Source organism: Saccostrea cucullata, unplaced genomic scaffold, assembly GCF_032062105.1.
Source record: "Saccostrea cucullata isolate Sc308-1 unplaced genomic scaffold, CSIRO_AGI_Scuc_v1 ctg607, whole genome shotgun sequence".
In the NCBI taxonomy this organism is placed as follows: domain Eukaryota; kingdom Metazoa; phylum Mollusca; class Bivalvia; order Ostreida; family Ostreidae; genus Saccostrea; species Saccostrea cuccullata.
The window spans coordinates 309,034-381,122 of record NW_026933462.1 but is presented as its reverse complement, the minus strand read 5'-3'; the positions used below and the strand labels follow the sequence as shown (position 1 = coordinate 381,122).

Genomic DNA, 72,089 nt, shown 5'->3' with positions numbered 1-72,089 from the left:
TTTGCATAAAAAACGTCATTTTTCGACCCCATTTGACCCCCCGGGGCAATATCAAAATTCCAAAACCTTACTGCACATCTACATGACACCACCAACCATCTCCCAAAAGATGATTAGCCTACTGTGTAAAATGTAAGAGGAGTTCAGGGAAGACGGGGCTTTTTGCATAAAAAACGTCATTTTTCGACCCCCATTTGACCCCCCGGGGCAATATCAAAATTCCGAAACCTTACTGCACATCTACATGACACCACCAACCATCTCCCAAAAGATGATTAGCCTACTGTGTAAAATGTAAGAGGAGTTCAGGGAAGACGGGGCTTTTTGCATAAAAAACGTCATTTTTCGACCCCCATTTGACCCCCCGGGGCAATATCAAAATTCCGAAACCTTACTGCACATCTACATGACACCACCAACCATCTCCCAAAAGATGATTAGCCTACTGTGTAAAATGTAAGAGGAGTTCAGGGAAGACGGGGCTTTTTGCATAAAAAACGTCATTTTTCGACCCCCATTTGACCCCCCGGGGCAATATCAAAATTCCAAAACCTTACTGCACATCTACATGACACCACCAACCATCTCCCAAAAGATGATTAGCCTACTGTGTAAAATGTAAGAGGAGTTCAGGGAAGACGGGGCTTTTTGCATAAAAAACGTCATTTTTCGACCCCCATTTGACCCCCCGGGGCAAAATCAGAATTCCAAAACCTTACTGCACATCTACATGACACCACCAACCATCTCCCAAAAGATGATTAGCCTACTGTGTAAAATGTAAGAGGAGTTCAGGGAAGACGGGGCTTTTTGCATAAAAAACGTCATTTTTCGACCCCCATTTGACCCCCCAGGGCAATATCAAAATTCCGAAACCTTACTGCACATCTACATGACACCACCAACCATCTCCCAAAAGATGATTAGCCTACTGTGTAAAATGTAAGAGGAGTTCAGGGAAGACGGGGCTTTTTGCATAAAAAACGTCATTTTTCGACCCCCATTTGACCTCCCGGGGCAAAATCAAAATTCCAAAACCTTACTGCACATCTACATGACACCTCCAACCATCTCCCAAAAGATGATTAGCCTACTGTGTAAAATGTAAGAGGAGTTCAGGGAAGACGAGGCTTTTTGCATAAAAAACGTCATTTTTCGACCCCCATTTGACCCCCCAAGGCAAAATCAAAATTCCGAAACCTTACTGCACATCTACATGACACCACAAACCATCTCCCAAAAGATGATTAGCCTACTGTGTAAAATGTAAGAGGAGTTTAGGGAAGAAAAGTGTGACAGACGGACGGACGGACGGACGGACGGACATGAGTAACAACAATATACTCGAACTTTCTTTAGAAAGTGCGGGTATAACAAATCCTCTCACTTATCAATAGAAATTAGCCTAAATAAATCCATCAAAACATCCTATAATTCACATTTACACAGATTGCTCGAAGGACAAATATAGCGTCCCTGCCGCTGCAGTGGTAATATTGATAGAGGGTTATTGAACTTAATGAAAAGGATTTCCTTGTGTGGCCTTATCCGAAAAAAAGGGTGTTGCTAAAACGCAAAACGGAAAACGGAACGGAAAGCGGAACGGAATGGAAAACGGAAAATATTATTTCCGATTAAATCATTTAAAATACATCAGTTTTCTCAGAAACGATGTATTTTATACATATTTAATCACTCCTTAATAAATACAAGTTGATTTAGTCATGTTAAGTCTTTTACGAAAGCCGCTGACATAGTAGTGACGTAGCATTCGCTTTTGAAAGGGGGGGGGGGAGAGAAAAAAGTCGAACTTGACAAGCGCAAAAAAAGACAATTGAGGATAAATTTCAACTCCAATTTCTTTCAGTACTATTTTTTACACAACTTACTACATTAATTTAACAGACAGAAAGTGTTGGGGGTTTCAATGAACATTTCTATAGTAAAAAGGTTATATTTGGTAAACAGTTCAAGGGGGAGGCAATATTTGGTATCTAAATGAATAATGGTAATTGGTAAGAAAAATAAAAAGTGAAAAAAAATCTTAAGATTACTATTAGGGCACCCCTTTCCGGCAAGCCCGGATAAACACTTCTATTGTAAAACTGGTTGTTAAATTTTATACAAAATAGAATCGCTTCCTGTCAATTAAATTCTTGGAGAGATGGGGTTGTAAATCTTAACTGCAGTAAATTTAATATATCATCTTAACATTCAATGAAGTTAAAGTGTGTTTTTGTTTGGAAAGGGGGGGGGGTATGACCCCGACCGTAAACATTTAGAGTTTGTTTTTCCGATCAGGTCTGAAAAGTTGCAAGTAAAGGGAAAAAATAAACATCCTATTAAATTCCTTTGCAAGAAATGTTTTCTCATATTTCAGCTATAAATTCATATTTAAATTTCTCAATTTGCATATCATGCCACTCATGGATTTATAGGGGACCAGGACCCTTCTCCATATTGTGACCAAAATATAAATAAGATTCAATTAATAAATCAATGTCTTGTATGACTGAGGGGACCTACTCCGACCTTAGCTGCCCTCCTTTTCTAGATTCCTGGATTCGCCAATTAATGCATGCATAATCTGGATGTCAAACTAGTTCTTTTTTCTTTACTGATACACGTTTGTATACTTACTGCATAGTAGTCTTCTTCCCTTCAACCTATTTCAGAACAAGATTTTTTGTTTATAAATGAGCATTCTTAAAAAAATTAATGTAACGAAACGTTTGACAGATTGATACTCAGGATTTGAGTCTAGTTAGTAAATCTATCACAATATGTATTTCATTGACCATCGCATGTACATGTGCAAGTTCTGAGGGGCGCATGATTCATGAATATATCATATTTTACGATAATTTTTCATTATATATAACTTTTATATCATGAATAATGCTTTTCATGTCTGATTTATATCGAATCAAGGTTATTTGCTTGAAATTTCTTTTCCGTTTTCCGTTCCGCGTTTTAGCAACACCCCCGAAAAAAGGGCATTGATTTAAACTAACTTGAAAAATGTACTGTGAATCATCATTGTTCGTAGATTTTGTGGGGCATCCTTATTCACGAATTTACATCCCAAAGAAAAAATATCTACTTATATATTTATTCACTGAATCTTCTGAATAAACGAGTTGCCCACGAGATAATGTGTCCCGACAAATAAACAAAACATTGATCCCCACTATTACGTTGGAACTTAAGGAGCCTTCCATATACCACATTTCCCTATGTATATATTTCTTACCTCATCAGCAAAACTTCAAACATGTTGCCTTTACTACCACTCCATCATCAAACAGTACAGGTACGACTAAAAAAATAAAATATATCTGTATTCATTCGTTTTGAACAAAGCAGGTTTCAAGGTGATATGTTTCAATGTCAAAGCCAAATATAGAAGATTTAGCACTCTGTAAAGCAACTACTGGTCGGAGAACATATGGGTTATATTCTCCCTCGCTTCGTTCGTTCGAATATAAATTAATTAAGTGCTAAATAATCAACAAACACAAAAATGTGTCGTAAATGGGATGCTGCTCGCTAGCTCTTTATTTTCAATATATACATAACCTCAAGATACATGCCAATTCCACATCATCTACAGAAGATTCCATTTGTATATCATTATTTTTTTTACACAAAATGTTCTGAATACACAGTCTACCTTACTACCTAACAATTTGATATTCAAAAAAAACGAGCGAGATTAAATAAACGCCCAACCCTGCGAACTGCTATTTATACCAACAAATCACCCTAACTTCCTAATGACCCTAATTTCGCCGCACATAAGTGTAAACAGGCAGCTGGGACTGTCCTCTAATGTGCAGTTAGTAGGACATAGTAGCCCACATATCTTCAAGTTTGCCAGAGAGGGAGAAATAGTCAAGGAATAGTCCCTGAAATCCTACTCTAACTAGAAAATGGACGCAAGTCGACTGGCCAGTGCCTACCAAGAGGACCCTCAACCAAAATCTCAGATGTCAAAAAAGGATGGAGGGTTTTTGAAGCCATGTAAGTGGTCCACGAAAAGTGGCATAGTGAAGGGAAACTTTTATCTGCAGAAGAATGGTGGAGGCATCAACTCGAGAAGGAGAGGCAATCTCCACATTCAAAAATCAAGAAGGCCAGTGAATTTGACCTTTTTTCTCCTCAAGATGAAGGACCTGCAGTACTATTTCCAGCCATGCAAGGATTGTTGACGCACACAGGAAATCGAAGGAAACAATCAACTGTAATTTTTTGAATATTTGAAATTCCCATCTTAAAATGGTTTCTTCTCCCGTGCAGAATGATGAATGCTTTTGCTTAGGATGTAGACAATTTCCTGTGTAGTTAGCTAGGTAAGCATTATTTAAGACTTTGCCTCCAATCTCTTCATAACTGAGGTTCAGACTATGGCCTTCGTAATCGGAGCTGTGTTGACAACGCTCTCACTCTTTTGGATTTTAATGCAGTTTAGAAGTGTTTAAGTTAAACAAGAATTGTATATTTTAATTTGTTCCAGGGTTCAGTTGGCCAGTTTACTACCAAAAATAATGTGTTTTGGTAAAGAAATTTTGAGTAGAACGTTTGGAAATCTAAATTATAACATTCGATCTTCAAGGAACAAAGGCGCAGTGAGAACACATCAGCTCTTTGCTTTACTGTGCTTATTGTTGTCAAATGATATACACACCCCTACTAATGTGTTCGGAACCTTTTATTTTTCGGTGTTCTGCAAATTATAAAACCCGATGAGTTCAGAGTAGCTCTGGCAGTGGCTCTGGCGAGAGATAGCGAGACTTTAGCGAGATAGGGTAAATTATTCACGGAAATGTGGCTAGGAAGTGACTAGCACGTGGAGGCATGGTAAACAGAAAAGTTATGTTGCGTTTCAGTTTTCACCACCCTAGAATCAGCTAATAATGTCTGTGAAATGTAGTTCAATCAATCGATCTCTCTTACATTCATATTGTTCAAACTTAAATATTATTATTAAGTATTCTCTATAATACAATTTTCTGCAGTCATGAATCAAAACTTCTTTTTGGACAAATATTTTTGCATGGGAACAGGGACTATATTTTTTGGCGTCAGATTAGCAAATGAGGCACCAGCATGATTTTAACTGACCAATCAGCTGAATGAGTATTGCATTGTGGGCTACTACGAATACTACAGGAATTTTACGCTTGAAAAAAAAAGAAAATCGAATGGTAAATGAAAAGCATTTTTTAAAAATATTATTTTCATGCTTATAATGATAAACAATTAATTTGTTAAATAAACGGTGGAAGTCTAGGTTTCTAAAAGTCATACTGCAAAAGCGATTTCCGTCTGTATTAATTCCTTTGTTGTACTATCGGTGAATACAATTTTCAGCTGGATTCCCTGGCCATAACACGTGATCACGAACGTAAACAAAGTTTTGTCCATTTAAATGCATCTAAGAGATGCTGCTCGTTTTCCTTACCCTTGAAGTGCTGGTGTTCTGAACCAGACACAAACTACATTTTATAAAATATTTTTTCAGTTACCACCAAATCAACACCGTAACATCTTTCATAGTTTCTTATCTTTGTATTTTGTTCGTAAGAACATTTTTTTTATTTTGCAGTCCATTGACCTGATCCTAGATTGACCTAAACTACGTGTTCGAAGTAAAATGTAAACATGTACTATATGTAGTATTTGGCGTAAACGTTGCTATTCATTCAACGATTAAGTCCGTCGGACGGGACGTTAAATGGTGCCCCGTGTCAAGGATGACAACCCCCTTGGCACGCAAAAGATCGTTTCTCTGGAGTTCGAAAAAGAGTAGGCTCACAGGGGGCCGCCAGAGAAACCAAAAACTTTACCGATCAATTAACCTAATAGGAATAGTCCGCCGAAATATGGCTGAAAAATTGCCGACTCGGCGTTAAACAATATACAATCAATCAATCAATCATTCAACGATCGGTCAGATGCTCGTGGTAAGATCTGCTGTGCGCATTTATAACAATAGCCATATAAGGCAAACAAAGGTTTGGCAGTGCGGATGATAATACACATTTTTTACCAGCGAATCGGTCAATAGTGAGCTCTAATTTTCGCCGAAAAGTATAAGATATATTGTTATTTTAAAACCCCCTCCTTCAGCCACCCTTTTTCTGTTGAAAATCATGAAAGTCTTTCAGAAAGGTCTGGAAACATTTATTACAGGACATGTTTTCAAAAGAAACAGGCTATAGCAATATCATGTTTACTGCCAATTTTATTTATAAAACCGGTTCTACCCTATAACCCTTGAATAAGATCAACCTAAACCACGTGTCTTGAATTTAAATCACAATAAGATTAGTAGGGGTGATACAGTTAAATCCCGGTCCAAAGGGAAAATATCTATGTATTGCCTCGCGGATGCAGCGTAGCATTCCCTGAAAAGTCCATGATTAATTCATCCGAAACACATGGTCTGCTGATTCAACCGTGGAATCAGCAGTGTTTTTGATCAGATCTGCAACTTTGGAAGTTTTCTGACCCCGTACCCATCTTGAAATCTTTTTCTGGATGCTTCCCATCCTTACCAGCATAATTTTAGAAACTGTTTCCCACTGATTGTATTTTACATTCTGCTCTTCAATGGCTCATACCAGTTCATAATAATTCCTGTGCTGCAGTTATCACAGGATCTGTTCCTAAAATATCTATTGAGTATCTCTTTTCTGGTCTGATAGATAGACATTAGTGATAACTGTCCAGGTGTTTTTCTGCAATGTTGACTTGAAGTTTCTTAGACAGAATGTTCAGACACTCCAAATTCTGTTCAATGTTGTAATCCTTCACACACATGTGAAGACACTTGAAATTTTTTAGTATCATATATCTAAATGTATTAAATCATTTTTTGAATGATGGGTTTTCATTCTTAAACATTTCATACATTTCTCTTTGTGAATAAGGCATGTGTCTCTATGCCGTTGTTTTTCTTCCTATTTGTATTGTGTCCTTCTTGTTAGAATTCTCTAGTTGTTGTATTCAAGGAATCTTTGAATACTAGTATTGCTTATCTATTCTTTTCTAAATGTCATGAACTTAGATGGTCTCTTAGTCTGTCTCATTCTTTTTCTGTATCTGTAAAGTGTGAAATTTGATGTCCACAACGACTCAGAATGCTCGGAGAAGATAAGCTTCTTTTTTCACTGTGTCATGGGCTTAATGTTTTGAGGAAAGTTTCTATTTTATGAATTATATGAAAAACTTCATGCTCTTTACATGTAATAGATGACGGATAATTCACTAATTCATTAAAATTGGAACCAAATTACATGCTTTGAATTTGTATCAGGATTGCAACACATTCATGAATGTTTTCCCTTTAAAGCGTTTTGATTTTTTAACAAAACCTTAGTTTCTGTACATACGCAAACAGATACTGTTACAATACATCTATCATTGAAAGGTGAGAAATGAATCTTAGTATAAAAAATAATTAAAAGTTGAATAAAAAGATATAAACAATATAACTGCATTGATATTTTTTGAAGTGGTCACTGGGTCAGTATAAAGCTCAACATCATCAAAACATACCGGTACCTTTCTTTGTTCATGTCGATCACGGAGTCCAAAGCTTTGGTGAAAGAATACCAAAGTGAAAATTGAAGTACTCTGGGCGACTTGTCTGCTAGTTGTCCCTTCTTCAACATCACATTTTCTTCTTTTACTGATACAGAATGCGAAGCAAAAGGTTTCTGTCCTGTACCTGTCTTTCTCAATGCGATTTTCTTTGAATGAAGGAGATGGAGATAACGAACAGTTTTCAATCTCAAAGTCCATAAAATAATTCAAAATAAGAGCAGAGCAAACACGGACCTCCGAAACATCAGAGGTGGGATCAATTGCCATGGAGGAGTAAGCATCCCCTGCTGACCGGTCACACCTGCCGTGTGCTCCTTGTCATGAGCAGGAAATAATGGAAAATCCGTCATCAATTTAGTGTATAAATAATGGACTAACAATTAGTATGAAAAACGTCAGTCAGCATTTGACTCAATGATTAACTGTGAATCCAGGGTTCTATTTGCGTTTTTACTGAATATATGGAGTCCGGCTCATAATAATTTACATCTTTTTTGCGAATATCAATGTAAAACTTGGACAAGAAACGCCCAATTCCTTTGATGGAATGTTTTCAATTGGACGAAATTCTCCCTGTCCGAAGAAATGCCCGGTAAAATCTTTTACGTCCCTTTTGGTTGCTTTCGCTGTGTTTTCCTTTTTCTGTTCGTCAATAAAGGAGTGAATTCTATCCTTTGAGTTACAGTGGCTGGAACGTTATTGTTGACAACTTACACGAACGATCACGTTACACGAACGATTCCGCACGATTAAACCTGTTACACGAACGATCTTTCACGTTCACGATTCTACACGTTACACGATCTTAAACGATTGTTAACGCAAACGCACGATTCTTCACTCAAAATAGTTCAAAATATTTAGGAATCAATATTTTCAAAACGAAATACGGCTTAATACTTATTTAAGATTTCAAAGAATTATCAGTATTATTTCATAGACTTTGAAGAAACCAGAAGTCTCTGTCGAGACTGTAGCTCTACTGGTTTATACTTAAAACAAAGGAAGAGAAAAGTAGCAGTTGGGACTTGAGACTTTAAATCAGCAATAAACAGAAAAATGATCCTTGCCACTCATCAAAATAAAAACCAATGCACAGAATTATGTATCTTAGTATAGTCTACTTGTGTGCCAAGTTATACTGAAATCAGACCAAAACTGCAGGAGGAGTAGCATTTTGAAAGAATTTCACAGAAATTTCTATTTTTAGTAACCATGGCAAACATGTTCATTGAAATCAAAAACCGATGCACAGAATTATGTATCTTAGTGTAGTCTACTTGTCTGCCACGTTATATCAAAATCAGACCAAAACTGTAGGAGGAGTAGCATTTTGAAAGAATTTCACAGAAATTTCTATTTTTAGTAACCACGGCAACACCGTTTATCGAAATCAAAATCCGATGCACAGAATTATGTATCTTAGTATAGTCTACTTGTATGCCAAGTTATAATGAAATTAGACCAAAACTGTAGGAGGAGTAGCATTTTGAAAGAATTTCACAGAAATTTCTATTTTTAGTAACCACGGCAACACCGTTCATCGAAATCAAAAACCGATGCACAAAATTATGTATCTTAGTGTAGTCTACTTGTGTGCCAAGTTATATTGAAATCAGACCAAAACTGTAGGAGGAGTAGCATTTTGAAAAATTGTTTACAGACAGACAGACGGACAGACAGACAGAAGGACGGACGACGGACGCATTACTATCGCATAAGCTCTTCTGGTCTCTGACCAGTAGAGCTAAAAAACGGAAAATGATATTTCTGTAACTAAATATATGCAAGACTTAATGTTTTAGATTAAAAATAATTATTTCTAAGGTAATTCTCCGATTTAAAAAAAACGGATTTTGTTCGTTCTATTAGACGATGTATATGTATGTGGGTCGTATAATTTGATTGAATTGGATATCATGATATGCAGAAAGGAGGATTCGATTGAACAAAAATGGCAGCATGGAATGACTTAAATCATAATTACAAATTTTATCCTTATGTTTCCAATGATTCAGTGTCTGATAAACTTGCCAATTATTATTCAACTCTTTTATTTGCAGAAATTTAAAATTAATTAATTACAAATAGGCTCAAGAGATAAACACAGATATTCAAAACTCCCGAAAATCATGCCGTGTCCATGTATAATTGTCGACTAACTAGTTATGTAAGCATTGAGAAATGATTATTTCTTTGTAAAAAAAAAAATATTTATTTTCAATGAATTGATTTCAAGATTATCTTGACCACAATATTTCAAAAAGGCGTTAAAGATCTAAGTACGGTTAATCACAATATTGATCGCGCTATTTGACGAGAACTTAATATTGTACGACTTACTATATTGCTTGTTTACGGGCGATAATTAGTTCGTTCTGCATTCTATTATGTAAATTGCGCTTTTTCATTTTATTTGGATTTTAATTAATAAATTAAGAAAAACAAACAAGGGAAATGCTTATTTTACAAATAACATTCCGATAAAAACTTACAAAACGAAATTTACACGATTCTAAACGCACGATCTCGCACGATTAAAAACGCACACGATTGAGTCTGATACACGAACGATCTTGCACGTTAGACGAACGATCACTCACGATACACGAACGATTTTACACGATTGGTTTGTCAACAATAACGTTCCAGCCACTGTATTACCTGATGTTACATTTACGTCAAAGTCATTCAAATCTGCTATTTCTTTTGGTGATAGAATTTCAAACATTCCTAGAAGGGTTTCAATGTCATTAACCAAACTACCGTCCGCCATTTATATGCTCGTTCGATACTATAGTATCGTACGTTAGCATTCGGAATGTTTCAGGGCATACTTGATTACTTAATGCAAACTCAGCGTTCATTAAAACACCAAGATAATCAACGCTGAAATTTTTTTTTTTGCTGAAGATTTTTTTGCATTCTTTTTATTATGCGCTATTTTAGGTATATAATAATTAATTGACTGGGCTATTAAGGGTAACGTGTCGGACCCATGAATAACAAATTGTTAAGCCGAATGCTAACAGTTTCGATCTAGTGGTCAACAAAAAGCATTTTGTCCGAAAACCACTTAATAAGTGTTTTGTTATATATTTTAATTTAATGTATGAAAGGAATTTTCGACCACGTTTAGTTTTTGCCCTCGTCGGAAGTGGGCGAATTTTAAACGGGGCGAATTCAAAGTAAACAGTATATCTTAGGCAAAAATCTTTTCTGGGCGAAATTAAAACGGGGCAAAAATAATCCTGTGTACAGTATTTATTTTGATGACATGCATGTATTTCATGACGTAACCCAAGGTTAAACTCGGTCACGAACTACAGAAAATGAAATCAAGCCATGCAAGTTTAAAGTAAACTTTTTTTCCCTTGGTTATTTTGAGTGTTTCTATCTTTAGGCACGTATACATTGATTTTCCTTCAAAATAAACATGTAGATAATAAGTTTATTTTAATAGTTTTAAAGTTGCCCACATAAACTTATCATAATGTTAAGTTCAATTACTATGTATATTATAAATTTTATCATGTTTTATTTGTGAAATGTTTATCGACAGGTTTCCATCTGTGAAATAAAAGAAGGCACTAATTGTAAATCGATTATCAAGCACTGAACTTTTAGAAGAAATACCAGACTGCATAGCAGAACTAATATCTCATACATTGCAAAAAGACACAGACTTCAACTTTGTTTATAACTGGGTTAGGTTTGTATGCAGTATAAATAACAAGAGGCCCATGGGCCTTGTACAGGGTTTAAACTTAACGCTCGCCCACGCGCCAAATGCGAGTAAAAATTCGTGTGGGCCCGTAAATTTCAAAACTTGTTCGCCCACATGGCGAATGAAAATTTCGGTAACCAACTTTTAATATCGAGATAATATTATCGGGTTCATTATGTCAGAAATCAATGTGACCTAAACGCTCCATCAGATCCTTACTATTCGCTTACCGTAAAGCGTTGCAATGACCTACAGTAAATCAAGATGGCGAAGCAAACGCAGTTGTCTGCGTTTTTAGCTCTACTGGTCAGAGACCAGAAGAGCTTATGCGATAGTAATGCGTCCGTCGTCCGTCCATCCGTCTGTCTGTCTGTCTGTAAACAATTTTTCAAAACGCTACTCCTCCTACAGTTTTGGTCTGATTTCAATATAACTTGGCACACAAGTAGACTACACTAAGATACATAATTCTGTGTATCGGTTTTTGATTTCGATCAACGGTGTTGCCGTGGTTACTAAAAATAGAAATTTCTGTGAAATTCTTTCAAAATGCTACTACTCCTACAGTTTTGGTCTGATTTCAATATAACTTGGCACACAAGTAGACTAAACTAAGATACATAATTCTTTGTATCGGTTTTTGATTTCGATGAACGGGGTTGCCGTGGTTACTAAAAATAGAAATTTCTGTGAAATTCTTTTAAAATGCTACTCCTCCTACAGATTTGGTCTGATTTAAATATAACTTGGCACAGAAGTAGACTACAATAAGATACATAATACTGTGTATCCGTTTTTGATTTCGATGAACGGTGTTGCCGTGGTTACTAAAAATATAAATTTCTGTGAAATTCTTTCAAAATGCTACTCCTCCTACAGTTTTGGTCTGATTTAAATATAACCTGGCACCCAGGTAGACTACAATAAGATACATAATTCTGAATATCGGTTTTTGATTTCGATGAACGTTGTTGCCGTGGTTACTAAAAATAGAAATTTCTGTGAAATTCTTTCAAAATGCTACTCCTCCTACAGTTTTGGTCTGATTTCAATATAACCTGGCACCCAAGTAGACTACAATAAGATACATAATTCTGTATATTGGTTTTTGATTTCGATGAACGCGGTTGCCGTGGTTACTAAAAATAGAAATTTCTGTGAAATTCTTTCAAAATGCTACTCCTCCTACAGTTTTGGTCTGATTTCAATATAACTTGGCACACAAGTAGACTACAATAAGATACATAATTCTGTGTATCGGTTTTTGATTTCGATGAACGGTGTTGCTGTGGTTACTAAAAATAGAAATTTCTGTGAAATTCTTTCAAAATGCTACACCTCCTACAGTTTTGGTCTGATTTCAATATAACTTTGCACACAAGTAGACTTTACTAAGGTACAAAATTCTATATATCAGTTTTTCACTTCAATGAACGGTGTTGCCATGGTTACTAAAAATAGAAATTTCTGTTAAATACTCTCAAAATGCTACTTCAATTACAGTTTTAGTCTGTTTATAATATAATGTGGCATGCAAAGACTACACTAAGAAACATTAAGAGACTTAATCAAGGATCATTATTCTATTTATTGCTGTTGAAAAGTTTCAATTCCCAATTGCTATAAGTACAAACCAGTAGAGCTTCAGTCTTGACAGAGACTTCTGGTTTAATATCGGAGAGATTCAGTCTCAGAAGCGAAGCAGATCAGCTGAATCACGAGATGAATATTATAAACAGTACGATAAAAAGAGGAAGAGACAGTTCAGAGAGTCATGGGTTATTGGGAGACCTTGGCTGACAGATACAGAAACAGGAATGATTTGCTCACACTGCGTTTCTTATCAAGGAAATGAAGGAACCTCGGCTTTTACTAAAGGTTGTACTCTTTACAAATTAGACTCTATCGTGAAACATGAACAGTCTAAGGTGCACAAAAACTGTGCTGAAATTCACAAATAGAAGACCAAGGAAATACCGGAGGCAGTCAAGATAATACAATCACTGAATAAAGATATTCATGATAGGTTGCGCATTATGTTTCGAAATTGTCACTCGATAATTATGAACAACAGGCCGTTAACAGACTATCTTTGGTTATGTGAATTAGACGAGATTAAAGGAATTGAGGTGGGACAAACTTACAGAAACATTATGTCGGCAAAATCCTTCATTAAAGCCATTTCTGATGATGAATTCAAGAAAGTGAAAATGGACATTCTGAATACTAATTATTTGTGTATCATAGGTGATGGTTCCACAGATTCATCAGTGAAAGAACAGGAAATGTGGTTTGCAAGAACATGTAGACATGGTAAAATACAGATGTATTTTTTAGGTGTACAAGAGACAGAAAAAGCAGATGCAAGTGGGATTCTTAATGGATTGAAGAGTTTGATTGAAACAAATTTAACCCTATCATCTGACTGCTTTTTAAGTAAAGTTGTTTCTTTGTCATGTGATGGAGCTAGTGTTATGGTTGGCTGTAGGAATGGTGTAGGGGCACTTTTAAAGAAAATTCAACCTTCCATTGTTGTAGTGCATTGCATGGCACACAGACTCGAACTTAGTTTGAAAGATGCAGCTAAAAAGCATGCCTTGTATGATAAAGTAGTTAGAGTATTACTGCAAGGAATTTATTTGTTCTATCATAACAGCAGTTTGAACCGCTCCATGCTTAAACGTTCCTTTGAAGCATTGAAGCAGGAGAAAGATAAACTCATGATTCCAACTCGATCGGGGGGAACTAGGTGGATTGGACATCAATTAGCTGCCATTGAACACTTGCTTTGTTCATACAAGTTTATTGTTTCCCACCTGGAACAGGTACTTATAATAAATCATGTTTAAAACAGAATTGATTTTAAGTAGTTACTGTGAGGGGCTAATGCTATAAGTGACCAAAATAACTCATTATTTTGAATTTTCATTTATGCTTTTGCATTTCAAAATCTCATTTTATTTATCAACAATTTACATCATACTGGGATTTTTGTTTTTACCAGGGTTTGCAACTGTCAAACATATTACTTAAAAAAAGAAAATTATTATATGAAGCTGTTATTAACAATAATGTTTAATTTTTAGCTCTACTGGTCAGAGACCAGAAGAGCTTATGCGATAGTAAGGTGTCCGTCGTCCGTCCGTCTGTCTGTCTGTCCGTCTGTCTGTAAACAATTTTTCAAAATGCTACTCCTCCTACAGTTTTGGTCTGATTTCAATATAACTTGGCACACAAGTAGACTACACTAAGATACATAAAATGAAGCATCAGTTTTTGATTTCGATGAACGGTGTTGCCATGGTTACTAGAAATAGAATTTTCTTTGAAATTCCTTTAAAACGCTACTCCTCCTACAGTTTTGGTCTGATTTCAATATTACTTCACACACAAGTAGACTACACTAAGATACATAAAATAGTGCATCGGTTTTTGATTTCGATGAACGGTGTTGCCATGGTTACTAAAAATAAAATTTTCTTTGAAATTTCTTTAAAACGCTACTCCTCCTACAGTTTTGGTCTGATTTCAATATTACTTGGCACACAAGTAGACTACACTAAGATACATAATAGTGCATCGGTTTTTGATTTCGATGAACGGTGTTGCCATGGTTACTAAAAATAGAATTTTCTATGAAATTCCTTTAAAATGCTACTCCTTCTACAGTTTTGGTCTGATTTCAATATTACTTGGCACACAAGTAGACTACACTAAGATACATTAAATAGTGCATCGGTTTTTGATTTCGTTGAACGGTGTTGCCATGGTTACTAAAAATAGAATTTTCTGTGAAATTCCTTTAAAATGCTACTCCTTCTACAGTTTTGGTCTGATTTCAATATTACGTAACACACAAGTAGACTACACTAAGATACATAAAATAGTGCATTTGTTTTTAGCTCACCTGAGCTGAAAGCTCAAGTGAGCTTTTCTGATCACATTTTGTCTGGCGTCCGTCTGTCTGTCTGTCTGTCTGTAAACTTTTCACATTTTCGACTTCTTCTCAAGAACCGCTAGGCCAATTTCAACCAAACTTGCAACAAAGTATCCTTGGGTGAAGGGGATTCAAGTTTGTTCAATTGAAGGGCCACGCCCTCATTCAAGGGGAGATAATTGGAAATTAATGAAAATTTGGTGGCATATTTTAAAAATCTTCTTCTCAAGAACCACTGCGCCAGGAAAAATGAAACTTATGGGGAAACATCCTCAGGTAGTGTAGGTTCAAGATTGTTCAAATCATGACCCCCGGGGGTAGGGTGGGGCCCAAATGGCCGACCTAAGTTTTAAATAGAAATATATAGGAAAATTCTTAAAAAATTTTCTTCCCAAGAATGACAAAGCCATAATTCATCATATTTATATGGAAGCATGCTCAGGTAGTGTAGATTCAAGTTTGTTCAAACCATGACCCCTGGGGGTAGGGCGGGGCCAAAATGGCCGACCAAATTTTTACATAGAAATATATATGAATATTCTTTAAAAATCTTCTTCTCAAGAATGACAAAGCCATAATTCATCATATTTATATGGAAGCATGCTCAGGTAGTGTAGATTCAAGTTTGTTCAAATCATGACCGCTGGGGGTAGGGCGGGGCCAAAATGGCCGACCTAAGTTTTACATAGAAATACTGTAGACGTACTTTTTTCCACGGGGTCATAATTCCGCGGAATCTCAATTTCTGTTTAATCCGCGGGTAAAAAATTACGCGGATTTACTAGTTTGTCACTATATGTCTAACATTTATATTAAGTTTGCTTGGACAAATTTCCGCACAAAATCTGTGACCGCGTACATAGTGTAAATTAATACCACGCGGAAAAAAGTACTTTTACAGTACATAGGAAAATTCTTTAAAAATCTTCTTCTCAAGAATGACAAAGCCATAATTCATCATATTTATATGGAAGCATGCTCAGGTAGTGTAGATTCAAGTTTGTTCAAATCATGACCCCCGGGGGTAGGGCGGGTCCAAAATGGCCGACCAAATTTTTACACAGAAATATATAGGAAAATTCTTTAAAAATCTTCTTCCAAAGAATGACAAAGCTATAATAATTCATATTTATATGGAAGCATCCTCTGATAGTTTAGATTCAAGTTTGTTGAAATTATGACCCCTGGGGATAGGGCGGGGCCAAAATGGCCAACCAAAGTTTTTAAAGATATATATAGGAAAATTCTTTAAAAATCATTTTCTAAAAAAATAGCAAATCCATGATTGGTCATGGGACTACTTTTGGATTTAAACTTTACAATAAAAAGCCATTTTCTACTTTTTCCTACCCTTAGTGCTCAGGTGAGCGATGTTGTCCATGGGCCTCTTGTTTATTTTGATGAACGGTGTTGCCATGGTTACTCAAAATAGAATTTTCTTTGAAATTTCTTTAAAACGCTACTCCTCCTACAGTTTTGATTTGATTTCAATATTACTTGGCACACAAGTAGACTACACTAAGATACAAAAAATAGTGCATTGGATTTTAATTTCAATGAATGATGTTGCCATGGTTACTCAAAATAGAATTTTCTTTGAAATTCCTTTAAAACGCTAGTCATCCTACAGTTTTCGTCTGATGGCAAAGGCTTCTTTTCTCATCCTTTGTTATAAGTACAAACCAGTAGAGCTACAGTCTCTACAGAGACTTCTGGTTTAAAATGATTACAGATTGGTACAACATCTGAGAGGGTTTCAAGTGACAGCAAGAGTAAAGCAAAAGCTTATCTATCTCTCTTGAAATCCCGAAATGTCATTGAATTCCTTCTGTTTTTGATGGACATTTTCACTCCTTTGAAAAGAATGTCTCTGGTTCTTTAAGACCGCAACACCACTCTGTCAAGTCTGTACTGTGTCCTAGCTTCTACCATTGAGGTCATCGAGAAGTATAAAACAAGGTGAGGAAATCTATTTACTTAAATATCAAATATTATTTAGTTATATTTATAATCACTTAGGAATAACTCAGAAGTAATTAAATTACACAACTTATGGATTATCAGTGTTGGGCCTTACCAAAGCAAGATACAAGGAACATCAGAGTTTGAAGGAGTATCTTTGTCAGGACCTGTGAAATTTTCAAAGGAGGTGTTCATCAAGTCAGTGGTTGGAAGTCTTGAAACTCGTTTTAGAGATTTCAGAGATGCAGAAAATATTGTTAGAGCTATCAGGATAGCAGATCTTAGATCTTGGCCAGTTACTTGGGATGACTTGAAAGGTTTACTTACACATGTTTTTTTTCAGGTTCTTATTTTGTTTTCCACTGTGCAGCTTGAATGAATTTTTTACTTACTTTTCAGTTAAAGTTTTACCCTGTTGTTTTTTTGTTGATGTTCTGCATTGATAAATATATCAGTGTTCATGTTGGAAAATTTCACTTACTTTTCAGTTTTATTTATAGTTGTTTTTTTATATGTTCTGTCTTGATAAATATACCAGTGTACTTCATGTTGGACAAATGTAAAAATAAAATAAATAAAAATTTTCAAAATAATTAAAAAATATGTTTCAATCTTCATGATATACTAAATAATTTTATGCAAAGAAATAGTCTTATTTGTGTGAACAACAATCATCATTTTTTAAATACAATTCTAAAGTATTTAATTATGAGTTATAAATAGTTGGCAATATATTATTGTAGTTTGGGGAGATAAGGAAGTTGATGATCTGACCTCTCACTTCTCTGATGTCTTGGAGGAATCTGGGGTGAAGATTGAAGATGTAGTAACAGAGTGGACTCTTTTAAAGAAAGAAGTTCAGAACAGGTACATTTAATGTAGGATTTGTGCTGAGTTATTCAACTTATATATTTTAGTTTGGTTAACAGAAAATTTCTGGAACATTCTGCATGTGTGTATTATTATTATTATTTTTTTTAATTATTTCAGGCACATGAGCAATTATGGAGAAAAGGCCTCTTGGGAAGTGATCAACAATGAACTGAGAGAAAATCTCCCAAATATTCTGGAACTTATAGATTTAATTTTGTCACTCTCACCTTCCAGTGCTGAGGCTGAGAGAGGATTTTCTCAGCTTAAGTTGATCAAGACAAATCTAAGGAGTAAGATGGGAAATGAACTACTTAACCAGAGCATGATTATAAAACTACATTCCCCATCAATAACAAATTTCAATCCTGATGATGCCATCACTGTATGGAATACGACATCCCTTAGGGTCAGACGGCCCTTATGTACTCCTTTAGGCAAAAGAAAAACAGACTCTGAAAGCATTGATCAGGAAACAAATGAAGATGAAGTTGAAGTTGAAAGTGATGCAGATCTTGTCAGTGTGACTGTTGTAGAGCCTCTTCAGACTGATGAACTTGTTAGAGAAGACTCTGACACTGAAATTGAATCTATTCAAGACATACTGGACAGTGTTGAGATTGAACAAGAACTAGAAATAGAATATTCATAATGAGCAAGAACTAGTAATAGAATATTCAAAATATGTTGTTTGTGATTTATTTTTACATAAATTAAATTTTGCACAATTAATTGGTGTGTGGGCTAATAAATTTGGCTGTGGGCCCCCAAATTTGAAAATTTAGGGGCCCACATGGCTAGTGAAAATTTGAGTTAAGTTTAAACCCTGTTGTAGGTCACCTGAGCATCATGCAACAACTTTCCAGTGATTGAATTTGGTTCATATTTTAAGCCAGATACTATAACATTCACAATTTTATATTTTATAATTGTTATATACTTAACAATTGCTTACTTTGGTTATTTCATATCCATAGGCAAGGTAGGGGAACAAAAAATGCATTTCAACTAGTCAGTAATATTCAACAATAATCAGTAGTGCCCCTACCACACATGAACCCCTGACCCTAGGTCCACACATTGCACGATTTTTGAAAAGGCATCCTTGCTAATCAAAAATATTTGATTAATACAAATGAGCAGATTTCAAACAATTAATTCATTTTCAGTATATAAGTAGAGCCCCCCCCCCATGGTACCCCTGACCATGGGGCCTTGAAATTCACAATTCTGGAAGGGTTCTTGCTCATAACTATACTGAGTTGCGTCAAGCAAAAAGGGACCTTCGTGACATAAACGTAATTACGTCACAATAGCGCTTCAAAGACGTGACGTCTCGTCTGTGCGTTTGCCAATGAAAAAAATTAGGTATACGATAAAGCAAAACAAAAATATATTTGCATAATACATATTTTTAAAAGAAATAGACATGCCTAAAACTGTCTTGAAAAGAAAATGTTCAATGTCGTCAATTTATAGGGTTACTGGTATTTTTAAAAAAAAAATGTATAAACTTATTTATATATTATAAGTAGGTCATCCGCTTAATACTCAGGAGCAGAGAAGTAAATTTTCAAAGAATTCATGTATTTTCACTAAATAATCAATAGAGCCCCGCCTTAACACCAGAACCCCTGACCCTGGGGCCTTGAAATTCATAATTTTGGTAGAGGCACTCTTCCTCATTATAACTATATACTTAATTAGTTTATTTAGAACCCAGGAGCAGAGAAGAAGATTTTCAAAGAATTAATGTATTTTTACTATATAATCAATAGAGCCCCACCTTAACACCAGAACCCCTGATCCAGGAGACATAAAAGTCACAATTTTGGTAGAGGCACTCTTGCTCATCAAAACCATGTACTTAGTTAGTTTATTTATTACCCTGGAGCAGAGAAAAAGATTTTCAAAGACTTCATGTATTTTCACTATATAATCAATAGAGCCCCGCCCTAACACCAGAACCCCTGACCCTGGGGTCATAAAATTCACAATTTTGGAAGAGGCACTCTTGCTCATCATAACTATGTACTTATTTAGTTTATTTATTATCCTGAAGCAGTGAAGAAGATTTTCAAAGACTTCATGTATTTTCACTATATAATCAATAGAGCCCCGCCCTAACACCAGAACCCCTGACCCTGGGGCCATAAAATTCACAATTTTGGAAGAGACACTCTTGCTCATCATAACTATGTATTATTTAGTTTATTTATTATCCTGTAGCAGTGAAGAAGATTTTCAAAGAATTCATGTATTTTCACTATATAATCATAGAGCCCCGCCCTAACACCAGAACCCCTGACCCTGGGGCAATAAAATTCACAATTTTGGTAGAGGCACTCTTGCTTATCATAACTATGTATTTAGTTAGTTTATTTATTGCCCACGAGCAGAGCAGATTTTCAAAGAAATGTAGCATTTACACTATATTTTTTTAGCCCCGAGAACCCCTGACCCCAGGGCCATGAATTTCACAATTTTGGTAGAGGACTCAATGCTGATTACAATCATGCAAACAGTTTGACTGCTTGATGTCCAGGAGTAAAGAAGAAGATTTTTAAAGATTGCATTAAGTTTAGTGGTTTTGATCCCATCCCTCAGGCCCCAGGGGGGCAGGGATAATGAAATTCAAAATTTTTGTTCCCCTTCACCCATAGATGCTTTGTGTCAAATTTGGTTGAAATTGGTTCAGTGGTTGCAGAGAAGAAGCTGAAAATGTTCAAATGTTAACGCACGACGAGGGACGAAATCGGATAGCATTAGGTCACCTGAGGTGACCTAAAAAATCCCATTAAAGTTTCCTAAAGATCGACCTTTAATTTTTTCACAGAAAAATAATCAAAGATGGATTTACAATTTATTTTTTCAATGCAGGTAATTCTTAATATTTGTCCTTAAACATATATATTTATGGCATATCCAATTTGGTTTGTATCATTGATTTATATCATCACAGGTGCATCAGCAGAGATAACACAGTCACTGTAGCTTGTGAATTTGAAGAAGGAACTTATTCTCCCTTCATCACCAGTGAGTGCCAAAGCAACAGCCGTCACTAGTCTTCATATTGTCAATGGACAAATATTTTACCAAAAAGACAAAAGTAGAGCCTGAATTATTTCAAACAAGTTTAAAAGACATTTTAAAAATCACAAAACCACTTCTATAGTGCGTCACAATAAAAGATTATTTGATTCTGTTATTTTAATAAGGTGTGTTACGCTTTATGAAGAAAGCGGGTTAAGACAACAATTGCTGGATTTGTATATACCTTCATTTTTGAAAGATGTAGTACCGGAAAGACATTCAAACAAACTCCAGTCTCTGGTACAAGATTCTATGGGAATAACAAGTAACGCCCATTCAGTATTGGAAGATGCCAAAGCCTTTGTCATTGGTTGTAAACCAGTGTATCCAATAACCAGAAGTCTCTGTCGAGACTGAAGCTCTACTGGTTTGAACTTATAGCAAAGGAAGAGAAAGTACTTAAGCAGCTGGGATTTGAAACTTTATAAACAGCATTAAATAGAATAATGATCGTTGATAAAGTCTCTTTTTGTTCTTAGTGTAGTCTACTTGTGTGCCAAGTTATACTTAAATCAGACCAAAACTGTAGGAGGAGTAGCATTTTGAAACAATTTTACAGACATTTCTATTTTTAGTAACCACGGCAACACCGTTCATCAAAATTAAAATTCGATATATAGAATTATGTATCTTATTGTATTCTACTTGTGTGCCAAGTTATATTGAAATCAGACCAAAACTGAAGGAGGAGCACCATTTTGAAACAATTTTACAGATATTTCTATTTTTAGTAACCACGACAACACCGTGCATCGAAATCAAAAACCGATAAACAGAATTATGTATCTTAGTGTATTCTACTTGTTTGCCAAGTAATACTGAAATCAGACCAAAACTGTAGGAGGAGTAGCATTTTGAAAGAATTTCACAGAAATTCCTATTTTTAGTAACCACTGCAACACCGTTCATCGAAATCAAAAACCGATGTACAGAATTATGTATCTTAGTGTAGTCTACTTGTGTGCCAAGTTATACTGAAATCAGACCAAAACTGTAGGAGGAGTAGCATTTTGAAACAATTTTACAGAAATTTCTATTTTTAGTAACCACTGCAACACCGTTCATCGAAATCAAAAACCGATGCACAGAATTATGTATCTTAATGTATTCTACTTGTGTGCCAAGTTATACTGAAATCAGACCAAAACTGTAGGAGGAGTAGCATTTTGAAAGAATTTCACAGAAATTTCTATTTTTAGTAACCACGGCAACCCCGTTCATCGAAATCAAAAACCGATACACAGAATTATGTATCTTAGTGTATTCTAATTGTTTGCCAACTTATACTGAAATCAAATCAAAACTGTAGGAGGAGTAGCATTTTGAAAGAATTTCACAGAAATTTCTATTTTTAGTAACCACGGCAACACCGTTCATCGATATCAAAAATCGATACACAGAATTATGTATCTTAATGTAGTCTACTTGTGTGCCAAGTTATACTGAAATCAGACCAAAACTGTAGGAGGAGTAGCATTTTGAAAGAATTTCACAGAAATTTCTATTTTTAGTAACCACGGCAACACCGTTCATCGAAATCAAAAACCGATACACAGAATTATGTATCTTAGTGTAGTCTACTTGTGTACCAAGTTATATTGAAATTATACCAAAACTGTAGGAGGAGTAGCATTTTGAAAAATTGTTTACAGACAGACGGACAGACAGACGGACAGACGGACGGACGACGGACGCATTACTATCGCATAAGCTCTTCTGGTCTCTGACCAGTAGAGCTAAAAAATATGGTTAAGCACAGTTTTCACAACGCTACTCCTACAGTTTTGGTCCGATTTAAAAATAAATTGGCACATACGTAGCCTACACCAAGATTCATATTATTCTATGATTTCAATGAATGGTGCTGCCAAACCTTTAAAAATGTCTAAGATACGTTTGAAACACTACTCCTCCTACAGATTTGGTCCGACTTCAATACAACTTGACACTCAAGTGGAATACACCAAGATGCATAATTTTTCTGCTCAGTGTGGAGGTTTTGACGTTACTAAAAATAAATTTCAATGAAATACATTCAAAATGATACTCCTCCTACAGTGTTGGTCTAATTTCAATACAGCTAGGCGTCATACATTAGACTACAGAGACTACACAAAGATACGCAAGTCTATTGATCGGTGTCTAATTTTGACGAACGGCGTCATGGTTACTAAAAATAATATTTCTTTGATGATTCTCCCCGTACACTTTTTGTCTGATTTAATGATTTTATCTCCTGTATACGGGATTTATATCTCTCAGTTGATTAGATAAGAAAGAGCATGTTCTACTTATGAACAGTTATTGACAAACAAGTTGCTGAAAAAAACATACAGGCAGTCTCGTGTCAAGTCATTTTTTCATAAGTTCTGTAGTTCTTACAATTACCTTGTCAGCAAATAAACTTTATCGTGAGGTTAACTGCTGATTGACATTATTCATACGTATTGTAAGGCCATAATTTTCACAAAGAACTGTCGATTGATTTTTCCGTTATTTCCCAATCATGACAAGGAACACATGGCGGGTGTGACCGGTTGGCAGGGGATGCTAAATCCTCCATGGCACCTGATCCCATATCCACGACTATTTTAAGATCTGGTACCTGATTATCGATTTCAAGGCAAAAATAACAATCAACCACATAGACAAAGAGCTGGAATTAAAATTAATTAACGTCTTTTTCAAGTAAAATATGAAACAGGTGTGTCAGGCTCTGATGTACCTTTAATTTCAAGCTCACCGGGATATATCATATCGACATAAAAATAGAAATAATTATTGTTGAGTCTGATTGCAATCGTTCCACAAAAAGAGACTGAATCAAGGATCATTATTCTATTTAGTTTCAAGTACAAATGTTGTGTTTATTTTCTCCTTCTTTGTTACAAGTACAAGCCAGTAGAGTTACAGTTTCGACAGAGACTTCTGGTTTCAAGGTGCGTTACCACATTTTTTTTCCTTTCATATTGATTGAAAGCCAACATAAGTTATGTTTGTTTTTGTTTTTTTTATTTTGCCAATAGCAAGTACATAAATTTAGGTTTACTTCTTATGATAAAGGCATTGCTTATGTAAGAAACTCATTGGTATTGTCCCTTGTGGCTTATATCGATTTAGCTGTTGGAAATTAAAATAGATTGATTACTTGTAAAATTAATATTAATAGCTTGACTTTAGACGACACAAACTATTGTTCTTTCCCTAGCGGAAGGATGTTAAGTGCATTACTTTTTCGGTGTTTTCCCGTCGTTTCAAAACACAGATTTAAACAGCTTAAAACAATTACTTCTTCGGGGGTAACTTTACTATTTGTTACAAAATAACTGACAGTTACCTTGATAGTATATACCGATATTCTGTCTAGCCCCCCCCCCCTTAAACACGCACCCTGACACATAAAGGAAGACAAAACGGATAGTTACCTTCTTGGTATATACACTGTTGAGCTCCTCCACAGAGAAAAGAAGACGACAGAGAAAAGCGTCAATTTGTCATTTTATTCTTTGGCAGATGCATGTTTTAAACCAACATTAAATATTTACATCGTCAGACGATGAGATTTAGATGAGACGTCAACAAGAAGTACAAGTACACACGATTATTATTCACTTAAGATGATGAACGTTAGAGTCAACAAAAGTGAAAAAAATGTATTTGAGTTCTTTATGTACTTATATATACATTTGAGACAGATATTCGAGTTTTTGTAACTAAAATAATTATCATTCACTTTGGTTCATTTTTATACAGTCCAAGTAGAGCAGGTATTTTATAAGGCTTTTGTACCGGTAGATAGTATTGTTGCCGTGTGATTAATTATTCGTGATTGATAATCGATGCTGACCTTCACAAGAAACACGTCAGGTTTGATGAAGTTATTAGCTCTCTCACCGTATGTTTATATAATGGAGAGACTTTGGTTATATTTGCAATTTGATCGCCCGCGTGACGCAGTGATTAGAGCGTCTGCACAAGAGTCGATCCTTTCGTCGCGGGTTCGAATCCCAATGTGGGACGTGGAGACCAGTCCTTCAGATGAGACCCTACAAACCGAAGTCATACCGCATTATATGCTGGCATGTAAAAAGATCTCTCACTGTTCAATGGCCCTGAGTGCCGAGTAAAGGTCAAAATCTGCAGCTCCTCACCAGGAAATGGTTGCATCTCCATATGAGTGTAAAATACTCGAGAGGGACGTTGCATTAAACAACCTACAATCAATCATATTGTTTTGAATTTTATTTTAAGTCATATATATTAAAAATTAAAACATAAGTAGGTTCCTGCAAAAGTAATTGTTGTTTGTTATAGTGATATGTTTATATCATACGGGTGCCGACCATAAAAGGTTATATGTATAACTTTTTCAATATTACTTCAAAAGTATTGAATCCCAAATTTTAAAATCCTGACCCCCTAGGGGTAAGGTGGAGGCCACAATAAGTATTGCAAGGGGGATATCTAATGAAGAATAGCAGCGCCTAAGTTACCCAGTTGAGGTCTTATCGGCCTTTTGTTATTTTCCTTTTAGAATAAATTATTTTTATTTTATTTATATTATATCTTATATTTGATATTCTTTTAATTAAGAAAAATGTAATAATATCTTAAAGCTTTATGTCAATTGATAAATGTTGTATATGTATTTATTTATTATACAAGCATGAAGTACTTATGTAACTATGTTTTCTGTACATTTTGAAAACCTATTACATATATTAAACGGAAAAAAAAACTTTATAGCATTCACTCTGAATATGTATTAACTTCAACTTCCAGATTTTGATTCCATTCATTGATTGGTTTATTGATGCCTTCTTCAACCTATCTGTGCACGGGTTTATATCGAGTCAGGAGGATAAAATAATAGACAATTTCATAGATCTCTGTAGGATTCTGAGGCATATCCTTTATGCATTCAAAATCCTGCAAGACCTATAAATAACAGTCACGTCCATTTCACACATAAACACAACGAACAGACAACAAAAACAATGAAGTAAAGTAGACATATAAAGTAAGTTAATCAGGTATATAATGATCGGGACACCACCAAAAAACTGACAAACACATATAGGCAGTCGTGCTTCTTTTGACAGAGTCGATAAATGATATGGTAGACTAATTATTTCTATGTCGAATGGCAAATAAGAGAAAAGATATGACACGAACATTGCAATAATATGACAACACATCATAACGAATCATTGAGGCGTGAAGTTCTGTAGGCCGGGTTCTAACTCACAAAAAACTTTCAGGGAACAAGAGGGAGAGGAAGATTCGGGGGATCTTTATGGTTTTGTTCCACTGCAGGGAAAAAAACTCAATGTCTGATTTCAGTTAGGATTTTTAATTCATTGGTCACAAACATAAATGTACAGGTATGTAATTTATTTAGTTTCACTATTCAAAATTTTCAAACTTTTAGTTTCTGAACTTATTTTAATGAAATGAGTATATTTTCTCTCATAACATAAAATAACTAAAGACCAATCACAAAAATCAAAAATATCGAAATAAAACACTTCCCATTTAAAACATGCATTGACTAAAACTTAAGGTTTTTTTGCGCCCTCCATCGATATAAAATATTATCGTTAAATTTCAAAATTTAACATTAATTCAAAAGATATGAATATTCAACCCTCATTTGAACCGCCGTATATTTAAGTCACGCTGATCCTCATTTGTGAAAAAACTTTAAAATTTCAAACATACAATATAAATACGCCCTAATTTTTTTTTTTAACTCGATACTTTGTATTTCATGTTTCAAAGAGATGTTATAAAATTGAATTTTAAAAAAATTCCTTTCCTTATAATTAATGCCACAAACTTCTAAATAAGTCTGCTTGTCTGCATGCTTTATTTTTATATAATAAACATGCCACTAATGGTAAAAGACGAGTAAAAGGAAAGCAATTTAATGAATGAGTATCAATCATCCTGAGAACCTAACTTGTGGTCAAAGATATGGCAATAATTAACTTTTTGTTCCCTGGTTAGAAAAAGTCCAGTTTGCTGTTAATACATAATAATTTTATCATAAGGATATCAAAATTATATAATTTAAAATTAAAAAATAAAGGCAGAGCGAACAGGAAAGGTTCCCAGAAAACAGCAGGGCTGGGATTAGGAATTGGAGAGGAGGACGTCATACGCGTCGATGGCCGTTCGTACAAAGATGATTTAAAAACTAAAAAAATGATTATAATGGAAAAGTCCATGTTTTGCGGTGGCCGGAAAACCCAAAATATTTGTCGGATCAAAAACTAAAACAGGAGGTGCACAATGGCAATATAATAAAGATGAAAACCTCAGTGGTTTAAGAGGAGTTGAGGATAAGAGATGGTCAATATTCCACCTACATGTCACGAGAAAGAGATGATTGTATTGACTATTAGCATTTAGCGAAATGTTTACTTCAAATGTGATGTTGATAAAAATATAGCATCAACTTACATGTATTTTTCCGTAGACCGCCTCATTTTAAAGATTGCCTCGGCTTTAAAATATGTTAGTTTTGAAGACATAAATACTATATGCAGGTGATAATTGTATATTGATATATGATCAGGGAGGTTGGGGACATCACAGATTTCATCAAGTTTAAGTTGTTACAGTTTTCCACCAATGTCTTTTCTTTGTAATACATCCAAAATAACAATAGAATACTTTTGACTTTTATAATTGACTTTTTGTTGAAATGATTTATTTAATTATTACATAACTTGCGGTCCAACAAATTCTTGTGCTTCAAGTGCGTCTTTGACATCAATTATCATTTTATATTACCTACAGTGCCGACTAATTGAAAAGTTATGGTATTTTTTGGACAGCTAAGTCAAGTAAAACATGACATCCGACACTTCTAATAATCACCCCAGCAGCAAGTGTCACGTGACATTTTCATCACCTTAGTGGCACCGCACTTGTCTTCCATGAACTTTTGTACGGTCACTTTGCACTAGGGAGAGAGTGTCGTGTAATATTTGCATAACGATAAGTGTGCTATATTTATTGATGAGAGCGCATTGTAACACGAGTTTTATGGACGTTTTGTCAATGCTTTTACATATCTTCGAGTGATGTATTACATGCACGCACAATCCAACCACCTTTACCCATATAACATCAAAACCGCGACCTCACACACTTCAGTCAATGGACAACCTCCAGTCCCAAGTGTGGGTGATAATTAGAGAGTTCACATGAATTCACCTGCATGTTTGTCTTACCTTTCTAAGGCATGAATTTCATCAATATCAAGCCGCAGGAAAATTTTTCACCATCTTCGGACCATAAAGATGTAATCTCTCTATACAAGATATTAACGTTCGTATTGTAATATAAAATCTTTGTATAATATTCCCCCCGTTTCTGCTACCAAAAAAGAATACCAAAGGTTCTTTCATACGAGTAAAAAAAATCATAAAAATTGATGAATTATAGCGCACTCTTTACAAAGACATTTAACAGGATTAACGCGCCTCTTGTAAATTTAAAAGCTTTACTCCCAAGAGTTAATTACAAAAGTCTCTGGTTAATAATTAGTAAAGATATTTGCAAACCTCAACTTAATTACTCAAGTCAATGTCACAGGTGCATGCAATTAACAATAAATAATACAAGCAAAACATTGTAGTAAGGATAACCTTGCATTTTATGTAGCCAATAGTAGTCAAGTATCTAGATTTGTATGCACGAATTTAAATTATATACAGAATTCATTTAGGTTGTTTTTATTCGATAAATAAAACAGTGCAAATGCTTATTTATATATAATAAATGTACACAAAAATACAAAAGACTGTGGCAGTGCATTTTTATTACACTTATAGATAACCGGAGTGCGCAAAGCTTCTTTACTTAATCCTTGTTCTTTCCTAATTTTCTCTGATTTTTTTTAACCAACATAAAGATCTATATTTGAAATGAAATATTTTATCGCTAAAACCTAATTATTATCAGCATTCAAAAGTCTGTGTAAAATATAATGCGTTAATCGCAGAAAGAATTTGAAAATACGAATATTAAGATGTGCACATTTGTCATGCTATGAAACATATATGAATCGGTAACAATCTTACGAATCGTGCTAAAATTCTGGCACGTAGGCGCCTCATTAAGTCAACAAATAACATTTTCGACTGGCGTGCCTTGTGGAGAAGTATGCCATTTTATGAGGTCAAAGTTCACTTTTCCCACCTAATTAACAATAAGTAACGGACTTCTAATGAAGGTGAGCTCTGACAATTGAAGGTACGATAATAATAACCAAACAATAAATAATGTAGTTTATATAATGCTGAAGACTTGGATCACTTGTTGTTATACATCTCTTTCAATTTTACCTTTTAATTTTACAATTAATTATTGATTATTGCTCATAGAATGTATTTTCATACTAAAAACAATATATTGCAATTGATTATTTGAGGAAAATTTTCATACTTACTATAATTATATAATTATATATAAAAAGGATAAAATAAATAGTTTCTGTTTAACAAATTTATATTCCGTGAAACAAATCACCTATACTATTGTAACAGTAAAATGTTTAATTCAATTACTACAAAGCACATTTACATTTTTTTATACATTATATAAACAGCTAGAGGTACTGTGAGCAATGTGCTCACTAAATGATACCCCCGCCTCCCATATGAATATAATGACAGTGTCCATGTTTTGCCATGGGAAACCCTAAATATGTGTCGGAACAAAATGTAAAATAGGAGGTGCACAATGTCAATATGTAGTAAAGATTCGGTGAAAGTTTCATCAAATTTCATTAAGTGGTATGAGAGGAGTTGCGGGTAAGAGATGGGTACCCCAAAGTGTAACAGACGGACGGACGGACATACTTGTATCGATATACTCTCGCGGTTTTCAACCGGGGGGGGGGGTATAAAAAACTGAACAGGAAATTAAGAAAAAAAATCATCGTTAATACTATTCAATTACAGAAAGCTGATCCTCGACTACACAGTGTTTCAGATTTGTGAGAATATTATGGTAAGAGACTTTGATTTTAGTATGGGTGTCTCGGTTTCAGTCCGTCAGGCGCGTCGAAAATCGAGCCCAGAGGATCAGTATTAATTGCCTTATTGTAATGACCAGTATCTTAATTCCTATAACGTAAAGGTTTGTATGCGGTGAATATATTCAAATAACTCCCTATTGCACTTCCCAGCTTAGTTAGTAAGTAAGTAATTCATTATAGTGACATGTGTATTGTTACAGTAATACAATATATTTTACAACAATAAGCTTAATTTCTTGCACCCGGCCCAAAGGACCTATATGTCACTGCTTATATTTTAACAAATTATATATATATAAAGACACATAATGAAGATAAATGATATTAGAATGTTTTCTTTGTGAAGTTCTGACGAACTTTAAAAGCATCAAATATAAAGTTTGCAGAATGTCCGAGAAATTTACATAAAATATCTGAAAAGAAAGTACTATAGTATCATCGCTCACTCCTCCATGGCACCTGATCCCACCTCTGATGTTTCGGAGGTACGTGTTTGCTCTGCTCCAATTTTGTATTGTTTTATGGACTTTGATATTGAATACTGTTCGTTATCTCCATATCCTTCCATCTAAAGACAGATTTGATAAATTTTTAAATCCTACTTTACGAAAGCAGTCTATCCTTTTAATTTCATATAAATTGCAGTGAAATAAAAAATGTTTTTCATGTTCAATTTCATTATTATTACAAAACTGGCAAATTCCTTGAGAGATTTATAAGTCCATTTCATTAATTTTTGCCTTATTGTTTAATGATTTTAATTAAGCTGCATGGTGATAAGTTTGTGTATATATCCGGCATATTCAGAGAATCAAATAGTAATTTAGTTTTTGAAGTTCAATTCGTTCATTATTTTGGTCACTATCCCAAAGGAATATTTTAAGGTTTTTCTTGTAATGCGGAATCGCAATATATTCGAAATAACTTCTCCTTGGATTGCAATCAATGATGTGAATCTGTATTCCCCGATGCACCATCTCTGTACAATAATAATTTGTGGTTCCCCAAACATTGAGATATAACTTTTCGAACGTTTCGAGATTTTGACTGCATTTCTTGTAAAATCGGTAAAGTAAACAGTTAGTAAACATAGATCATGTGAGAACTGAGGGAGGCAGATCGGTTTTTTGAGGGGACAGGGGGTTCAAAGAAAGACGCAATTTCTTTTTTGGTTTCATTTCCAATAGCGACACTTCGGTACGTCTAATTTATGGACCCTTCATTTCTGCTCTTATGCACATGCCATGAAATTTTATTACATAAGGGGCGTGCATTGTCGGTATACATATACCATTCCATGCATTTTTAAGGCTTTTTTAATTGTCATTGAAGTTTAACAATTAAACCGCTGATGATCGCAAAACTCAACATAAAGTACATATGCTCTACGTCACTACGGAAAAGTTTATGTAAAATGGTTTAAATTTACTTGTATCTTGAAAGCCAAACATTAGGGTTACGTTTAAACTTAAAATAACCCGTCTTAAGAAGTCTGGTATTTCGGATTGGATCATTTCAGCAACATTGATCGACGTGAAAGCTGGGAAATCGATTTTTGTTGCACTTCGTTATTTCAAATATAGAAAATATTCTAGAAAAAATTGAACTGATGAATGAAGAAAGAAATGGATAGATGCCTCACATATAAAAATGAACTATTTACGCACAATCACTGTATTGCCACTTCGAACGGCGCATACAAGTTTTTTTAGTGTTTTACAGTTATTAACCAGTCTGCGGGTGCAATCACTGATGATACTGCCACCTCTGATGTTTCGGGTCGTAATACAAACTTAATAAATTGTTTTAAATTTGAGATGCTTTACAGTTTCAAAACTTCAAGTAAAAAAACTTCACTAATTTAATCAAGTAAGCGGGTCCTGAAGACATCAAGGCTCTTAGATGATGCTATATGTCAGTGGGTAGAGCGTTCCTATCCCTGATGGTCCAGGGGTAGAAGTATTCCTTCCGAACTTGAGTGTTACTAGATGATACTTGGATTAAGAAATGTAAGAGTCTTGACAGTGACACTAGTTTATCCGATGTTTCAATTTTGACTAGGCCATTTCGGATTTTATACAAAAGGATTAACCTGGTTCTCTTTCTATGATCCTCCAGAGTTTGTCAGTGAAGGGTGTCCAGCATATCTGTGACCGACGAGGTGTTGTGATATCGGTTGGTCACATATCTGGCTGTCCTGCAATGGTATTTTTAGCTTTCTTGCAGATAGTGAACATTTGATGTTTGTTGCCTGTCTGACTGTTGCTGGAACTGTACACGACTTATTTTTATTTTCAAAATTAAAATCAGCAAACGACACAAATATAAATCAGTAAACGATAATGTATGTATGATGTAAGGCGAAACTTATAAAACTTTTGATTGGTTCTTTACATTGCAGTCATATGCACGAAGCACCAAATGAAATGTTACATTTTTAAACTGTTTAATTTTTTCACTTAAAACATTTTATTGTTACTTTTCAATAATAAATAGAGTTTTTTTTTTATTTATTATCAAAATTTGTTTGCGAGATCGATGATGATGATTTGAAAAGATTGAAAAACAGATCCATAATGAAAGATTAATGAGTATACATGTACATTGCATGAATAATAACAGGCTGACCTTAGATATAACCCCAAAAACATCTCATTGAAAGCATTTTTTTTTAAATACTATCTAAAAAATGGCGTCTTACTTGTCAACATGTCGCCATATGTTTTGTGTGTATAAAATTGCTTGTAACAATCACGAAACATATTAATTATTTTGATTATTTACATAATTTTTCGTATTTTAAACTTGGGCGCTGTCTTTTGAAACGCTTGCAGTTGACACTTTGAGAACTTTTTAAAAATTAATTAATACTTTCCCATGTATGCAACAAATGTAAAAAATTTCAAATTTTCATTAACTTTTTTTCGGGCTCTAATTTTAGTAAGTAAACTTAATTCAAAAGGCAGGCGTTTTCAAAGTCTTTTTTTTTTAAATCCTATCTAGAAGGGAGTTGTCACCGCCTGATGAACTCCTAGACACCTTATCATTCATCAGAACTTTTTTTTGTGATATACAAGTATAATTATTAACAATTTAAGAATACTAGACCCTGAAATAAATTCCTTTTTAATATTCATTGTGGCAATATGATGAATTTATTACAAATAGTATGCAAAAAAAGAAGAAAGTAAAGCAGTAGTCCTAACTTTTTAGCACAGAATGTGTTGGCAATTTAAAAGGTTCTAGAGTTTACTCTTTGTTTTGGTTTTTGTTGTAAAAATCATTGCTCATTTTTTTGTTCAAAACAAATCTTCTAAACTCGAATGCTGAGAAAATTGAGAGTTACCACGTGGTTTCCATTATATTCAAATTTCATTTTTTGTTTTATATCAATCATGTTTCAATTATACCATGACTGAGAATAGTCTTATGTTGATGACTTCTTTAGAAATAATAAACAACACAAAAGAAACAGAAACTAGAATTCTGTTTTTCTCATAAATATTTCTAAAGGTCTTGGAATAGTTCATGGACATTAAATATCAAGTTTTAGGATTCATCCATCAAATGTGTGAATCAACAAAGAACAAGGATTCTAGAAGTGTCAGATTAATACCATACTTGATTATATTTGCCCAAATGTCCATTTCATTTAGAAAACGCCCACAACTTATTACTAGTATTATAACCTCTAAACTTTTGGTTCCTTCCACCATCAATATGTATTCCACATTTCATGCAAAATGAAAAGACGAAGAGCAAAGTAAAATGTACATTGCACTTACACATGTATTCTTTACTGATGAAGCAGTGATGACTTTATTTTGCACCTTTAACTTATTTTAAATAGAATGTTTTAATGCATTAAGTGCTTTGCAAGATACCTTTACGGAAAATAATTGAATAAAAGCCTAAAATATCTCCCATGCTCTCCAAATGCGGGGCTTTCTGTAAAATATCGTACAGTCCATGGGTAACTTGGATAATGGAGAAGGCCAAGGATTATTTTTTGATCTTAGAGAGAGAGAGAGACCGGTAATCAGATGGACTTGGGCGTGTTCCTGGAAGTGCTACTTGTTACCAATTAATTCCATTTTCACGCCTCATTAATAAATTAACATCTAACTCATTCCTTCGGTAATGAATGATGGCTATTTGACAAAACAATGTAAACATTGAATTCTAAATAAGTAACAACAAAATGTTAATATACCTATCAAAGCTCCGTGATTGAATTTTTGTTCCAGGCATAGTCCTTCTGTTCGATATCGGGCGAACCAACTGCGAACCAAGTTCTGTCATGCGTGAACTAAGTAGCCTATAGGACCGTTACGAAATTGTTTTTGCATAATTTATATTTCTATATAAATATCAGACTTGTCTGTTACATGTTTTCTAAACTTAAAGTACGTGAAATCCAGAAGTTAAATTGAAATCCAACTGACTTTTTTTTTAAAAAACGTGAAAAAACACGGGTCAATGACTGCAATGCGAAGTCTTCAGTGTTAATTTTGTTTTAATTTTGTGTTTTTCTTTTTTAAATATATTACAGGATGCCTATAAATCGGTTCCTACAGACTTTGTGTTATATTAGTGTATTAACAATAGGATTATCGTCAGCTAAATTAAAAAGAGGATATTACCCTGGCTTGATTGACTTTTGTTCCAATGAAGAAGTTTACGTAGGAATACCTTGGAACTGCAATGGCTATCTTCATTGTCAAAATGCCAACGGATTAAAAATGCCTTTCTGGATAGACTGTCCTGCTACACTTTATTATAACTACGACAGCAAAACGTGTACATGGCCCCAAAACAGCCTCCAACCATGCCAGAGAACTCAGGGTGAGTTGATTTGTCGTATCCTCATATTCTTACGTCAATACATGTATTTATGTTATTAATCTTCAGTACTATAATTTAATCTTCGGTACTTATATTCCGTCTTCAGTATTTTTATATTCAAAGTTTGATTACTTATGAATTTACTTCAGTATATATTCCTTTTATCAGTTTTTATATCTTCAACTTGCAATCATCTCAAGTACTTTGTAATCAAATTCCATCTTCAGTATTTATATGTATTGTCCAACCTTCTGAAATTGCTTCTTTTCATTACTTATACAGTGTATTCTATCTCCAGAATTTCTATTCAAATTATCAGTACTTGTATTCCTATTCAATACATTTTGTTTGCTGACTTCTTGGAGATCAATCACAGGGGCCATAATCCAAAATTTTTTTTTTAATTTATTCATCTTAGTCTCACTATTACAATTGGAATGTGATATTGAGATCGAAAGTGAGTTGGATAGCCCGTATGGCGCATTGGCAGTCATAGGACGTCGGCTCTATAGAGTCACGTAAGGAATTGATCCCTACCTTACGGGTTCTAATCCCACTCGGGGACGTGGAGACTGGTCCTTCGGGTGAGACCGTATAAACCGAGGTCCCGTGTCGCAGTCTGGCACTAAAAAGATCCCTCACTGCTCAATGGCCCTGATCGCCGAATGTAGGTCAAATTTGCAGCTCTCCAGTCGCAAGTGGTGGTGTCTTTAAATGAGTAAAAAATTCTCGAGGTGGACGTTCAACAACAAACAAAATATACATGTATATAATATTATCAAAATAACTGGCGATATGAGATGTTCTTCAAAACAATGTTCCAAAAAAATCTATGAAGATTTTAATTATTTTTCTGTCTTGAACTTCTAATAAGACTCTTTCATACCAAACTCTTAAAAATCAACTGCCCATAGTATGTACGTCAAGAAATATTCTGTTATTTCTTCAGCATTTAGAACATGGGGTAATTCAGGTTACAAATCTAATAAATGTCGAGATTTTGGAACTTTTCATTGGTATTTATGTAAAGAGGATGCACGTAGTTTGTCGCCTGTCATAACGAACATCTTGTGAAGTCTAGTTTCAAATAAAAGTCCTTCTCGCTACTAATGGCATTCGGCACAGTAAAATATATGTTGCATAGAATTTCTTTAAATGAACTTAAATGTCATAGTAAGCTCTAAAAACTTCAAGGAAATTAGAAAGCAGACTGGTGCTTGGGGCAAACTTATACACTTTTGACCGCAATGCATAAATTGCCATGCGCTTTAACAAATAATGCAACTTCAAAATTTAAGATAAACATATAGGAAAAGTATGCTGTGTAAAATTTTTACGTATTAAAGGAGTCAATCGGATATATGAATCGAAATGAAAAATTTTGATATGTTAGTGTGTGTGTGTGGGTGGGGGTGGGGGGGGGGGTTAGAAATAATTAACAATTAACTTACTTTTTTTTTTCTCCTTTACATCTGAAACAAAGGCGCCTTTATATTCATTAATTATATCTCGTTTTGTCCTAGTATTGCAAAACATAAAATATAAGATAAAGAAATGGAGTACACTAAAGATCATTAACTAATTTAGGAAGAAATAGCATTTTTAAAGAGCAATCATGACGTTATACGCTGACACAACATATAAAAATGAGTCCATTTCACAGGGTGTGTCTGTTTTCCTTGACAAAAGAAATTATTAATGCTAAGATGTATATCTTTTATTATTGCAATAACACGTATTTTTATTTGACTGTTGTCCTATCTTAATTAAAGAAGTACATGACATGCCTTTATTTATAATTACCAATTCATCAATACATTCATCTTTTTTTCTGGTTTGTAAGTTGTTATGACGTACCAGCTAACCCATGACTTATGAAGGCAATTTGGTCGCTTATACTACTTAACAAATTAAAACTTCATTATATGTAAATCTCTGACCCTAGCAAGTTCTTTTTAATTTATTATGACGGGCCATATCTCTCACGTGTAAACAAGCAGAAACAATGAGACAGCACTCGTTTTTCATTTCTCAAAAAGAGATATTCCTTTACATAAGATTTCAAATGGTACACAGTATTTAGTTCCTCCTACGTCTTTCATTTTTTAATGCCTTGGTGTCCTTCTGAATTAATTCACTATCATCTAAATACCATATACAGAAGATGGAATACAGTATAAAAGTCGCCAAGTTTCAATAAGTAGAAAATTCATCAGGGTTATTAGGGGGCTGTAATAGGTCCCATTCCCAATGGTAAATAGTATGTGTTTTCCCGTATTTCTTAAAAGAAAATTCCAAAAGAGAATCGAACCAAACAAAATCATGGTACAAAAATTGTCAGTATATCAGGCATGGTGTTTAAATAAATTAAAAGGCATGCTCCAAACACTGAGCGACTAAATGCAGAATAAGTCAATAAATACCCTGCAAATGAAAAAAAAACAACAACTCCTATTTGAATTTATTTAAAATAAATAAAATATGAATTATGATATTTCCCCCGATTTCAACCAAATGTAGTTATTTTTCTCAAATGGAAAGACTCGGGTACTTTTAAAACCTTTAAAAAAACTTGCGTATACATGTACATCCATATACCAAACTTGATGTAACTCTGTACAGCCTACAGCAATAAGTAGCCAAACTACATGTAACTATTCTGTACAACTTAAAGCAGCGAGTGATTAAATGAACTATTCCGTAGCTTAAAGCAGTGGATGATCAAACTAGCTACTCTGTACAACTTAAAGCAGTCAGTGATCAAGCTAACTACTAGTATTCTGTACAGCTTAAAGCAGTAATTGATCACACTAACTATTCTGTACAGCTGACATGTATATCTGTACATGATGCTCAAACTATCTATTCTATACAACTTAAGGTAGGTCCGTACTTTAAGAATTTTCTGTCAAACTGATAATTTTTCAATTTGAATACCTTGAATAAGTCTTAAACTAACTAAAACACCCATAAAAGGCATATCTTTGCAGGTTAATTTTCATACAACAGGTCTCAGAGCACATACCTCTAAAAACTCAACAGCCAAAATTGAACATAAAAAAGTGTCATATCATATTTCTCTTAGTTATGCACCAAATCACATCAAATTTATGTTAAAACTTATGAAGATCAAAAATATTCATTTGCCAAGAGAATATTTGAAATCTTTACTGCAAAACATTAACAAATTGATGTTGAGTCTGTCCATGTCTTTCAGGAAAAAATCTCAAAATATCTTTATTTTTTATAATTCTCAAAATTCAAACTGTTTAGATGCCATTTTTTCTTTAAAATTATTAAGAATTATATCTAATGTTAACAAAAACACATACTTTATTATGGTTGACCAGAGAATTTTTAACAAACTATTCTTTGTAGAGTTTAAACCAATGGGTGCTCTAACTAATTCTTTGTACAGCTTAGACCAATAAGTGCTCTCTTTTGAAGACGTATACCCCCAATTTTGGAATATCAATTTTTTCAATTATTCATTGCAAAATTTTTAAAAAGTAAAAATTAAATGGATGGTATAGGCTCTAAATCAATAAAAATAGATCTTAAGTTAGTTTGTTTTAAAAAAATTTGAAAAAAAGTTTAGGTCCATAAAGGCAATTACGGTAAGAATTTTGTGTCTGTGTTCGTACCAAATGACATATAGATCCTATGGACAGAGTGCAAAGTGTTAATTTCCATAAATAATGTATATATTAAATGCTTTGTATGCACAATGACACTATAATAAACAAATATATACTTGCTAAATTATTTTCAATCACCCAAAAAGATTTTATATCAACAGACAAGTGAGAATCAGAATTTTATATTGATGTGTAAAATTAGAACCGGATCCGTAAAAGTGTGGGCCTTCCTTAAAGCAGTGATTGAACGAACTAACTATTCGGTAGCTTAAACCAGTAACTGAGCAAACTAACTATTCTATTCAGTCACAGCTTATATCTGTACATGCTCAAACTATCTATTATATACAGCTTAAGCAGTGATTGATTGAACAAACTAACTATTCTGTAGCGTAAAGCAGTAAGTGAGCAAACTAATTTTCTAGTAGTGAGTGTTCAAACTAATTATAACTATTCTGTACAGTTTAAACCAATGAGTGCTCTAACTAATTCTTTGTACAGCTTAGACCAATAAGTGCTCTAACTAATTCTTTGTACAGTTTAAACCAATGAGTGCTCTAACTAATTCTTTGTACAGCTTAGACCAATAAGTGCTCTAACTAATTCTTTGAACCAATGAGTGCTCTAACTATCCTTTGTACAGCTTAGACCAATAAGTGTTCTAACTAATTTTTTGTACAGCTTACACCAATTAATGCTCTAATTCTTTGTACATTTTAAACCAATGAATGCTCTAACTAATTCTTTGTACAGCTTAGACCAATAAGTGCTCTAACTAATTCTTTGTACAGTTTAAACCAATGAGTGCTCTAACTATTCTTTGTACAGCTTAGACCAATAAGTGTTCTAACTAATTTTTGTACAGTTTAAAGTTTTAAACCAATGAGTGCTCTAACTAATTCTTTGAACAGTTTAGACCAATGAGTGCTCTTACTAATTCTTTTTACAGCTTACACCAATGAGTGATCTAACTAACCGAGTCTCGACTCGATCCATCACCACGGTTAAAATATGTCCCCATGTACTTTAAAGTTGCAGTTTATCAAATCAGAGCAGATGCGCTCCTCCGCATGATTCATAGAGTTGCAATTTATATATCTAAATAGCTTTTTTCAACGCTTGTAAATCATATTCATGCAATTATATAAAAAATGTTTACACGCTTTAAATTTATCGAGATCCGACATGTTGACGTTCGAAAGTCTCTGAACTGTTCATAGTATACACTGTACATTAGCTTGGTTCCCTGTCTCATTAAAGCCAAAGCAGTTGCAGCTGACAACACAGAGCATAAAAGGAACGTTAACAGAAAACTAGACTAAATGTGTACAACATAAGAGTAATCGTTCCATGCTTATTGCCCCTTACCAATATATTGAGATCAAGTCGGGGCAATTTCGTTTTAAAATGAAAATTATTTTATTTATATAAACATGTGTGTATATTTATTCAACTGTTGCTACATGTAACAGCAAAACATTATCATATACATGTACAAGTAACCGTGTTTTTTTTTTTTGGTTGTTTTTGTTGTTGTTGTTTTTTTTTTTTTTTTGTTTTGTTTTTTTGTTTTTTGTTTTTTGTTTTTTTTTTTTTTTTTTTTTTTTTTTTTTTTTTTTTTTTTTACATTTAAACGATTTTTTCTATTTTTGATTAATTTATTCCGCGACTAACTTGCCAGGAAGTAGAATTACATCAGAATTTCCTATGTAGTGATAGGTGTATCAGTAATTTAACACATGTTATACACAAGAAAGGACTGAAATGAAAGGTTTCGTGACAAAAATTATTCAATAAACGTCAATTTTTGTGATGTATGCATTTCATTCCAATTATCAAATTCTTAAAGACAGTGGATGCTTTATTTGACGGTGATATTCTGAAGAAGAAATAAATTATCTACAGATAATTAAATGATCCCAGTGTAAATTTGGTTTGTTAGATCAAAAACAATAAAATTAGAGCTCAATACAATTCTTTATCAAAATTACAAGGCTGTCAAAGATTAAGAAAAAATGGGATTGACGAACTTGATTGATTTGTGAAACATATACGATTTGGGGTTTTTTATGATTGATTATAATTTCTATTTGTCAATTTAAAATCATTTTTTTCAGCCTATATTTATGAATACGAATGTCTGTCGCATATCATTTTTAACTTGATAAAAGAAATGACGGGGCCTATAGTTCAACTGGTACAAGAAGTGCTTTGTTTTTAAACGAGTCCAAGAAAAAAACCAAAGGACGGTGAATGAATGTATCTGTTCTCCTTCAAAAATACAGAGGCCAGCCCTTTTTTCGAGATATCATTTGAAAGATCTTGGAATTCTACACTTTTTTGTTCTATGTGTTTTAACAAAATATTTCCAGGTAAAAAGATATCGTAGAAAAGGTGTTAGAAATTTTGAAATTCGCGATATGACATTTTTCGGGCCACAGCGAGCGCCGACGTGCGGCACTTCCGACAAAAATGAAATACTTTTTGCAAATTTATAGACTTAGGTCTATCATGCCTGAAAGTTTCATGTTTCTATCAAGAGCCATGTTTTAGAACGTATGCGGAGAACATGGCCCTTCAAAAATCATAAAATCGAGAATATTTCCGAACCGGAAGTGACGTCATCAATAAGGAAAAAATGTATGTTACATAAGTCCTAAAAGTTTCATTTCGTTTATGGAACATAATAACTTGTATATTTAAAGAATGGGTGGTAATATGTACTCAGTATTTAAGCTAGAGGTTAAGAAAAAAAATAAGTTCAGTGTATATGCAACCCGAAACCTTGGGCTCTGTTAAATAATTACCGGTGTCTACCGGATGCTATTAGTTTTAAGTAATCATTTAATGCATGTCGTTCAGTTTTGTTGATATTCTGTTTTTCCGGGTTCATTTTTCCCTTAAGATGTAGAGTTTTCCTTTGACAAATTATCACCAATTGTTTTAAAACATGGAAATATCACACTTTCAAAAAAGCAATGTCTTGCTAGATTATTCACCACTGACAATAATACAACATACATGTAGTTTAATATACTAACAGTAGGTAAAAGTAGATATGCGCCAACACCAATAAAATCCCAAATATTCTATTCAAACTTTGAACAATTATTTGGATGGCCACCTTAAAAAATCCCCAATTTACCTCATCATCTATATTATCTATATCGATCCGGAAGTCATTTAAATAAACAGACCTGATAACTATTGTAAATTATTTGTTTATCAATGATGATTTTAATTATGACACAAAAAAAAATTTATTATCGTCAATTATCATGAACATTTCCTGTAACTTACATTATGCTTCATTCTTCCCAGGTGAATATGAATTTTAATTAGCCATTTAAATCACTCTGAATATGTAAAAATCTATAAGACATTTCGTCGTTCCAATCCTATTATTCAATTAGTTTGGATCTAGCCTTCATCTAACCTTTTCCAATTGATATTTGTAAATATTAAATTAAGGATTAGAGCAAGTAGGCATACTTAGAGGCTTTTGACAAAACAAAATATTATGTTACATCTTGTTTCAAATTAAGATGCATTCTGAAATGTTTAACAAATTTTGACCTCCTGCCTAAATGGGACAGAATAGCCAGTCTTGGTTAAAATCCTGAAATTTATTGTCCAGAAGAATAAAGAAGAAAAGAATTTTTTATCGTAAATTATTTCCAGTTTGGAATAATATAACCCAAAAGGTCTTTAGAGCTCATTTTGACGGGGGATCCAAATCTGATTAATGCTAAATATGGTTATATACATGTAAGCTTGATCAGTTTGTGCTCACTAAGAACAAAAATTGAGTGAAAAAGAGAACGCATTTATGAAGGTTTGACTTTCCACTTCACTATGTCTTGTCAGAACCTAGTATCGTTCACAATGTCTGCAGTAAATTCAGAAATAATGAAGAATGTATCGCTTCATTTTAAAGTATACAAACGTCTTGTTTTATCCCTTCCCCAAGTTACATACATGTAACATTTATTTCCTTGCTTGTAAATCAAAAGTCTTGTTCTCCATCTTCTCTCAATTGAAAAATCATGAACTTGTTCATGTATTCAGTTCTCGACAATCTGCACTTTTTTCCACACTTTTACATTTTTTTTCAGACGTTGTGAGGAGCTTCTGTCCAAACCATCCAACTGTGCAGGTACTACACCCGGAAAGCTGCGCTCAGTACTACGACTGCAGCAACATGAACAACCTCCCAAATCAGCCTGCCTATCTTAATGAGTGTCCTTACCCGAAACTCTTTAACGCCGAGACCCTCAGGTGTGACGACTACGCCTCGGTAGATTGCGGGGAAAGGACAGAACCTCTCTCTCCTTGTGAGTTATTTGTATAAAATATTGGATATTGCTTAAAATTTTCTGAAAATTGGTTTATTTTGTGGCGAAGACGTTTCGAACTTCTTACACAAGATTCAACATTTTTTAATTGTGGTCTTTATCCCCACCAATTATTTTATCACATCCCCTTTGAATTACTTACGGGAAAACATCAAGTCTTAATTTAAATTTTTGAAGGTGATTACGTCAGACATCAGTGTTCCGGTCCGGACTGCACGCCGTGTACTGATCTGATACCCGGATGTGAAGGCGTCCCAAATGGTCCCACATCATACCAGGGGAGACTACTCACAAAGTTTTACCTAACGTGCCGTAACAACAAGACCCAAAAAATCGAAATTTGTCGAGACGGAGTCTTTGATCCGGTACTGGGGAGGTGCACTCGAGACGTCGATCCACGTAAGTTCATGTTCAAAACGTCATTACTTATAAGACCAAGTCACAAACATGCCTAAACGCATGCTTGTATTGATATAACACATTTTGAGATATTTTTTTCCGTTGTTGGTAACTTTTCTTTTAATTTTCTAGGGGCCGTAGACATCTTGTGCACCACCAATCCAAATGCAAGAATGGAACACCCGGGCATCTGTTCCAAGTTTTTTGACTGTCGAGACAGGAAGCGAATGATCAAAGAATGTCCTTATCCAAGATTGTATTCCCCAACTAAACAGGCGTGTCTAGACTTCAAAGAAGTTGACTGCAACGGCAGGGTTGAATATAAGGCACCGTGTAAGAATCTAAAAACCCATTTGAGCAAATTTGAGTGATCAATTGTTTTTTTTTTTAAATATAAGGCACCATGTAAGAATTTAAAACTCATTTGAGCACAATTTGAGTGCTCAATTATATATTTTTTAAGCAAGAATTTTTTTACAGTTTACTTTTTTTGGAAACTTACAAAACAATAACAATCATTGCACACACAAGTGAAGATAAGAATGGTTTCATACAGTTATTTTCCTTAACACGATTCATACCTTTTGAAATTATGAATAATTCAATTTATTAAACTGGCATAACGTTACAGGTGACTATGAGCAATACCAGTGTTCTGGACCGGATTGTCCGGTTTGTGAACTAGAAAACCCAAGCTGTGAAGGACTTCCGGACGGCAAGAACGCCTTCCTGGGTAGAGAGCAGACTCCGTGGTATATTGAATGCGAGGGGGAAAGAACTATCAATAGATTAACATGTCCCGGAAACAATAACTTTGACCCTGTCAACAGGCGATGTTTAGGACAAGACATCAGTAAGACTTTGTTGTTGTACTTTGCAAGCATCCATGTGATTCGGTTAATGTTTATTTATACCTATTTTGTTATTAAAAAAATTTCCAAAGAAATATATTTAATATATCTATAATTACAAAAATTCTGTATCCATTCTATTTCGCAAAATATGCGGCTAATGTGCTCTTTCTCATGGAAAATAATGACAAACATTTCAAATTTTTTCCCAATGAAATTAATTCTCTATTCTGCTTTGGTCCGACGTTTATTTTCCAAACATCCAGTCTAAATTTTCCCATCGATCCAAACTTATTATTGTACAAAATCTCATCCTCTGATCTTAAATTCTGTTAAATCAGAAACTGGCCATGGTTTACTCGCTTCTGTGAAGCTTTTATATTTAAGTGCATTGATAATCATCAATTTCTAGCAAAGAAGAAAATATTTTACACTTGTTATCGCCACGAAAGCGGACCAAATATTTTTTTTTTGTATTTATTTGCAAAATTAAAATTTAGCACCAGCTCGCTCAATTAGGACCATTACACGCTTAGTCTGGACTTTCAGTAAGGCGTGGCATTCTCGACGTTACCGAATTAGCTTCGGAAATTTACACAGTTTCCCTTCACTGTTGAAATATACATATGATAGAAATGCGGCCGAATGTCAACTGGTATAGTAAATAGCCAATTAAAAGTTCTCTCACGGCACAGAGGTGTGGCATAAGTCGTCTCATCGTTGTCAACAACAATTTTAAGTTTCTGATGTTAATAATTTCTTAACCAATGAGAATCTACTAGTATTCGCCGTTACGTATAGCGCCGAGAATGCCACGCCCACTGAAAGTCCAAACTCAGGAGAAAATCGTCCTATCTGTCAGTATTTCACTTGCAAGACCGAATGAATATTGCAGGAAGTAGCCGCAGGTTTGCGGAAATAGAATCGATCTAAACATTTCTTTCGACGAAAAAGTTTCATTAACCCTACATTTTAAACATGTTGCATTCGAAAAGCTATTTATGATAATGAATAAATCTTTCCTGAGGACCAACCTTGTTCCCAGAAAAGGCGCCTTACGATCCAGAGGAGATAGCCAGGCAAGCTATTAATGGCATTCCACCGATGATTGACGTTAACCGGTCTAGGCCTCCACCCCCTAACGTTCCTGACCCCGTCAACACCCGGTCCTCCATGAATATTAACAATATCGTGGGCACCAACAGCATCAACAACAACAACCTGCGACCCGACTTCCCCCGAGCTCTGTCGACGATGAACGATGTATGTCGCGGGAACGAGGGTCTGCTTCTGATGGATCCGAACAACTGTGCCAGGTACTACAACTGCTCTCGGTATGCTGTTCAGTACGAAGGATTCGAACCTAACCAGGACGAGTGTCCCTATCCTCAGCTGTTCTCGCCAGAGAGTGGATTCTGTGAGGATTTCCTGGACGTTAACTGTAAAGGCCGATTTGTTCCGAAAGCTCCCTGTAAGTACCAAGAATTCTAGAAAAAAAATTCTTTCATATTTTCAGTATCTTGATACATGTACATCATTATTATTAAAACATTGCTGTGACGTCATGCCTTTGTTCTTGCAGTCTAAAAAATTACCTGTAGCCGTCCGATAATAATAATTACCAGTCTGATAATGTATTATCGGACGGCAATGATAACAAAATCGGACGGTATTTAAAAAACAAAAAAGAAGAGTGAAATTAAGGTTAAATTTCTCCAGAAACCCCAATAAAAATGTTAAGAAAAATAATTCAGGGAAAGCAAACGCAAGGAGTTTAAGTTGCTACAAAATAGCAAATCCATGAAAAAAAAAATCCGAGTTTAAACATTCCACAACATTAATACTTTTCACTGTTTAAAAGAATTTTTGATACAGCACTTTGAATAAGCGAATCTAAATCCATTTGTGAAAAAGAGTCTGCAAATCTCCTTATTATATGTTTGTTCCCCGATGGCCACACTTTTAAAACCTGAGAATATTTCCATTATCTAAACTAAAACTTCAGGGTAAAAATCCGCATTTTTACTTACTTTGGTGATGGTTATAACATCACCCGAAATTATGTCAGTATCAATGTCAATTTATGCACATCATATATATAAATGCCCCCCCCCCCAAAAAAAAAATCTTTCACCTACGGACCGCTGTCCTGCTAAACTAAACGACTGCCATTGAATGAATGAAATGAAACAACAGTTCACTCACTTTTTTACTGTCTCATTTCTTTTGTCTACTTATTAGACGGGTAGAAAACAATGGGTACCTGAACTCCCATTGTGTTATTATCGGACTCCTCCAGGTAACTTTTGGACATTTAAATTGCAATGTTTTAAGTAAGATATATGCCTCATACTATTCTATATGTAAAATTATCAGACAGTTTTCGGCCCTAACGGGCCTCAAACAGTCTGATAATTTTACATATAGAACAGTATTCGGCATATATCCATTACTTCGATTGATTATCCAATTCAGGCCAGTACTTAAATTCCCAAAGATTTTGTGAAGGACCGATGTGTGCCTTGCCCTGTGATGAAAGGTCGCCATCTTGTGAGGGCATGAGAGATGGAAACAATACATTTATTGGAAGAGAGTTATCGCCCTTCTATATCACTTGTTTTAAAGAAAGAACCATATCGGTTGGAATTTGTCGATACGGTGTTTACGACCCAAATCTTCGAATCTGCACCACAGAACTCGATCCTTGTAAGTACAGTATATTATTTTAATCCTTCTTAAGTTTTACTTAGATATTTTATTCATAATCCTTAATAAATAAATACACGGAAATATTTGTAAACTTTCTATCTAAAATGCAGATTCTGTGGATACTTTCTGTAAAAAGCGACCAACAAGAGTGTTTCCCCACATCGCAAACTGTGCCAGGTATTACAACTGCAGTTCCATGTCGAAGGATCCCGTCCTTGGTCGGTACTTACGCGAATGTCCATACCCCGAGTTATTTAACATTGAAAGCCTGAGCTGTGTTCAGCGTGAGGCTGCTAACTGCAGGTGGCGCTACGAACCGAGGGACCCATGTAAGCCATATTTAATATTTTGTGCTATACTTGTAGAGTAAACAGTATCTTGTTTAAAAAACTATTAAAATTCATTTTATAATATTACTAGGATAAATTAATACTTTAACGTACAGTATAATTAACGTGTTTAATTAATACAAAAATCTGCATGTTCCATTTAACTCATATTAGCAAAATTTCATACTTTCACCTTCATACACAGAACGGCATTTTGTCGATTCCGGTCAATACATATGTAGAATTCTTTGGGTTTGAATGCGGCACATGTAGCATTTTTTGTACTCAACTGTATATTTTAATCAATAGATTTCTTTTATTAACAAAACATGTGAAAATATTGACCATTATAGGCGAATGGAAGAAAAACCAGTATTGTGAAGATCCAAACTGCGTTCCATGCGCAGTACGCTATAACGGCTGTCGTCAGAAGCCGGATGGAAACCACGCTGTTCCAAACAATAACTTCGAATACTTAGAATGCCAGAACGGGAATGTGCTGAGTCTCCGATCTTGTGCACCAAACACCTACGACCCAATCAATGCCGAATGCAGCATGCCTGAATACAACTGCAAAAATCTTCCTGACGGGAGGAACCCAATGCCTGGAAACGAAATGGGTTATATACTCTGCCAGAAAGGAATTTACGCCGGGAAAGACTCGTGTTCTCCAAACTTTTACGATCCCGTCAACAGAATTTGCAGACCACGGGCAGATACCATCTCCTGTGAAGGGCTGGGAGATGGAATTCACCCTATGCCAAAGTCCAATACTGACTTCTTCCGTTGCGAAGGAAACGTGATGGTGGAGCCCGGCTCCTGTAGCCCAGACTATTTTGACCCTGTATTGAGGAAATGCACGGCCACCTTGGCTAACAGAAACGTCCCGAGAGAAGCTGAATCAAGAACTGGTCTTTTACCGGATGGAGGATTACCCAATATACCGATACCTCCGTCAGGGTTTAGGCCAACAACCAGAGTTCCTCCCGTTCTACGAAGAGATCCACCACCTAGCGAGTTGGATTGTACCGGCAAACTTGACGGGTTTAATCCCATTCCAGGATCTGCAACCGAGTTCTATATCTGTAATAACGATAGATTCATAGGTTATGACACGTGTAAACCATACATCTTTGATTTCGAACAGCGGAGCTGTGCTGTTGCCCCCTGTATGGGAATGCCGAACGGCCCCACGGCTATACCAGGAAATAACGTATTTTTCATTGTGTGTGAAAATAATAAGATGTCGCAGCTTCGATCGTGTTCCCCATTGGTGTTTGATCCCATAAGTCAAAGGTGTGTCGATGAAAGGACTTCACAGTTCAACCCATGTAAGAAACTTTTCTGGAGCGATAGCTAGCTTTTGGAACACTGCATAAAATGGTATTTGGATACTTGAAAGGCTGACCAAATGCAAAATGTATATCTGCACTCGCACCTGTGGCGTAAACAAAAGCACCTTTATAGCATTAGCTGGTACATGGTTAATTCTTAACAAAACAATTATCGTCTATGCAAGCATATGAGGAAGATAGTTTAACACTGCTGTTTATTATGATGATACTTATAACTACCCTGGTCACATGATAATTCGGTTAATTGGCAAAGTCACGGGAATTATCACGTGATTACAGAAAAGTCATCACCATCATACTCAACAGGTTAATAGACAATTCTCCATGTTTTTACATTTACCAAGAATTTGTTGTGTCCGTCTTCCTTTTTCCGAACCTTAGATTTTTTTTTATCTTAATTCACATATTAACCGTAACAGTATTGGTAAATGTAAATACAGTTGTATTTGCGTTTGATTTCATTATAATAAAATATGTGAACTGCATGCATATGTATTTGATGTACTGATGAAAGTTGTGCTCATTTGATCATACATAATGATATATTATTTGTAAACTTTAAAAAAAAAATTATCAATTATACTTGCCAATAGTATTTAGTTGACCAAATATTTGGCTCCACCTTTCTATGCTATGCTTTTAGCTTCTTTGCTTGACAAGGCTTCAAAACTACGTATATATTTTTACTAACAAAATTGTGACGTTTTCACTTAGTTTGCTTTGATACTATTATTTTCAGCCGATCCTGTTGCATTCTGTACCGAAAATCCACTAGCAATAATGGCCCATCCAGACAACTGCGCGCGCTACATAGACTGCACGAATAGGAACTCTCTGATTGGTCAGTACCAACACGAATGCAAGTACCCGGATCTATTCGACAGTTACAACAATTCGTGTAAATCTTATCGAGAGGTGAACTGTGGAACCCGTCCGGAACCAAAAGCACCTTGTAAGTATAGACTCAAAGACCTGCTTCAGGCGGCTCTAAGAAGCCTTGATTATATGTACAATTTGTATATCTGCAAAACAGCAATACCAGCATTCTATTTTCTATAGCAAAGGCTATTTCATATATCAATGGAGACTAATCCTTTTAAATAATATACAATATAATATTCAATTATATATAAATATATAATAAAATACATAGTGCATGTATATGCATTTATAAAAAAATATATATATAATAATATGTATGCTTTTAGATGAAATATATAAAGGTATAAGTAAAAGTATCTTATTACATTTATTCAACTAAAGGACCCTCTATACACTCCATAGTGCATTCCGCTGAATGTGTAATTACCGCTGTGATATTTTGCCTACCTTTCTCGCTTGAAAAGAAGGGGGGGGGTATATGCTGAGAAGGTGTCAACCTGTCCGCCCATTTCATTAGGGGTAGCCATCTCTTATGTACTACTAAATGCAGATTAATGAAAATTCTACTAAATGATTATTACATAAGTAAATGTGCACCTTTTCTTTTACATTTCTGTTGGAAAGATATATGGGATTTCCCTTGTAGCAAGACGTTGACCTTGCCATTTTGATTTAAAATTGGGATTACGAATCTCGTCTACACAACTCCTTCTATACAACTGAATAATTTAAAGAGCCTTTCACAGAAATCTTAATTAAAGTAATAGAGTGCCTTATTGCAGTAATAATAGAGTGTCGCGTTATATCTCCTTATCTTTTCGTTTTGATTGGACAGATACTTGGGGTTATATTTATCAAAACATGGACTTTTCCATTATATTCGCTGTTTTGTGAGTGCAACTCATAATAAGCACCATAATGAAATTCAAGGGACAAATAATTACTTACATACTGCCTAGAAATGCACTTTGCGTCCATTTTTGAGCTCAGTGTTCACAGTACCTCTAGTTTCGCAATTATTTCCTGATCTGTCCCAAGATCTAAAATTTCGAAGAAAACATCTACAGTAAATTGCTAAAAATGTAGTAATTTCAAACATTCTTAACAAGTAATTCAACCAGAATGAATTCACGACCAAAAATAGTTTTATTTAAATACTTGATTTTAGAATTATATTCATATCATAACCACATAATGTATTAATCTTTTAAACATCATGTATTTTTCTTCCGTGTGTGGAAAGCAACGTTCCGCTGCTGAATTCATAGGGACACTGTATTTTAATTAATGTCACCCACTTCTCTACACTAATTGTCATACTTTTTTCTGAGGGGTAATTTGGTGATACCCTTCTTTTTTTCTGAAGGTTGATTTTGTGATACTGTCTTTCTGACAAAGTAGTCATAATGCATATTTTTATTGATAAATAGAAAGTATGTCAGAAAGACAATACCCTTCCTTAGATGAAAGACATGAAGAAACAATGTATACTCTATATTTAAACCTATTGAACAAGAATCTTTCAAAAGACGTTTCATTAGTGTATAGAGGGTTTTTTCTAAATTAAATGTAAAAAGACATACTAACAGTGACTATTTAACCTGCTTTAACCACTAATGGAGCCCTATATTCAGTGAAGTCTTGTAACAGGTGACTATAAGATGAACCTAATCTGTAAAGACCCTTCCGGTTCCTGTCCCCCGTGCGAGGCCAAGCATCCAAGCTGTATCGGAAAGAGAGACGGGCCCCAGGCCGTCCCCGGTAAACCTAACTTCTTCATGGAATGTATGGACGAACGAACAAAGAGGGTTACACAGTGCCCCGTCTTGGCGCCTAACTTTGACCCCGCCCTTGGTACCTGTAGTATGGGACTGGATTCGTGTATGTAGTGCATTGTCTGCAGTATGGAAGACGATTTATCCAATTATTTTACATATATCACTAAAATATCAATTTTTGTCAAATTATTTAAATAAAAAGATTCATTAATTATTGTTGTTTTACGCCGAATCGGCAATATTTCCGCCATATTAAAGGTTAATTTGATTTCAACAGTGAACCCCACCCCGTACTGTAAAGCTAACCCGTCTGCTGTGGTCCCACACCCTGACAACTGTCACCAGTACATTGATTGTAGACAGAAAAACACGCCCCTCGGAAATTACCTACAGGAATGCCCTTATCCACTCCTAGTGTCTGAAAACGACACGAACACGGGCACGCCCTGTCAACCTTTTGACCTCGTCAACTGTGGACTGAGAATGGAACCAGTGAGCCCATGTATGTAAAGCCTAGTTTTTATTTTCCATTTCTGGTGATATGCCAGAGAAACTAAAGTTTATGACCGAAATCTAATGCATTTTAAAATGCAAATCTTTACCAAATCTATTTATATACTAATGTTTTAAATTATTAAATAGATACTAGAAAGGACAAAATATTTAAAGTATCTTTTTTATCCAGCTTTTTCTGTTCATACCGATATAATTACATTATTACAGTATTTGATAATTTTTTCTGAAAAATCCCATTATATCTTTAACGAATTGCACTAAATTAAATAAACTTCACGTCTAGGTGACTACGAGTTTTCCCACAAGCCGTGTAATGAGGCAGACCCCAGTAAGTGTGTTCCGTGTAGTGTAAGACTACCCAGCTGTAGAAACCTTCTAGACGGAACTCACGCGCACCCAACCATGCCCAACAAATACTTGATCTGTAAGTCGGAGAGAACGCTAAGGGTCATGACCTGTCCTAAGGGAGTGTTCGATGAGGCGGCCGGACAGTGTAGGGCAGCTGTCGATTCTCGTGAGTGTTTACCTATACGTTATGTAACTAATGCATCCATTGCCCAACTGTTTTGTTGTCTCACATTTAAACCTTGCATTTTTCATTAACTAATATTTCATCAATACTGTAGGGAACCCCATCGCCTACTGTCAACGTAACCCCAACGAACGGCTGCCTGACCCAGACAACTGTGCGCGGTTCTTCGAATGCTCACTTCCTAACAGTAAATACGGCTCCTACGTTGACGAGTGTGAATACCCTAAGCTGTACGACTCCGCCGCCAAGAGGTGCAGACCCTTCATGCAGGTGGACTGTGGCAGAAGAAGAGTTCCTATTGATCCCTGTAAGTTTGGAATTACATATTTCTTTAAACCGCATCAAAATATTTAATTGCTCCCAATTTAGCAGTTGTCCTAACAAACGGTTCTTTCTGCTTTTCTTTGTCCTGTTTGATCGCTAATTTAAGAATAAAACAAATAATTTTATACATATAGAATTTTATTTTCCAAATGCGACAATTTACTTCCGGCATTACACTATAATAAACCTACTTAAAATATATATGCATGTTTTCTTTTCAGGTGAATATATCCAGAACGAGTTTTGTCCCCCTGGACGACCGAACTGTAAACCATGCAGAGAACGTATCCCATCATGCCGAGGTCTTCCTAACGGAAATAACACTGCCCCCGGTCAAGAGGGAGGGTCTATTTATATCACCTGCTTTAACAATCGAACCATCTTTGTCAGAACTTGCGAAGGAGGTGTCTTTGATCCAGTTACCCGATCTTGTGTTTCTGCTGCACTTGAAGTCAGTCCAGGTAAACAGTTAAAGTTAATAAAAAATAAAAAAAAAATTTAATTATTAAGTTTGTATTCTCGCAAAATTCACTGAAGCATTCTCAACTCGTACAAACTACTCTATACATACACAGAAAATCCACAAGCCTACTGTCAAGCTAACCCTGGAATGAAGTTAGAACACCCTACAGATTGCTCCAAGTATTATGACTGCTCCAAGCCGAATGGAGCCTATGGACAGTACCTCTTTGAGTGCAAGTACCCGGACCTTTTTGATCAGGTGTCGAAACGATGTGAAACCTTTAGGACTGTTAATTGTGGAGCCAGAACTGCGCCACTTAATCCTTGTGAGTACTTTTTACATTTTTCACTTCAAAAAGGATCAATTTTAAACTGTAGAAACATTTTTGGTTCTAAGTGTTTTGATGATATATCATTTTGTGTTCATGCTAAATGATTTTCCTGGTATGTTTAGGCGACTACCTGCAGAACCGCTGTAAACCCGGGGACCTTAATTGCGTGCCTTGCAGGGAGCGGCTACCTTCATGCGTAGGACTACAGAACGGAAACAATACAATTCCGGGAAGAGACCTGACAGACACATTCGTAGTCTGCTGGGAGGGGCGGACTGTCAGCGTGGAACGATGCCCGGCCGGATATTTCGATCCTGTTCAAAGGAAATGTAGAACAGAAATCGGAGCAGGTATGACAGTCCTCAAAAGAAAATTTAATAACATGTTTGTGTTAAGGGTACTCCACACCATATGACTTGTGACGTATGTAGAGAAAAGATACTTTTACTTCCGGTTTTATGTAGTTTGTGCGCTGACAATTTGCCGGGGCACCGCCTGTGAGAGAGTAGAGATAAAGGTTTTGTTAAGGGAAAAGTATGCAGTATACTGAGAGCGACTCCCTATTCATACATGTAAACAATAAAGACATGACATGGTCACGGAGTGACCGATAGAAAAAGATGTCCTTTTTTTCTATAAAAGAACAACAGACGTCTGGGTTTATGTTACAAAATAATTCGTAAGCAACGGGTGTCAGTATGAGAAGAACAGTTAGGTTATTTATACTTTAGGCTAATCAACCCAATTCCCATATGATCGTTAACAGAGTCCGTTTTAAAAGTTGATATTTTTTCACACTAATTTGTGCATTTAAATAATACATGATCTCATTGTGTGTTTATAAATATTGATAAAATAGCGTGCGTTTCTAGTTTTCCTCTTTTATATCTGTCCAGTTCACTACTACAGTAGCCAGTCATGAGTAACTATATATAGTATAGTGACGTATGCAGAGACTTGCCAAAGTTTTTGAGTCCCGGGTAACAGAAAAGATAACTCAAAAAAGGAACTTTGATACCAACGATTTTGAAAATATTTAATACATCAGTGCATCTAATTCAATTTGTTGGTGTAATCTTATTCATTGATGCTGTTTCTATACAAAATGAGTCTTCCTTGATTTTTCTCTACGTATTTTAGAGAAAATGAGTTTTATTCATTTTTTATAAATTAAATAAATTTCTATAAAAAATATGTCGATTCATAAAATGAAGTTTTTATGGTTATTCTGTGAGCTTAAAAATATACGATAGGGTAAGACACAATTCATTGTGCTACGTATGAAAACACCTTGGGAAAAATATCTTGAAATTTGTGAAATTATTACATGTATTTTAAAAAATCAGTATAAATTATATTTTGATTCCTGGGCAGTTTTTAAAGGTTGATATGCTTGTTAAAAGAAATGCTCAGTAATATGAGAACATAAGCTGTGTGTGTATGGAGGACCCTTAAGGAGGCTCTTTTTCAAAAATTTACCATTGTTAAATTATATACCAGATTTAACTTATTTTTTTAAATCATGGTATATTTAGCTGTCAACTATCATTTGGCAAAGAAAAAATTCATATATTTTAGTTTAAAAATTTTATCATTTTGTATATCTTTATATGGAGCTCTCCTTTTAAAGGAGATTGAAATAGTCTAAAAATGGCTGTCACCCCCTAGCCTCGTTAAGACAAATTATCAATGTATTATTTTATTTTATTCAGCGGTTATACGGGCTTACTGTACGGCCCATCCCGGAGAAATAAGAGCGAATCCCGTCAACTGCGATCAGTACTTTGACTGTGGTGAAGAGAGCATCAAGCAGAGAACGTTCCTCCGGGAGTGTCCTTATCCACATCTGTTCCATGCCGAGTCATCCACATGTATGAATTTCACAATGGTGGATTGTGGAAAACGACGAGAATACACAGCGCCATGTACGAATCCATAACATATCCAAACCTATCGTTTTAAGTCCATACTCTCTTTCAAAGTTTTTCTTTTGTGGTTATTTTTGCTTTCTGATTAATTGAATCTCAATTTGACAGGTGACTATTTACAAAATCGCTGCCCGCCATCCAATCCTAGCTGTAAACCTTGCCGCGAGCGCCATTTTGACTGTTCAAACTTACCAGACGGCCTTAATCCTATCAGCTTGGACGCACCAAGCAGCAACTACGCCCTCTGTTTCCAGGGGAGAACAATTGTCACTGAGGCATGTAAAGAGGGAGTCTTTGACCCCAGAGAAAGACGATGTGTTGGACAATTTACAGAGGGCACACAACAGCGACGGGATTTTAGTGAAGGTACATAAATACTACCCATTTAGAAAATCGATATACCAGTATGTAGGGTAATTGATTCTTTATGATTTTGAAAAATTCCAATTTTTAAAAGACGTGCAAGTGAATTCATGTATTTACATTTTAGTACTCATAAGGATTCCTTATATTTACAGATATGGTGAAGCAGCACTGTCGTGACAATCGTATGGCTATTCTGCCCCATCCTTTCCAATGTGCCCAGTATTACGACTGTAGACGGATGATTGGAAACAGTCACTTGAGGGAATGTAAATATCCACAGCTCTTTGACGAAACCACCATGACGTGCCGAAATTTTACTGAAGTCAACTGCGGGGAGCGTACCGAACCTCGAGCTCCATGTAAGTACAGTAACGAAAAAGTACTCAGCATCTGTAAGTACAGTAACAAGAAAGTATTGGGCACCTGTTCTGAGAATCTTTAAGGTTTTATTTACAAAGTATGATTATAGGAATCAGACGATATTGCAGGTTACACTTATGAATCCTTGGCTGTCCGAGTTTAAATTTATTGCAAGGGCATATCAATATCCTGTACGAATTACATGCCAACTGCATTGAAACTAGTTATGACAACAACATTTGTACAACTTGTCTTCCATTAGGTGACTATCTCCAGAACCACTGTGAGATGAATGCCACGGACTGTACGCCGTGCGAGGAGCGATTACCAAGTTGTATTAATCTACCGGACAATAATAACCCGTATCCCAATAAACCAAACTCCGAGTACTACATTAAGTGTTACAGGAACCGAACTGTGTCTGTAGAGGCCTGTCAAGTGTCCAAATATAACCCCACCACCAGGGACTGCTCCGATCGAGTCGATCGACGTAGGTTTTCTTTTTGCTAAATCATATTATTGTAAAATAACATGGAATTACATGCAACTTCAAGTATTTTGATGAATTCTAAAGAACAAAAAGGATTAACAGACATGTATATAAGGACTTCTCAGTTCTTGGCTTTTTGTAGGTTATGATATAAGGTAAAAAAAATCAATTATATCTGCATTGTTTTTTAGAGATTCTGGGGAAATTTTGCCGTGAGAATCCAAATGCGATAATCCAGGATCCGGAGAACTGCGCGCGATATTATAACTGTAGTGAACCTTCAATGGTGGCTGGTCTGGATCGACCTTACCTCAGGGAGTGCTCCTATCCAAAGCTGTTCGCATCTCCGGCTGTCGGGTGTCAATTATTTATGATGGTGGATTGTGCCAAACGTAGAAAAGTACCAATGTCACCTTGTAAGTAGGGAAAAATGTGTCAAATTGAACAAAAGTTGATTTCGCTGGAAGCTGATGAAATAGACAATACTTTTAAAAATGCTTTGTTAAAGAAAACAATATCGTTTCCAAAGCGCGCAGTCGATATTTTTTTTTTCAAAATGAAGTATAACCTTGAAATAAGAAATCATAGAAAATAATTAAAAACATCATGCTAGTATTTACAACTTAATATTGTGTATTTTATAACGAATTTTTTTTTTTCATTTAAGGCGAATATGTTGAGAACCAGTGCTTCGGAGCAAATTGTGAGCGTTGTGAAAGTAAATTCCCATCCTGTGTCGGTAAGGAGGACGGGAGTAACATATTCCCTGGACGGGAAAACACAGGATATTACATCGTTTGTTATCGTCAAAGAACAGTTGCCATAGTGTCATGTAACCAAGGAATTTACAGCCATAGCGAGCGCGCATGCGTAGGCGATCCAAATCCAAAACCAAGACTACAATAGTTACATCTCTAGAAAGATCTGGATGTGTTATTTGAAGGCATGCATGTTTAGAACAAACTGTAAATATTGTGTAAGAATATGTGTTTCACATGTGTTCCTGTAAATATCAGTATAACCTGAATATAAAGTCCTCATATCGATGAATCGGAAAACAAAAACCCAGACTGAATCTACAAAGTGCATTTTGGAAAACAACGAGAAGCAAAAGGTTTTCACAGCAAAAGAAACATCGCAGGATGTTCCTTCTAACAGGGAAATTACATGGCCTTTATCACTTCGCTGACATTCCAGGGACGTTTCCATTTTCGGTAAAACTGTGCCCGCCATTAATATTATCATTAACTGTTTAAACGTTTTAACGGTAAAAACTGATTAAAAACACCAACAGTTTCGATTGTTAGACTGACGCTAAATCTATTCTACCTCTATAAAGTCAAACAAGTATGTCGAATTAGTAAATCTACATTTGTATCCAAACTTATAATGTAGAGTTCGTTTTGAATTAAGGATTACTAAATGATTGCGATATGAACAGAACGAAATCAGTATGGTATGTAATTGTTATTTTTACAATGACAATAACGAGGGAACAAATACTTACATGTGAATATATAAATCGCTCTATAGCCTCGTTGATATTTATGGGTTGTGTTATTTCAGTTAAAACTTTTTGTGAAATGCCAACATATACGCAAAGATTTTAATGTCTGAGCGAGTTGTCTCTCTTGGGCATATAATTGTTTGAGATATTGTCACTTGAGAAGAAATCGTTTATAATGTAATTTTTCAATCTTTTTAAGTCGGCAAAACAATCATTGTCATCTGTATTTATTAAGCATCTCGTTAAATTATGATATCTAATAAATTAAACTTCAAACATCGATTTGTATTTTGTTTTTATTCTCGTCCGGTCCTTTCCCGAATCATATTTCCAGTCTATTTTAAAGCTGAACACTTCACATAAATAGGCACTGTCAGACGGGTATATAAACCGTTTGATTTCGTTACACCTGATTGCACACTCGAAACTCGTGGCCGACATGTATTACTCTTTTCGAGGTCTTAGATTTTTTGTGTTTATTTCTTGTTTTCATGTGCATTTTATGTTTGTAAATAATGTATTGACCTGTATTTTTCAAGACACTTTTAAAAAATACGTAAAGTTTGATAATTTCATCGAGATTGAGTAGCACGCAGTGAAAGGTGTACGTCTTACACTCGTCGGACCTCTAAAGCAAAATACATTGAACTGATAAGCGATCTGCTCCTTATATATGGGTTGTAGGGAGAGCGTTGAAGAACGGGAAATATGGCGGACTATGCCTATTTACGAGTAGTGTTCAGCTTTAATTAAGCTACATTATTTTTTTGGAAAAATTGGAAAATTTGTTATCAAGTTTCAATTTTATGAGTGAGTTATACTTACCAGTCATAAATATACATTAGGATATCTTTCCCTTTATTAACGTTCATAATTCGCGGGCAAGCGTTTAAAAGAATAAGATTCAATCACTTATAAGACCGAAATCACATCTCAGACGCTTGCCCAAATCAGTTCATATAAGCGGGCAACAGAACTTTCCCAACCTACATGAAAATACACCTTCCAAAAATAAATTTTTCTTAGGGGTGGAAGGTGGGAAAGTTGACTGGTAAGTATAACTCTCTCATAAAATTGAAACTTGATAACAAATTTTCCAGTTTTATTTCGTTCGTTATACTTACCAGTCATAAATATACATTAGGATAAATCAGATTTAAAAGCAATCTGAAATGGATGGAGGAAAAGAAAACTTTTCGTACCTCAAAAATAAAATTTCAAGAACAACAATTTTCATCTGTCATAAGTTATGCCGTCCACCAAATACTATGTACATAAATTGAGTGATTGGAAAACTACATTGTATATACATGTACAACAAATGTTCTCACTCGCAACTCGCCGGAGATGATCACATCTCTAACAAGAAAAACTATTTACACAGTAAACATATACTGAGTAATTAATTATTTAAGGAACATTTTAGAACCGGTACGCTGTCATCTACATCTCTCAGATAGAAATTGCAAAAAGTAGATTCTCGGCTCCAATATGCAGAATCTGAAATTGACTTCATTGATGCACCATTAAATAAAGCCCAAGAAGGACCTATTGCTCTTGTACTATGTCCTTTCACTTTGGATTTTTGTTTGTTTTTCATAAGCCATATGTATTGATGTGCTTGATGTGGCTCAAGTAAACTCAAAAATAATTTATTGCAATCTGTTTTCAGTTTTTTTTATGAGCTTCTGTTTTCTTCAAATAGAAAAACAAAGATCTTTTTGGATCCAATAACTTGTTTTCTGAAAATGTGGGAACAAATATTTTTGTTCCATAATGGTTGGGTCTATCTTGCTTTGCCAAACCTTCTCTGATGAAAGTTACTCCTTTTTTCTGAACATTGACAAATCCTTCCCCCAGTCTGAGAGATTGTAGATCGCTGCATCTCCTGAAAGTAGTAATAGCTATCAGAAAAACAGTTTTGTATGTCAGATGTTTCAATGATGCACTTTTTATAGGTTCAAAAGGAGCAACTTGCAACATGTCAAGAACCCTTGGCAAATCCCACTCTGGGACTAGTCTAACTTTTGGTGGTCTGGAGTTAAAGACTCCTTTGATTAGTCTGATAATGTAAGGATGTTGACCTACAGAAACATTATCTACTGGAGGTAGTACTGAGGACAACATTGACCTGTAACCTGCAATAGTTCTATACTGAAGACCTTTGGTATACAGATCTGTCAAAAAACTTGCTACTTCAACTAAAGAGGCTGAATAGGGATCAATTTCCCTTGAACTACACCAGCTACTGAACTGTTTGAATTTACAGGAATAATATTTTTGTGTACCTGTTCGCCAACTTGCTGCCAAAAGGGTTATAGTGTCTTTAGAAAACCCTTTCTTTTTGAATCCTCTGTCGATAGAAGCCATACAGTTAGTTGAAATACTTCTGAATTTGGATGATAAATTTTTGTGTTCGGTTGTTGAAGTAAATTTGGAATATTTGGAAGTCTTTTTGGAATTGAGATTAAAAGCTGAAGTAGCTCTGTGTACCAAGGTCTCCGTGGCCTACAGGGAACTATCAGAATTACTTGACAATTGAATTGTCTGATGTGCTGAAGAACTTTGGGAATTAGACAAATCGGAGGGTACGCATACAGAGACATCCCTCCCAAGATATTGTCAGGGCATCCAATGCATATGCTTGGCTGTGAGGAAACCAAGTGCAAAAGGTCTGAGTTTGACGATTGTAAATAGATGCAAACATGTCTATCAGAGGTTGACCCCATAACAGAAAAATTCTCTGAAGAATTCGTTTGTTCAGTATCCATTCTGTTTGCCTGATCTTGACCCTGCTCAAATGATCTGCCAGAATATTTTATTTTCCTGCTATGTGAGCAGCTTTCAGCTTTATATTGTGACCTATTGCTCAGTTCCACAAATCCCATGTCTGATAACAAAGACGTGGAGATTTGGTTCCTCCCTGTTTGTTGATGTATTGAACCACTGTCGTATTGTCGCATCTGATCAAAACTGTTCTGTTTTGAACTTGTTTTTGAAAATGTTTCAGAATTAAAAAAAAAAACCACTGCTTCCATCTCTAGACAATTGATATGAAGACGTTTGTGATAACTGTCCCAATGTCCTTGAACTATTTGATTGTTTAGGTGACCCCCACCCTGTCAAGCATGCATCTGTGGTTATGGTCACCCCAATTTCTTCCAGTTGCAAAGATCTGCCCTGGAAATGTTCACTGAATATAACTACCATTGTAGGTGTTGTATTAGATGTGGTGTAATAGGAATTATTTTCTTCAAAACTAGAGAACTTGGTTTCCAAAAACTTGTAACTGGGCAGGCCTCATGTAAAGACGAGCATTTGGAATAAGATCTATGCATGAGGCTACTAATTTCCAACCATTGGAGAAAATCTTTGGCTGTTTTCTGACCCTGAATTAACATTTGGGTTGATTGTACCAATTTTATTAACCTGTTTGAGATGGAAGTACTATTTTTTGTTTGAACAAAAACAAAGCTCCCAGGTATACAATTTCCTGAGTGGGTTCTAGACAAGATTTCTCTTTGTTTATTATGAAACCTTGTGAAACCAATAGATTCAGGCACTTCTGTCGATATTTAAATAACATTTCTTTTGATTGGTTTACTATTAGCCAATCGTCTAGGTAAACTACTAGACGAATATTGTGTGTTCTCAAATATGCTGCTACTATAGACACCATTTTGGTGAAAACTCGAGGTGCTGATGTTGGTCCGAAACACATTGTTTTCCATTGATAACATTGGTTTTCTACACAAAATCTTAGAAATGTTCGATGTTTTGAAAATATTGGAATGTGTAGGTATGCATCTATTAAATCGATTGAAATTGCCCGATCGTCTGGTTTCACTAGATTTAACACTTTGTTTAAAGTGTCAATTTTGAAATGTTGCTTCTTGAGATACTGGTTGAAGGGTGTCAAATTTATGATGGGTCTCATTTTGTCACCCTTTTTGGGGACAAGGAAAAATGTACTGTAAAAACCTGTTTGACTCTCCTGATTTGAGACAGGCTCTATTGCATTTTTGTCCCCCGCTTGAAAAGTGGGGGATATTAATTTGGGTTTGTCCGGCCGTCCGTCTTTCTGTCTGTCTGTAACGCTTTCGTTTCCACACGATTTTTTGAGCTTTCGCAATGAAATTTTGCATAGCAACTCCCTATGGACTACCTCTATTGATTTTGAGGTCACAACAGACAAATTTGTTCTGTCTGTTATAACACTTTCGTTTCCACACGATATCTCGAGAAGCCTTTGAGCTTTTGCCATGAAATTTTACATAACAACTTCCTATGGCCCAAGGAAGACCCCTATTGATTTTGAGGTCAAAAGGTCAAAGTTCAAGGTCGTAAATATATACATTCTGTCTGTGTGTAACACTTTCTTTTCCGGGCGATATTTCAAGAAGATTTTGAGCTTTTGCAATTGAATTTTATACCAAAAGTCCCCAAGACCTCTCTCACCCCTCTCAAAGTGTTCCGCCCCGTTTGTTTTAGAAGTATTTATTGTATTACATGTCGCTATTTTTAGCACAGGGACATGAGGAGAGTTATTACGTATAAAACAGGTTCCAATATTACATCTATTAGAACTGTTTAATAAAGGTTAAATTAGACACAATGCATTGTGTTAAATTTTGAAAATATACACATGTATGTGACTTCATCTTTGTATATACAAATGTACTAGTAGTTTAAATAAAGTGATGGGAATATAGAGGCTTCGTGGCGTAGTGGTATGTCTCTCGCTTCATGTGCGGGAGATCCGGGTTCGAGTCCGGGACGATGTATTTTCTTTTTTTTTCTGAAATTTTTTTTTTTAACTAAATGATAGTATTCAGCATGTGAAATGAAAAAATTATAAGGTGTGGCTTCTACAAACTCATAAAATCATCATCACAGAGTGATAAATATTCCATATAAAAAAGAATCTTCAATACATGTACTCATAATAAAGAATTAGCAATCACATCTTTATATCCATATTGGCATATTTTATTTGCTTCAGTATGTGTACATGTATACATTTAATAATTTTTCAACTTAAGTCAGGGGGATCCGTACTGGTGCGGGGGACACAAATTCTCTGAATTAGCTTGTTTCTAATAAATCTTCTACCTCTTTTAACAACAAATGTTTTTGTATTTGAGGGATTGTTGTTTTCTTTACCCCTAAAAACTGGGGTTTTTGAAAAATTCTAGATTGTAACCCTCTTTGATTATTGATAACACCCAACTGTCTTGAGTTACAATATTCCAATTTTCTACAAAATGTTTGAGACGACCCCAAACTGGTATCTCGGGAAGCATTGCAATTTTGTTACCTGTTCTAATCTCCAGTCATTTACTGGATTTCTTTGAGATCCGGAAGAAGCGAGTTCTGTCTACCGTAGCTGATGTAGATGTATTTGTTGAATTGTCCTCTCTTGGTTTGTAGTCATAAGACCGTCTTGAGAAATTGGGTCTCTGAGTAGATGTTCTGTTATTCAAAACAGTAGTTCTGGGTTTTTTAAAATTCCCAGAGCTTTCAGCAGAATTTTCTGAAAATTTGCATTTCCGATTTTTATCTTTTAGCTTCTCTTCTAGTTTCTTGCCAAAGACGCCATCTTCTGAAAGAGGCAGACAAATAATTTTGATATGAATATCCTTCAAGGTATATAATACAGAGTCTTGTGCCGCAGTTTTCCTTCTTATAAGATGGTGAAAAGCCCCTGCTCTCCCCATTTGATCTAGTGCTTTGGTAGACATGGAGAAAATGTCTTTAATTGCTTGCACTGTCTCTGCATCCTGACAAGTTATAGAATCTAGCAACGTTCTTAAAGCTTGCTGCATGTAGCTTAATGAAATAATATCCATACGGGCAGCCATCTGTCCCTGATATGCTAGGGTTTCAATACTTTTATAGGGCTGGGAAATTAAATGTTAACTTTTCCCCCCAACCTTTGGCTTTATTCCCGTGTTTTTTTTTTAACATTGGTTCCAAAATATCATCTAACCCTGGAACCTGTAGAAATGCTGACGAGTTTGGTTGAACAGGAAAACATTGTCTACAAGCAGACAAGCGTTCAGGATCAGCAATTCTCCAAGACTTTTTCAGATCTCCTCTTGGGTTTTGTCTAAAACTAATCCAATTTTTTCTTCCTCTGAAGAAGAAACATTGCCAAAAATATCAGTTAGAGTTTCTGTATGTTCGTCAATTTTATTGATCAAGTTCTGAAATCTATTGTTATTGGTGTCCAACTTACGTTGATTGTTATCAAAATCATGGGCAGCAATAGATTCCTCTTGTACTGAGGATTTGTTATCACCCAAAGCTCACGTACTTCTCTGACACTTGGAGCTAAGGATATCATATCGTCTATTTCAGGCACACTTAATGTCCCTTCAATTTGGACTTCACTTTCCAAAGGTATAATCGGACGCATTCCAGATGAATCGTCAACATTTGATACCATGGGCTCAGGACTCCGCGTGGATAAACCACCGGTATCCTGATCCGCTAACGAATTATGAGACCCGTTTGTCTCGTGCACATTATGAGAAGCTGTATTCTCTAAAACACTGCTGGACAAAGTTTGAATACTTTCCATTAAAAAATTCATCAAAGTGTCTAACCTTTCGCTGATTCTGTTTTCCAACTGTTCCATTTTCTCGTTAGCTTTAGAACTGCTGGAGGATTTCCTCCCGGACCGCGTTTTCTTTCCTTTGGCCTCCATTACTGTTTGTATATTATGGAATTCCGAGCCCGAATTTATTTTGTCGTTCGAAATAATACTGGCTTCTTCCTTACTTAAACCAAGAGCATGAGAGAGTATCTTATACAAATACCTTATACAAATACAAATTATTTGTATCACTCCTTGGCTGAGTCAAAAGAAAATCTCTGCCAAAAAAAAAAAGTATGAACGTTCTGTTGCACGCCGGAAGATAAACTGATTTGGGCAAGCGTCTGAGATGTGATTTCGGTCTTATAAGTGTTTGAATCTTATTCTTTTAAACGCTTGCCCGCGAGTTATGAACGTTAATAAGGGGAAGATATCCTAATGTATATTTATGACTGGTAAGTATAACGAACGAAATAAGATTAAATAGCATTCATTAAACAGTAAACTGTCTGTATTTTTGAGGAGGGAACACAAAAAAGAAGAAGAGTAGAGAATGTTTCTTTTCCGAATTACCGAAAATGACATTGGAATTGGTAACCTCCCTTTAATTGACATTTACTCTCTGTTACAATGAACGTCATTTGGTCCATCCACCAGCTTTGATGCTACAGATTTGTGCTGACTACTTATAATTATACGGCATATTAGTTTTGCTATCGCCCTTTTCAGCACTGTGTATACCCTTCGCATTCCCTACACCTGGCTGCCTTGAACTGGTCATTACTGAGTGCAATACATGACATTGTCTTTTTGTTTTAATTTTGTAATGTATGGATCATTTATATAAAATATCTTTGATAACTATTTTTCCTGAAGTGTTAGAGGCACATAGTCATTTGTCGCGCCCAAGTCTATCATAATGACAATGTCCAGGTAATATAAAAAAAATGCGAAATACATTTCAAACAGTGAACAAAGCATTGGCTTACATAGAGGGTGAAGAGTGACTGTGTTGAAAAGATTAAAACGGCTGACAAAGTAACTCTCTTCCTTTTACTAATCGTGTTCAGCTTTAATCTCATCCAATTATTCTTTCGATAGATCTGGTAATGCTGGGAATAAAGGTCAACTTTATAGACCACTGCTGGTGTGCCTCAAGGATCAGTGTTAGGGCTACTTATATTTATTTACGTGTAGAATCCAACTGTAGATTATTCGCAGATGACATTACAACAATTCATTCCGATTTGTACATTAAAATATTTAAATTGTCTTTATGATATACATGTTTATGAAAATACTCAGTGACTGGCCAGATTAGTATACGTGGTTACTGGAATTTTATCCCTCTAAGACAAAAGTTGTTTTTTTTTCACAAAGAAATATTTACTGATGAAATTTCTAAACGACATTTTCAAAGAAGTCAACTGGATTATGTTATTAGTTATAATCCATCTTCATCCTGGTTTACTTTATTATAAAGAATGGGTTGGTCTGAACATGTCAGTAATATCGAAGCAGTTTGTACAAAAAAAACAAGATGTGTTTGTGGAACACTGATGCCCCCGTATGGCAACATAGCGAAGGTTAAGCTTTCTCAAATGCAGATCAAATATGTTGGTACCTAAGGTAAGGCCTTTTCACAAGAAATACAAATGTGAAATATAAAACCCTAGCACCATCTGTTCAAAGGTTATGATCAAGGTTAACGTTTTTAAAGGTAGAATAATCTCCGAGGTCAAAGTCAAAGGGTCAAGGTTGTTGGTTTCTAAAGAAAGGCTTTGTCTCAAAGATTACTTATGGGAAGTATGAAAGTGCTGGCCCTTACCGTTCAAAAGTCATGGCTACGGTTAAAGTTTGTAAAAAGTAGATTATACTTCAAGGTCAAATCTGTTGATATCTAATGAAAGGTCTTGTCACAAGAATTACATACGTGAAGTATGAACGCTCTAGCCCTTACTGTTCAAAAGATGCCCAAGGTGAAAGTTTGTAAAAAGTAGGTCAAACTCCAAGGTCAAGATCAAAGGGTCAAAGTTGTTCATATCCAATGAAAGGTCTTCTCACAAAGATTACATATGTGAAGTTTGAAAGCCCTAGCCCTAACCATTCAAAGTTATGGCAAATGTTAAATTTTTTTAAGTACGGGAATCTCCAATGTCAAAAGGTCAAAGTTATTTGTACTCAATGAAAAGTCTTTTCATAAAAAATTTATATTTAATAAGAATTGTTATGTAAAATTGGTTCAATCTCCAAGGTCAAGGTCAAAAGGTCAAATTTGGTGGTACCCAAAGAATTATTTGTGTTAAGAAACACACATATGCAGTATGAAAGCCATAGCTCCACTAATCAAAATCAAAAGTTATGGACAAGGTTAAAGTTTTTGCGGACAAGCAGACAGACAAAGAGACAGACAGACAGACGGACACGACAAAAACTATAGACCCCCGAAACTTCGTTTACGGGGGCATAAAAGTTAGTTCTTTTTTTGTCCCCCGCTTGAAAAGTGGGGGATATTAATTTGGGTTTGTCCGTCCGTCCGTCCGTCCGTCTGTCCGTCCGTCCGTCCGTCTTTCTGTCTGTCTGTAACGCTTTCGTTTCCACACGATATCTCGAGAACCCTTTGAGCTTTTGCAATGAAATTTAGCACAGCAATTCCCTATGGACTAAGGAAGACCCCTATTGATTTTGAGGTCAAAAGGTCAAAGGTCAAGGTCATAAATAAGCAAATTTTGTCTGTTAAAACACTTTCGTTTTCACACGATATCTCGAGAACCATTTGAGCTATTGCAATGAAATTTTATATAACAACTCCCTGTGGCCTGATGAAGACCCCTATTGATTTTGAGGTCAAAAGGTCAAAGTTCAAGGTCGTAAATTTATACATTCTGTCTGTATGTAATACTATCATTTCCGGGCGATATTTCAAGAAGATTTTGAGCTTATGCAATGTAATTTTATACCAAAACTCCCTAGGACGTCTCTCGCCCCTCTCAATGTGCCCCGCCCCGTTTGTTGTCCCCCGCTTGAAAAGTGGGGGATATTAATTTGGGTTTGTCCGTCCGTCCGTCCGTCCGTCTGTCCGTCCGTCCGTCCGTCCGTCCGTCTTTCTGTCTGTCTGTAACGCTTTCGTTTCCACACGATATCTCGAGAACCCTTTGAACTTTTGCAATGAAATTTAGCACAGCAACTCCCTATGGACTAAAGAAGACCCCTATTGATTTTGAGGTCAAAAGGTCAAAGGTCAAGGTCAGAAATAAGCAAATTCTGTCTGTTAAAACACTTTCGTTTCCACACGATATCTCTAGAACCATTTGAGCTATCGCAATGAAATTTTACATAACAACTCCCTGTGGCCTAAAGAAGACCCCTATTGATTTTGAGGTCAAAAGGTCAAAGTTCAAATTTATACATTCTGTCTGTGTGTAACACTATCATTTCCGGGCGATATTTCAAGAAGATTTTGAGCTTATGCAATGTAATTTTATACCAAAACTCCCTAGGACGTCTCTCGCCCCTCTCAAAGTGCCCCGCCCCGTTTGTTTTATTAGTATTTATAGTATTACATGTCGCTATTTTTAGCGCAGGGGCATGAGGAGAGTTATTGCGTATAAAACAGGTTCTCGGCGGACTTTATGTTCTTATTACATCTATTATAACTGTTTAATAAAGGCTAAATAAATCAAACACCATGGATTGTGTAAAATTTTGAGAATACCGAACATGAAAACATGAATATATACATGTATGTGACTTCAGTTCTGCATATACTTCCCTCCAGGTAAAGCGACTCCGTGGTCTAGTGGTTATGTCTCTCGCTTCAAATGTGAGAGGGCCCGGGATTATGGACTTTTTTTTTACTAAATTATAGTATTCAGCATGTGAAATGAAAAATTTATGAGGTTATAAAATCATCATTACAGTGTGATAAATATTCCATATAAAAAAAATCTTCTATACACATAATAAAGAATAAGCAATCAAATCTTTATATGCATATTGACATACATGTATTTTATTTCCTTCAGTATACATGTATACATTTAATAACTCTACAAATTCAGTCAGGGGGAGCCGACTTTTTCCCTAAGCGGGGGACACGAATTCTCTGAATTAGCTTGTTTTATTAGTATTTATAGTATTACGTGTCGCTATTTTTAGCGCAGGGGCATGAGGAGAGTTATTGCGTATAAAACAGGTTCTCGGCGGACTTTATGTTCTTATTACATCTATTAGAACTGTTTAATAAAGGCTAATTAAATCAAACACCATGGATTGTGTAAAATTTTGAGAATACCGAACATGAAAACATGAATATATACATGTATGTGACTTCAATTCTGCATATACTTCACAGCTCGTACAGTGATTCCGTGGTCTAGTGGTTATGTCTCTCGCTTCAAATGTGAGGGGTCCCGGGATCGAATCTCGGTCGAACATTTCTTTTTTTTTTTAAAAAAAAATACTTTTTTTTTTACTAAATGATAGTATTCAGCATGTGAAATGAAAAAAATTATGAGGTTATAAAATCATCATTACAGTGTGATAAACATTCCATATAAAAAAATCTTCTATACACATAATAAAGAATAAGCAATCAAATCTTTATATGCATATTGACATACATGTATTTTATTTGCTTCAGTATACACGTATACATTTAATAATTCTACAAATTCAGTCAGGGGGAGCCGACTTTTTCCCTAAGCGGGGGACACGAATTCTCTGAATTAGCTTGTTTTACCTTTATCGATAAGTTTTATCCAAAAATGGAAATCACATTGTTAGACTGGTTCTTGAAAATCCTTCCGTAGTATGGGAGACTTGTACACAGTTAAAAGCCGACAGAATTGTTACAGATTTACCCGTTTTAGCATCATTAGAACCCCTCTACTTAGAGAAAGGGTGGAAACCACATGTCAATCGTCGTTATACTGCTACAATGTAAGTTTAAAACCATGTTCAAAATTGATACTAATCAACTATCACAGTATTTAAGTAGTATCATTTCTCCTAAGATAAAAAAATGTTTCTTTGCGTATATAATACGCAAAACGGTGAATATTAGAAGGTTCCATTCAGCAGATAAGAACTATACAAAAAATCTGTTGTACCAGACACTATTCAAAAATGGAACTGACTGAAATTAGAAGTCAGAGAAGCAACTACTCGCAATACATTCAACAAGAATAATATCACCAAAGTATATAAGGCAAAATTATTACTAAACCCTCAAAATATTTTTCGTTTGGTATAAACGTACTATCAATGATATACACACTAAAAATTAAAAACACTTTTTGTCCCCCGCTTGAAAAGTGGGGGATATTAATTTGGGTTTGTCCGTCCGTCCGTCTTTCTGTCTGTCTGTAACGCTTTCGTTTCCACACGATATCTCGAGAACCCTTTGAGCTTTTGCAATGAAATTTAGCATAGCAACTCCCTATGGACTAAAGAAGAACCCTATTGATTTTGAGGTCAAAGGGTCAAAGGTCAAGGTCATAAATAAGCAAATTCTGTTTATTATAACACTTTCGTTTCCACACGATATCTCTAGAACCATTTAAGCTATTGCAATGAAATTTTGCATAACAACTCCCTGTGAACTAATGAAGACCCCTATTGATTTTGAGGTCAAAAGGTCAAAGTTCAAGGTCATAAATTTATACATTCTGTCTGTGTGTAACACTATCATTTCCGGGCGATATTTCAAGAAGATTTTGAGCTTATGCAATGTAATTTTATACCAAAACTCCCTAGGACCTCTCTCATCCCTCTCAAAGTGCCCCTCTCCGTTTGTTTTACTAGTATAGTATTACCCGTCGCTATTTTTAGCACAGGGGCATGAAGAGAGTTATTGCGTATAAAGGCCGTTATACACGGTAAGATTTGCATTATAAGATTTGTATTATAATACAAAATCTCACTGTGTGTACACTCTTAATACAGTGTATCATAAGATTTTTCGAATCTTATAAAACTGTATTAAGAATAGAGCAATGCTCTATTTCTTAATACAAGTCTTAACTTACCTATCACTTTCAACCAATGAAATGTAGTGACACTTGGGGTCATCCTATTTTTATCATAACTAAAAAAAACACATGGTAAATATTAATGGTTGACTTTACAAGTAAAGACATCGAAAAACTCGTGTCTTAATGGGAAGGGGAAAAGGACTTGTGGAATATATCAAGCAGTACATAGTACGATGATAGACACTGCTATCAGAACCTCATCCTCCGTTTTTATTACTTTGACAGAGAGAGAGAAATATGGCGGGGAAAACACGTTGGAATATGTAGTTTATTTACAATCTTTTAAGATATGTATTAGCGTGAGTACAGGAAAGTATTATAATGCAAAAGTATTATAATAGTTGTATTATACAACAAATCTCATCGTGTATACCGGCCTTTAAACAGGTTCTCGGCGGACTTTATGTTCTTATTACATCTATTAGAACTGTTTAATAAAGGCTAAATAAATCGAACACCGTGGATTGTGTAAAACTTTGACAATACCGAACATGAATATATACATGTACACATGTATGTGACTTTACTTCTGCATATACTTTACTTCATCTAAAGCGATTGCTTGGTCTAGTGGTATGTTTCTCGCTTCCCATGTGAGAGGTCCCGAGTTCAAGTTCCGGACGGACCACTCTTTTTTTATTTTTTAGAAATACTTTTTTTTTACTAAATAATAGTATTCAGCACGCGAAATGAAAAATTTACGAGGTCTGGCTTGTACAAACTCATAAAATCGTCATTACAGTGTGATAAATATATATAAAAAGAATCCTCTATACACATAATAAAGAATAAGCAATCAAATCTTTATATCCATAATGGTATCTTTTATTTACTTCACTATACATGCATGTATACATTTAATAATTCTACAAATTCAGTGAGGGGGATCCGACTCCCCCCCCCTCCCCCCGAACTGCGCATGTTTTACTTTTTCCTTAAGCGGGGGACACAAATTCTCTGAATTAGCTTGTTTTGGCTAAATTCTTTTCATACGAAATATTGCCTCTCCAAATTGTACTTGTGGTCAGAAGGAGGATGGTAATCTTTAGAGATAAATCAATGCCAAACAAAAAATGTTTTGGCAAACTTTTTAGACTGGAAGTCTTAAAGAAAGAATAACATAAAAGACACAAATATCTGTTTCTATGGGACAGTTGTCTTACGATATAAATTGCTTTATTTTTTCAGTAGCTCTTCAACTCATAGATAAATCTGTAGAATTTGATTAGAACCATTTCAGCTTATT

At 35.1% G+C, this 72,089-nt stretch overlaps 1 protein-coding gene and 1 pseudogene across 2 annotated transcripts; one reads left to right on the top strand and one right to left on the bottom strand.

Annotated features, from left to right (window-relative positions):
• Window positions 1-26,500: 26,500 nt before the first annotated feature.
• On the top strand, window positions 26,501-58,490 carry LOC134238409 (uncharacterized). 2 transcript variants are annotated; one of them, XM_062720535.1, is made up of 24 exons: window positions 26,501-26,584; window positions 34,805-35,097; window positions 42,851-43,069; window positions 43,268-43,489; window positions 43,622-43,822; window positions 44,121-44,342; window positions 45,368-45,811; window positions 46,816-47,046; window positions 47,160-47,378; window positions 47,732-48,709; window positions 49,473-49,685; window positions 51,266-51,496; window positions 51,671-51,895; window positions 52,193-52,423; window positions 52,536-52,748; window positions 52,987-53,226; window positions 53,341-53,553; window positions 53,682-53,909; window positions 55,272-55,484; window positions 55,596-55,853; window positions 56,006-56,212; window positions 56,476-56,703; window positions 56,895-57,119; window positions 57,371-58,490. In XM_062720535.1, exons 1-24 carry the CDS (start codon window positions 26,577-26,579, stop codon window positions 57,607-57,609), a joined length of 6,201 nt encoding a protein of 2,066 aa, XP_062576519.1. In that variant the 5' UTR covers window positions 26,501-26,576; the 3' UTR covers window positions 57,610-58,490. The 2 variants fall into 2 exon arrangements, with proteins under 2 accessions (XP_062576519.1, XP_062576520.1); XM_062720536.1 differs by lacking the exon at window positions 51,266-51,496.
• A 5,053-nt stretch (window positions 58,491-63,543) lies between these two features.
• On the bottom strand, window positions 63,544-65,002 carry LOC134238423 (uncharacterized; annotated as a pseudogene).
• Between the last annotated feature and the right edge of the window lie 7,087 nt (window positions 65,003-72,089).

Coding starts and splice junctions, on each gene's coding strand:
- LOC134238409 (XM_062720535.1), top strand. Junction 51,497..51,670: donor TAGTATGGGACTGGATTCGT/GTATGTAGTGCA, acceptor TGATTTCAACAG/TGAACCCCACCCCGTACTGT. Junction 55,854..56,005: donor GCGACGGGATTTTAGTGAAG/GTACATAAATAC, acceptor TTATATTTACAG/ATATGGTGAAGCAGCACTGT.